This window comes from Sapajus apella, unplaced genomic scaffold (genome assembly GCF_009761245.1).
Source record: "Sapajus apella isolate SASKATOON/1434 unplaced genomic scaffold, GSC_monkey_1.0 scaffold41, whole genome shotgun sequence".
In the NCBI taxonomy this organism is placed as follows: domain Eukaryota; kingdom Metazoa; phylum Chordata; class Mammalia; order Primates; family Cebidae; genus Sapajus; species Sapajus apella.
In genome coordinates, this window is record NW_022436981.1 from 9,149,586 (window position 1) to 9,221,674 (window position 72,089).

Sequence of the window (72,089 nt, forward strand, 5' to 3'; positions counted from 1 at the left end):
TAAAGTCAACAACAAAAAAAATGGAGAAAGGACACCATATTCAATAAATGGTGCATGAAAAATCAGCTAGTCAAATGCAGAAAAATAAAACTGCACCCCTATCTCTCACTATATTCAGAAATTAATTCAAGATGAATTAAAGATCTAAACATAAGATGCAAAACTTTGAAAATCATAGAAGAAAACAGAATAAACCCTTCTGGACATTGGTCTAGGCAAACAATTTATAACAAAGACCCAAAAGCAAATGCAACAAAACCAAACAAACAAAAAGACAAATGTGATTTAATTAAACTAAAAATATTTTACACAGAAAAAAATAGCCAATAGAATTAACAAACATCCTATGGAATTGGAGGAAATATTTGCAGATTATTCATCTGACAAAGGACTAATATCCAGAATCTGTAAGGAACTCACACAACTCAACAAGAAAAAGACAAACAACCTCTTTAAAAACTGAGCAAAGGACTTGAACATACATTTCTCAAAAGAAGACCTACATTTAGACAAGAACCTTATTTTAAAAATGCTGAACATCAGTAATCATCAGATAAATGCAAATTAAAACCACATTGAGATCATCTCTCACCAGTCATAATGGCTGTTACTAAGAATCCAAAATAACAGATGTTGGCATGAATGTGGAGAACAGGCAATACTTATACACTGCTGGTGGGAATATAAATTAGTTTAACCCCTATGAAAAACAGTATGGAGAGACCTCAAAGAACTAAAAATAGAATTACCATTTGGCCCAGCAATCCCACTATTGAATACCTACTAAAAAAATAATCATTACATAAAAATACACCGGTACTTGTATGTTCATTGTGTTCATTGCAGCACTATATATTTTTTTTCTGAGACAGCGTCTTGTTCTGTCACCCAGGCTGGAGTGCAGAGGCACAATCTCGACTCACTGCAAGCTCCGCCTCCAGGGCTCACGTGATCCTCCCATCTCAGCCTCCTGAGTAGCTGGGACTACATGTGCGCCATCATGACCAGCCAATTTTTGTATTTTTTGTAGAGATGGGGTTTCACCATGTTGTCCAAGTTGATCTTAAATTCCTGAGCACAAGCAATCCACCTGCCTTGGCCTTCCAAAGTGTTGAGATTATAGGCCTAAACTTCTGCAACCAACCTGCGGCAATGTTCACAATAGAAAAGTCATGGAACCAACCTACGTGTCAGTCAACAGTTGATTGGATAAAGAAATTGGGTATATAAACACCATGGAATACTATGCAGTCATAAACAAGAATGGAATTTTGTCTTTTGCAGCAACATTGAAGGCCATTATGCTAAGCAAACTAACTCAGAAAGGAAAATCAAGTATCATATGTTTTAACTTTTAAATGGGAGCTAAACAATTGGTATATATGGACATAAAGTTGGGGATAAAAGACTCTAGGGACTTCAAAAGCAGTGAGGGAAGAAGAGGGATGAGGGATGGAAAATTACTCATGGAGTTTAATATTCAATATTCAGGTGATGAGGATCCCAAAAGCCCAACCCCCACCATTATGCAATATACCCATGTAACAAACAAGCACATGTACCCCTGGAATCTAAACTAAAAATAATAATTATGAAAAGAAAACTGAAGTTAGCCACATGTTCGTACATATACACTGTTTTATATAAAAATGTAAACCCACTACTAAAGTAGTTTGGTCTGAAGAAGAAAAAAAGACAATATTATCAGGAGGCACTATTAGTATCTTCATTAGTTTGCTAATGAAACTAATAATATTGCCTGTTATTTTTCTCCAATTACATGGAAGAAGCCTTCCATAAAGACGAGGAAACTAAGGAACAAGTGTATTAAGTAGTTTGTAAAAAGTCACTGATGGTCTAAGGGATGAAGCCAGGATGGAAGATTAGCATCTGAATACATGATTTTTAATCTCATGTATATAACCTCTCCATTCAGAAACCATGCTAAAATGATTTGGGTTTTTTGTCTTGTTTTGTTTTACTTTTTGTTTTATTGTTTTTTGTTTGTTTGTTACTATATCAACTTCCTTATGTAAATTCAGACAGGTTTGCTCTCGGTAGTCCCAGGTATTGATTGTGTTTGTGGAATCTTGAGGAGGATTCTGGAATGTTGGCCACCTACTTCTTTTCTAACTTAACAACTTCATTGGATGGGTTCACACTGTATATTACAGACAAAAGCTTTTGTGGGACACCAACTAAAATATTAATACATAACTGTATTCCATGTAGCATAAACATAGCTTATGTGTTTTCACCAAAGATGTATACATGTTTTGCCTATGATATATAAAGCACAATCTGCAAAAAAAAAAAAAATGTACCATAAATGCCTTTATAGAGTAAGAAATACAATCATAAGCAGTTTAACACTCCATTTTAAATTTTCTTTATCACTGTCCAAAAGTCTAAGAACAATAAACATCATTTGGAGAAAAAAATGATTATTTCATTATGATGAAAGGAAACATGATTCTAGTAACATACGATATATATGCACATATTATTAATTCCTTTACTTGTCTTCCCCAAACTAACCTTTCTTTACATCTTCCAGAGTTATCCATATTTAGGCTAAGATGTCATAAAGACAAATATTTGTTATAGATCTTATAATAGTTTATATACCAGTATCTCATTACACAACTTACTATGTCACAGAATTAAATATGAGACAATTAGATTTTTCCTGAAAGCTAAGGAGAGTGTGAAAAGAGTATATATTACTTGAAAGGCCAGAGGAATATCACTTTTAGGTAAGGATCTATGCAAGGACACTATGATAACTCCTGTTAATCACATTACTATTACTACAATTGATCTTAATTCTCTGATCAGAAGTGTAAGATCAGAACTCACAGTTTGTGAGTTAATAATGTGTGAGTAGAGGAAAGAGGTCATCCATTAAGTTAGGAGTTGACAAATGTTTTCTCTAATGGGCCAGATACTAAATATTTTAATGTTTGCAGGCCATCAGATCTCTGTTGCAACCACTCAGCTCTGCCACTATAGCACAAAAACAGTCATAGACAATATGTTAGCCATGGATGTGCTTGTGTTTCAATAAAACTTTATTGGCAAAAATAGGTGGTAGGCCATCTTGGGCTAGTTTGCTGACCTTGAGTTAAGGTTCACTATTAATTTCAGTTTAACATGCATTTAGTAAGTTTATAAATTATGTAACACATGTATGGAATATAAGGAAAAATGTAGTTGTAGACAACTATACACCATTCAATAATTTAATAATTTGTGGGCAGGGTATAGGCTGTGATACTTTGGGAGAATAATTAGGCAAAAAGCAATTGTAAGATCATATGCAAGACAAAATTGTTTATCTTATTTATGCATTTCTTAGAGTAACAGAAGATCTTAGATCTAAAAAATGATTGGCAACCTGAAGAGAGTTAATCCTCCATTTGGCTGTTTATTAGATATTATGGAATACATAATATGGAATACAGAGGTACCAACGCCAAAGCAGGATGTGACAAATTCTAAAGATATTATGTGTCCCTGCTTTCAGATAGTCTTATTCTTCCTGTTTTCCAGATGAAGAGAATGAGGTTCGGAGATACTTCCAATGTCATCTATTTAAGGAAGTTATTCCAAATTCTTCAAGTGTAAGGCAGTGTTCTTACCCCAAACTACGTCTTTCCAGAATTATCTTGCTACCTCAGCTCTGACCTGCTCCAATCTGTGCTATCATTTGGATCTGCAAAATGGCAATAATGATATTTGATCTCTTTCTACTTGCATTTTGAAATTGCAAGCTGTTTGTTCCGGAAATACTAACCCCTTTGCTATTCATGGTTTTTGTTTTTATTCTTGTTATTTTTTACTGTGAAATTATATTGTTGGGGACAATAATACCTAAACTTTGTCTTTATGATCAAGGCTTCAGACCTATTTATTCACTTCTAATCCCACATAAAGAGATGAATATTTAATTGCCAGTATCCACAATGCTCCCTGACTTTGCTGAAAGAAAGAATAACTGGAATTCCCTAATGCATTTTTCTTCATATACATTTGATTTAGACACTTACTTTAATTTTTAAGCCTGTGGCTTAGGGAAAATTATCACCATACTTCTGGTTTATACTTTATTCATTTTATGTCATTGAGTGTTACTGTAGTGTTATAAGAGAAAAAGAAATAACTTGGAGTTAGGCACAAAAAAAGTGTTCCCTTTAAATAACAATCAGCTCATTCTGTAGGTTGTAAGACTAAATCTCCTCCCCACTTCCCCCTCCTGGAATCTGAGAAATGGCCAGTTTGTAAGCCACTTGGTGGCCCTCACAACTACCACACTAGCTGAAAGACAACCCAGTTCATTTTGCCTACTCACTGAAAAGGAAGCATTTATTTTTTAGTTGGAGAGGTAGGAAAGGATGGTGGGTAGTTTTAAAAAGTCTTTCAACCCCTGACCTACAATCTACAGAGAGAAAAAGAAGCCCCCAGCCTACCATAAGCAGTTAGGAAACCCAGCAGCTCTGATTTCCAGCTGTGAAACTCATTCCCACAAAGGCCTTGGAGCAAGACCTTACCTCTGCCGTAAGTCCCAAGGCCACTTCAATCCCAACAACCTCAAAGAAATAGAAAAAGATGAGAAGAGACGGTAACCATTCATTCACTATTATAGTTTTCTCTCATTGCCTCTTTTAGAAGTTTGATGTTCTCTTTTTTGGACCAGGGCAGCTGGACATTCTTTTGGTCAGTAGCATCATTCTAAGTGTAGGAGAGTTAATGAATATTGGGATGCCCTTTGAAGAGTGTGGATTCAAAGTGCAGCCCACATTGACTGCAAAGCCTTAAGCTGACCATAGTCCCTTGTAGTGTGGCACATGTAATAAAAATGTAAATAATGAAGGCAATTTATAAAAACTTATCCTCATGTTTATTTAATTAATAATTAATCTAAATAATTAATGTAATACTGAATGACTAGGAAACAAAAGCATTTAGGGTAGTTTTCACTTTTTGTTATTCTCAGTGTATATCATTTGTTGTAATAAAGGGCATAACTGAACAAAATCATATAATGATTTAATCTCAGTCTTTAAGACGAAAGGGGAACTAGGGTAGAAAGAGATTTTGTTTTGTTTTGTTTTCTTGTTTCAGTTTCTGAAACTCCTGTAATTATGTGCAATTACCTATTATGTCGGAAATTGGTTCTCAAAGATGTAGAACCTACTTTGTGTTCCTTAAAAAAAAAACTGTACAAAATATGCAATTTAAGAAGGGAACAGTTTGAGTGTGGAAAAAAATGAGGCTACAGCTGTAGGATTTTGTTATGCTTTTAGTACCAAATCACAAAACCCATTAAATTATTTATCCTACAGGCAGGCGTTGTACTGCAAACGTTGAATACAATTGCAGACTCTAGGAAAAGAAATGTGTGCATTTTAATTGCCTCTGATTTAAACAACCTCTAATTTCATTAGTCTAATTTTTTTTCTTCAAAAAAATAAGAGTTTATTTTTAGTCTTAGGATGCAAATAACACTAATATTTTTCCTCTCCTTTAAAGAAGCAGACTATTGAGGATCAAGCCATACAGGAGCACATGTCCACATATACATGCAAGAAAGCTGCATACACATGCATAACACGTTCTCCCGTATATACAATCTGCAATATGCCCCCAAAGAATTCACGGTACACCTACCATATTCTTTGCTCCTCATACATGCATATAGATTGGCTTACTATATTTCACTTCCATCATTTTTCCCGATACTATGTTACAAATGAAGATATCCTCCAGGAGTCCTGCTTACAAAGCAGACTATTGTTCTCAGGCAAAGAAGACATATACATTTATCAAGGGTTGGGTAGCATGGGAGTGAGGGGAAAGCTCTCTCATGTCATACTTTTGGGTTCATTTGAAAAGTCTTGGCTTTGCCATCCTCTGTAATTAAAACTCTTCTGTCTTAAGATTTATTGGTGCAGCAGTGAACGCATTTTCAAAATGTTTCTTTACAGCAGCTATTGGAAATCTCTAACTCTGCCTCAGGCAGGATGCTGCGCCTGCTGTACTTTTTGGGGTCTATTCTCCCCATGATAAATGAGCTTAACTTCAAAGATAAGTTACAACAACTCTCAGAGGGGAAACCCTTATTACTGTTAATATACGTTGCTCTCTATCATTGCATTTCAAATACTGTTGGATGGAAAAGAAACCATAAAATATTGCTTCATCAATAGAGTCAGGGTATGCATATGTAGACTTTAATTGAAGTATAGGATAATTATTTCTCCCATGCCATAGTCGCTTTTGCTGTGTGTTTAACAAAACCAGTATATTGGATTATACACAATCCAGTGTTGCCTCCCATGCATGTAAGCAACACTCCTAGTAATGGTGATAACAGTATTACTTACTATCCAATTCAATCAGTATCATGAGACTTGACAAAACTCAGATTTCTTAAAGTGAGGTTTCACTCAAATGCTACATGATCTCCGAAAGAATGTGTGTGATTTTAATGTGATTGTTACTATTTCAGATTTAATAGTATATGTTTTCTTTCCAGAGCCCTTCTTATCTCCAGAAATGTTGTGCTCTAACCATTTCCCTACAAGTATGCTTTCTGAAGTTGCTTAAAAATGAGAATTTAAAAGAAAAATTGACCCATCATTCCACTCTGCACCCGCTCAGAGATTGTTCTCCTGGCTGATGATTTTTTGTTCTCCTGGCTAATGAATTTTTACTTCTCTTTCTGGTTTGTTAGCAGAGCAACATATAGACAGATACGTCTGTGCAGACTGAAGCCTGGCCCTTTATCCTTTGAAAGGGTTAAAGTAAAAAAGGGGCTTTTTGAAACTGGGGAGTCCGTAGGGTGGGGGTATGAGGAAAGGAAAAAGGAGAAAGAAAAGGTTAGTGTTTTCTGTCCATTAAAGGGAGTATTCTGTTCTGAAACCAAATTGGTCATGCATTCCAGAAGCGTTTCCTGGTAGAGCAGAGTCTGATCGGAGCACCTGCCTTGCTATTGTACTGGGTCCGGACTGCTGTCCTCCAGCTCTTTCCTTTATGTGAGGCAGAATCTGTCACTTATTACAGACAGATTGTTCATGGGCCCAGAATGGCTGTGCGCCACTGAAGAGATGGGGTAAAATACTGTGACCACGTGAATCACTGCTCAAGCCATCATGTACACACATTATTTTTCTTCTCTAAGCACTTAAAAAAGAATGACATGAAACCCTAATGACATCATGCTGAAGTCTACTAAACAAATTAAATCATCTGAACCCAGAGTACAGACGGGTTAATATTCCAAGCTGAAGAGGAAGAAAGTATAAAGAAAGGGTGGGTGCTGGGTGCTCAGTGTTTCAGGAGCACAGAGGAAAAGAGGGTGTCAGTGGCCAGAATGCCGCAGGTGGAATCTATTAGCTCTGTAACACCGGAGGTAAATAATCGGACTTGTTCTCTGGATCCTGGAAGGAATTCCCGGTGTCCCAGCTGTGTTTTTTTGTACCCCACAGAGTACCTCCCTGGATTTATGTCCTGGACAACCTTAGCACTGAGGAGGGACAGCTTATCCAGAAATGATGTCATAGTTCTGCTACTGCATGCTTCAACTAGTTATTTTTTTAAAAGCATGCTGCTTAATAGGCACACACGCGGTGAACAATTTTTTTAAGATGCATACTTTAAGGGATTAGTCGATTTCTCTTTCATCTAGTCATTTTGTTTTCTTCTTCGTTCAAGTAGTGAGTAATGAACATAAGATTAAAAACAACCCAGTTTTTTTTTGTATTGAATTCTTTTTAATGGGTGTACATCGAAGGGAACTTGCTGTGATAAAATCCAGTTGTGGAAGATACACATTGCCCTGTGGCTATCTGTTCAGTATAATGAAAGGTGGCCTTTGTAACCAAATCTTCCAACCCTAGGGTCACTCTCTTGGCCCTCTAGAACTATCCTGCTGAATATTAGACAGAAAGTCGGAGCTTAAATATGTTGGTCTTTGGTATCTTTGCTGATATTTCTGGACAGATGTTAATTATAAGAAAAGTGATAGTGGAAATGTAGATGCTATAGAAAATATATATTAACTTAAATATCTATTAAATTTTTAAAATCTTTTTTGTTAAGAGATTAGGTTAGAAAGAGCACATGGCAAAGACTTACACAGAGCACCCCTACCCCCTTGTGGCACAATGGCACTTTTAAAATGGAAATTTCATCATCTTTTTACAGTTGTTGAGACTTTTGGACTCAGAAGCACCTGAATTAGACCCCTTGAAGCACTTTCCTGTTGAAGATCAAAACACAGAAAGGTAGGTAATTTCTCAGCTCTAGAGAGATGAAAAAAGGTGAGGGATTTTTCTCTTGGAATATTTTAGTTTTTATTTTTATTGTAGATTGCAGTACATTAAAATATATGTGGCCTATTTAATCATCAAGCATCCTGGCTAAATATAAGGCCTCATTATTATTTATTTAGCTATTCTTAAATATTTATGTTATCCTAATCAAAATAAATAAAAACTTCATTTATAAAAAGTTATTACAACTAATGTGATGCTCTCAATCACTCTAGGGAATAGTCTGTGGCTATTCTCATTTTGAATACAAGAATACTGGAGCTTAGAAATGTTAAAGGTCTTTCCTAAGATGGCCCCATGCTCAACAGAAGCATTCCAGGGGAACACAGCTGGTGAAGGGGGAAGCCAAGATCCAAATCTCGGCTTTCAAAAGCTAAGGCTGGGACTCTGCTGTATACTACCCATGCCTTTATAGAATGAACTGCAGAGTTTTGCACATTAATCTCTCATATGTGGTCCTCACACTGCCCTCATCTCCAATGTATTTATTCACTTCTCTGCCCAAACTCCTGTTCATCTTTGAAAACTCAGACAAGATATTATTTCCTCAATAAAGTCTTTTGTGATTCCCGTAAGTACTCAATATTTTTCCTTCTACATTTCCTCTGCTCTGTGTTTATTCATGTATTTTGGCAGTTACCATGTTGCACTGACATAATCATTTTATTCATCTGTATCTCCCTCTAGACTAAGTTCTGTCAGGGAGAAATCTTATCTTATTCATGCCTATATCCTAACGTTTACTATGGACCTGACAATGCCAGCTATTGGAGATGTTTGGGGATCCATATGTGTACGCTGGGATTCCATGTGATAAGCTGAGTCACATTTACTAAGCCCCTTGTAAGTAATGCTAACATTTGGCAATCCTAAAAAGGCCTTTCTGTGGAAAAGCTCCAGGAAGGATTCTTAGACCCTTTCTGGTTCTCCTTGTTTTTTAATCTTCTCTCTAGCAGGCACCTATTACCCAGGATGTCTCTGGCTTTTATTCATTTATTCACACATTAATTCATTCCCACACTCATTCATTCATACATAAATTCATTTAACAAGTATTGATTACTTGTTCCAGGGTAGGCACAATGCTAGGTCCTAGGAATATAGAAGTTAAAAGAAAGAGAAAGCTCCTGATTTTAAAAAACTCAAAGGAAGATGGGAAAGATGACAAGCAAATGAAGATGATGCTTGGGGTAACCTGGGTCCTATGGCTGTTCATAATTTTCTATGAAAATTCTAGGAGACAGGATGTAGGTGGAGGGATAAGTCTACAAAGTTTCTCGGAGGGGGTCATAGCTGAGTATTACCTTAACTCACGAGTAGGTATTAACTTGACAGAATAAGAGTGGAGCAAGGGGAGATGTGGGAATAGCTCTGTAATCAGAAAGATTAGTGTAAAAAGGGCCTAGAGATGCTGAGAGACCACAGCACATTCAAGGTATTGCAAGAAGTTCAATATGGCAGTTATGGGATTAAGGAGGAAGATAGTGAGTAATGATGCTGTGAAGGTAGTAGGAAACCCACCATAAAGTGCATGATAAGTCATACAAAAATATTATCCTCAAAATATGAAAGTAATAAGGAGGAAATTTCACTCTGATAGAAGTATGAAGAATTCCAGAATGGGCTAGACTGGAAGAAGCTGTGGATATTACACCATCTTGGGTAACATTCCAATTAATAATTGATCATGAACGAAATGAGAGCATGGGTGCCCTAAAACATATTTATAAGAATTTAATTCTATATAGGGGACTGAGAAGAAGAGGCTGAAAAAAAAAGCAGAATACTAGCAGAAGAAATAAATTTAGAAGAAGAGAGAAAGTAGTAGTTAACTGACCACTCAAAATAAGCACACAAACCAAACTTTCAAGATATATGAAAAGTCAAGCACTAACAACAAAATTAAATTCAGATTAATTCATTTAGTAGAGGATTCTAACAAAGACTACAAATATGTCTGTCCAGTATTTTTAAAGGGACAAATTGTCACATACATTTAGAAAGAATAAAATGAACCAGAAATAGATAGAAATGAAATTAAAACATATATAAAAGGGGAGCAGTTGGAAAATTTACAAATAAAAAATATAGTCAATGAAATAAAACATAAAATTCAATAGATGAAAATATACTCTGGATCAGAATCATTGATGAAGGTTTAAATTTACTGAATTATTAACTCAGAATCCAGCATCAAGGGATAAGGAGTTAAAGTAAGAAAAGGTAGGTTAATGTTGACTGAGGAAAGGCTGAATGGGTCCACCAGTGTCTAATAAGACTTCCCATAGAAGAAAATGCAGGGAATGGCAGAGAAAAATTCAGGAAATGGTAGAGAAGTAATAAATACCACAAAATTTTCCAAAATTATAGAAAAGTTAAAAGTGTAGGCCAAATCACCAAATAGGATAAATAACAATAAAGTTACATCTAGAAACTTTCACTATGCTTTCATAGTGAAAGCATAGTCCATCAAAAACAAGGGAAGACACTCAAAAGCTATCAGGAGGAAAGATAAATTAATAGGGATAAGAAATAGATTAGCTACATACTTCCTATAAGCAACAATAAATACCAAAGCCAAGGAAATAACACCTTCAAAGCACTGAGGGAAAATAATTATCAACCAAGTATTCTATATCCAGGTATATTGCCATGTAAGCTCACAGACAAAATAAAACATTTAAAAACATACAGAACCAAAAGAGTTTACACAAAATTTACTAAACCACCATTAGATGATGTTCTTAAGCAAGAATTCTGGAGGAAGGAAAGGGGTAATAACAATAACAGCTAATAATTATTTACTTTCTGCTGGGCACATTTCTGAGTAACTACACCATTAGCTCATTTGATCCCAATAACAACCCAATAAAATAGACACTACTATGAGGTTCATTTTACAATTAAGAAGATATGTCATGAGAAAGGCATAGAACTTCCTCACAGCTAAGAACTGTCAGATCTGCAGACTGAACCTCAGCAGATTGGCTCTAGTACATGCATGTTTTATCACTACACATTCTGCCCCAATAGAAGAAACAAAGATGAACAGAGGAATTGATGAAACATATTGCTAAATGTAACTATTAGGTGTAAAAATAACTTTTTTTTATTATTTATAAAAATGTTAATGAAAGTCCTCCAATAAAAGGCATAGAAGTGAAGACTGAGAATGGTTCTTGCTACATAGGGCAGTAGTGAGATACAGAGAGAAAAAATTGACTTCAATATTTATATGCTGAGGGATTGAGTCCTATGAGGGGAAATGGTAGAAGTGGAGGGGAGAATGTGGATAAACAAGTTTCAGAGGCAGCAAAAGGACCCCAGACCCAAGGCCTGGGAAGCCTTCTTATTAATAGATAATACATCCACCCTCTGGTTTCTTACAATTTTTAGAATATTAATCATCCACATAAGCAGGTAATTACAGACTGAACATCTTTTGTTTTTATTCCACACATATTATCATCCTGTTGCCCCCAAGTAAACTGAGCTCCTTGAGGTGAAAAATTGCATTTTGTAGCTCCTTTATCCCCTTCAAGTGGCTATCACAGTTCAGAGAATTAAAAAAGTAACTCATTATGATTGAATGATTGATCCATTGTGAGGTTGTAATCCATATGACAGGAATTATTAATACATGATTATCTATGTGTTACGTATCTCAAGTAAGGGAGCAATATTTTTAAATTATTTATATTTTCATAGACTATATATTTTTCAAGAAGCTTAAATCATTTGATTAATTAAATAGTAGAAACCTTGGAAACACTGGTATTGGGTTCATGTCACTATTCTTAACTCTTGGGGAGTAAAGTATCTACTTCCACTTATAAATGTCTCTATGAGTTATAAAAATATATAGTAGAAATTGCTTAAGAAGTAACACGTCTTGTTCTTGGACATTCTTTCACCCCTGGAACAGCTTTCAGTAACTTGATATGAACCTACATTTGAAGATCCCAGAAATGAGCCAGCGTAGAAAATCCTGCCTTTTAAGAAGAGAATAGGCATTTCTCTCAGTTGAATCTCTTACAAAATATTTTGAGAATTGTTCTAAGCTTCACTCTACATTCCACCAGCTATATAAGCTGTCTTCAAACATTTAGTCAGTCCTACAATATAACCTTTGAGTTGAGGTCAAGATAATCTTCTCTGAATGATTTAGTCCAAATGCCAAGGTTCCTTTCTCCTTTACTAATTTTAGCAAGATTACCTCTGGAGGGGATCTAATCATAAGGTCCCTAAGATCTCTTTGGGACCTGCTGGGCATAGTGATCTCAAAGGGTTATTTTTCTTTTGCTTTTTGATTCTTCTCCAATGCCTTGCACCTGCTTGGGGTTGTTCAGCTTGCAGGAGTCCTGCTGACCATCTCTGGCTCCATTGCCCTTGGCTAGAAAACTGCTTCCTTAATTTTCTCCAAACCTCTCTGTGGGATATCCAATCTAACACACCAGGGGAGCTCAGGCAGGGGTTAGTGGCTAAAAGGACCACTGATCTTCTTCAGAACTAAAAAGTTTCTATAAACAATCCATACACCCTCCAAGGATACCCTGAAGCTTCTCCTGGCATTTCTTGAGAAGTGCTATGGCTGGTGAAGTGCCCCACGGGACCCACTAGCATTTCTGGATACCCACTGGTGAAGTGCCCTAAGGGACTCTCAGACTCCAGGAAACAATCATCTTCACACCTCTAGAATGTCTACAGACTTTGCTAGCACCTTGTAAAAGTGCCCTGTGGGCTCCTGTTTTTTTATTCTTCTAGAATGGCACTGTGCTTAATAGACTACCCTGCCCCCTGCATTAATTTGTCAGGAGCTCAGCTGAGCTGAAGACAGCTGAGCAGCCAGGTGTTGGAGTAGCTGATTAAAACAAAAAGCCAAAATGGAATTAAAAGGGAAGCCTTTAATCACCTTCTGCAGTAGTATGAAAAAGAGGCTAAACAAGAGAAAATGTCAACTCTCTTCTATTTTCTCCCCACAGAATGGTACCAGTCAAAGGTCAGGTGGATCAGCACAGACAAGGAAGTCCCAAACAAAAAGATCCTGCAGTTTTATGAACCTGGGTCAGGGTGGGTGGAAGGCAGAGATGACAAAAGGGAAGAGACTAGGACTGGGAAAGTTTTGAGCACTGCATTGAAGTGGAGAAAAGTAGCTTCAAACCTGTCCCCCACAATCCCATACGGAAGTCTTGGCAGAGAGGCCTGAGAAAAGCCTTGGCCAAAAGCCCCATTAGTGGGCTCTGAATGAAGGCACCTGAGCTAGTGATGCAGCTATGCCTAAGAGCATGGCTAGTCAGGAGGGCCTGAGTCCTTGACTGTATCTGCCCTCAGAGGTTGCAGCTCACCAAGCCTGATGTGAAGATGGCAGCTTTCCCCATGAGGCCTATCAGGTAAAGCCTTTATTATTACCACAGTTGGGCCTGAAAATTCATGCAGAAGTTAGTGGTCAGGAGCCAGACTCCCCATCTAGCACACTCTCCTTTGGGGAGCCCCTTTCCTCGCCATGTGAACCTGGTAAGTCTACACTCACCATCATATTCCTCTCTCTTTGACCTCTATCCCAGCAACTGGCCAATGCTGAGCCAATTAGGCTGCCTTATTTTCTATTCTCATCCTTCATCCTGGTCTGAAGGATAGAAACAGAGCCAAAATTTAGCAAATGGGAGAGCTTGCTCAGGACGTTAAAAGTTAGTATTGATGAGAACAGCAGTTAGCTCTTCCTTCTAATGTCATGAGGTCCTGGTATTGCCAGAGCCATTTGCCATCTTCCCTGCCAGTGCAGAGAGCCTATCTGAGAACAAAGCCCACAGGGTGGGAAGATAAGCCAACTGACAGAGGAGAGCTAAAGCTCTAGTTGAACGGTCTCTGAACTTTTCAGTTATACCAACCCATAATCTCCTTTCACCTTGTTTAGGGAGAGTGGGGTAAATGTCTGTCACTTAAAGCTAACTATCCTAACTAATACTTTTCTATTCCAGTAGTAATTTCAACTATCAACATCCCCTTCACACTTCTACCCCAACCTCACATCTAGATACCACTACACACAGAAGCCACCCGATTCATTCCAAACACTAGATCTGTGTTCAGATATTCTAAGACTCACTGTAAATCTGCTTCCAACCAGTTCAGGCTAAGCCATCTATCTGCTCATCATGTTAGACATCAGCTTCAAAACCTGGAGGAATGAAGGTTCAATTATGCTTTTTGAGTAGGAAGATGTTTTGGATGAGGTGGTAGAAGGTTTTCCTGGTGTGCCTAAAATCACAAGAGAAATGAGACTACGATCTGTCATTTTATTTTTAGGAAACTTCTGCCTATCGGTTATTTTATTTGATTTTCATAAAAGCCCTTTTAAATAACAGGTTTTAAAATGTGATTCAAAAAAGAATTATTGCATAAAATTAGGCATTTATAAGGTGAGTGTACAGACACCCAACAAATCAGTGGCAAGGTTGACTTGCATTTTATTTCATTAAGTCACAGGACTACGACATACTAGCACAGATTAAACCATGAAGATGTGAGGATTGTAGGAAATGATGAGCTTACAATCACTAGGTGGCTTTTGAGTGAAAAGCCACTTGCAGATTCAAGTTTTCCACCTAATCAATGTTGCTGGATTGTTCACATACAATAATTTTCTAAACCAGTCGAATATTTCTTACATAATTTTTATGCAAATGTTTAGATGATTTTTTATTTCTTTAGGCAAATGCTTTCAATTTAGTAATACCTTTATTAAATCTATAATGTATGGTTAACTATAGAGAAAATAAAAAGTATCACCCATGTGCTATTATTAAAGTTGATAGTCACTATCTGAGATTGTGGGCTGTATATTTTTCTCATGTAAGCAAATAAAATGCCATTTTACCAACAAGGGGAGTCCCAGCAACATTCACAGGAATCCCCCAGGACATTGACTCAAGCTAAAGAGACCGCTTTTTCAAGCGATAGTTGAGGACACCAAATAGTTTGATGGGCCCATCTCTTTCTCCTACTTTCTGACGCAGCTGTTTAGTAAAAGTGGTTTCCATCTGGCACAAGACAATCTGAGATTTCTTCATAAGGATGCTGTAATCCCTGGAGCCACGTCCTCCAGGTCCTCTAAAGGAGAACCTCCCCATGAAGCTCTGGGGTTATAACCATGCTAACTCCATGTTGTAAAAGTCTACAGAAAATCTTTTCTCACAAATGTAATTAAAGAGAAAGCGTTTAGAAACTGTACCTGAAATTTGTGATTGTAGAACTACTAACATTATTTCATGTACAGTTAAGTAATATTTATTGAATATTTATCAGATTTATTTTGAGTCCTGAATGATTTTTTCCCTAACAATAATTACTATTCTATGGAACTAGTGGAAAGTGGAAAAAAAATCATGCTCAGATAAATGGAGCAATAGATGTCCTCTATGAACCACCTGCCCCAATGCTTCATCCTGTTTAATTCTCACAGCAATCCTATGAGGTTGATACTTTTATTAGGCAAATTTTACAACTGAAGAAACTGAGGCATAGGAAGTTTTAATATTGTGCAAGGTCACACAGCTTGGTTGTGCTTGGCCATGCTTGGCTGCAGACCCAGGAAGTTCAACTCTATGGATCACATTCTTAATGACTATACCATATGGCCTCTATTTAATATTTCCTGACTGCTGATTGTGCATTGTATTCTCACCATGATGACCATATGTAATTGTTTGAATATAAATCACTTTAAAGTTTTGGAATTTTGTACAGAGCTTCTGCAGAACCTGGTGGCCAGGCAATTGCTAACTTACAGTGTGACTTCAAATATCATTTGTCACCAGGGTCTCAGTATTCAGCTCTGTAAAATGGCCACCAAAAGAAGCAGTGCCTCACAGGGAGAATAATGACATAGTGAATTAGGTTATCTGGCCTCATAAGCTTCTTTCTGGGAATACACCAGATGCTTGTGGAAGCTGAATGTTTCTTTCAGTCAGTTAAAACAGTTGGGGGCATTATTGCTTCTATGCCCTAAATATTCAGCTTTGGGGCCAGAAGCCCCAACACCTGCCCATTTCAGATAGCACTTAAAAGACCATACTGGCTTCCTGTGGTTTATGTAGTGAGATTCCAATTCCTCGGCAAGTAAGCTCACTCATAATACTTTTTTTTCCTATTTTTTTGGTAACTTCTTAAAAGTTAAAATGGTCTAACAGAAAATCAAGTTCATGTTATGATCTACTGGTTTTACTCTGTCTTTAACTCATAGTTTTTAATACTGCAACGCACTTTATTCATCCACTCATTCATAAAATATGTGCTGAGAATAGACCATGTGCATGGAACTGTGATAGTTAATGTGAGATACTAAAATCACTGGTTTGTAGTAATTTGTTAGAAAAAGCGTAATTTCTTCTTTTGTAGAAGTTATTAGACATCCAGTGTATGTCTTATCTTTAAAGGGAGGGAAGAGTACTTAAAGTTGAAAAACTACCATGAGTTAGACATGATGGTAGGCCATTTATATGCACTGATCCTCACTTCAATCTTTTGAAATTCATATTTTTCCATTTTTATGTATTATGTACAAGTAAAATGAAAGCTCAAGAAATTAAGATGGCAGTTCCAAGTTCACACAGCTTGGGAGGTGAGCAGGCTGGATCTAAAAGCCTATTTTGCTTTCCCTAACGTAGTTACCTCTTTAGTACAGTATATCTGAAGATAGATTGTAATAATTGTTGGGAAGAGCCAATGAGGAAGTAATGGCCTTGAACCCTAATCCACAAAACCTGCAATTGTTAGAGAGAACCTGTAGGAAAATGGGCTGCAAAACGGCCCTGTTTCACTCTCTATATGCAAAATGCATGTACTAAAATGGAGCATTATATCTCAATTATCTTCCCAGTCCAAATTCAAAAAATAGGTGTTGGGTTTGCATGAAAGATAGATAATCACATTAGAGAGGAATGGGAAGCAATGAGATGAGAACTTTGTGATTAAATTTAGGAAAACAATTGGATGTTTAGACTTAGGAAGACTTGGGGGTTTATCCACAGAACATTATCGAAAATAGCAAATATTCTCTAGAACATTCCATCCAGGGACAAAAATGAAGCCATAGTTTTCTGTCTTTGGTTACCATATGCATTTGATACAGGGAAACAACAGCTCCACTGTTTCTGGAAGGTGCATTGAGATATCTTACTCTTATTTTCAGAAGTGCTTTTTAAGCACTTTTCCACTGATTCCAAGAGATCCACAGTCCCTGAAGCCTCATCAAGTTACCTTCCCTCAACTCCCTGTGCACCTCCTCATAGCCAAGCTGCTTTCTGAGACTTTTTCTCAGGTGGAGCCTTGAGAATAACTTGCAACTCAACCCAGCAATAAGAGAGTGAGTCTGGTCCTTGATTCCTGAAGCCACAGTTTCCAGGGGTTGAGAGATTTCTAAAAAAAATATATATAGCTGTGCCCAAGATTGTGCCATGAACTTCCTTAGTTTGTCTTTGACAAACAATTACATGTGTTTTGGGGAAACCTAAGGATCACGGTGAACACCAATATCAAAGTGGATTTCAGAGCCCTGAAAGTCAACAGTGACTAGGCATGTGGTGTTGTCTCTATAATGGTAGACATTAAACTCCTTAAAAACAGGACCTGTGTCCTCTCTGTCTTTGTCTGCCCATGACCCAGCACCTGCTCACAATATGTGCCCAATTAATGTTGAGCAGAAATGTACAAGAACGTTTCCCAGACACTTTCTCTGAAGCCTGCCTTGCTCGTCAGTAATCAATATTGTACACCTCTACTTACAATAATATTCCTCTTGTTGACTTTCCAAAGACCCACTCTAATATGGGTAGCATTTGGAACTCAGAGAACTTAGGGAGCATTTCACTCACGGCACCATGAGGGGCTAATGCAATTCAGAATAAGAGAAGGGGAACTGTGTATGTAGAGTCCACATCCCCAAAATTCATCCCAAGGCCAACCGAATCAGGTGAAGATAAAAGTGGAGAGGGGACATGATATAATACACATAATGGTTTGGTCAAACTCTAAGAGAAAAGACTGTCTAACGGAGAAGCCAACAATCAACAACTCTGGGGAAAGATTTGACTTATTAGACTCCTGGACAAAACACCTTCCGTAAGATAACATTTCAACTCTTCCTTTCTGTAGACAATAATTGGTTGTAACAGAAAACTACAAGCCCTAACATCTGGACATATGGCTTGACTCCCTGGGGCAGATCAGCAGCAATTGCCTACAGATGATATAAGGTGGCCACAAACAGTCCTACAAGTTGTGCCTGGGACAACTATGGAAGGTGCCATTTTATTCTAATGTTTGCTATTGTTTCCCTGAGATACTAGATTCTTTTCACAGCCCTGGGCAAGTGGGAATCCCCAATATTACAGGGGTTAATATTCTAACTGAGATCTGTTTTTAAACTAGCCTGGTTAATACTTGGCAGGTGGCAGTGTTTGGATGCTGCCTTCTGAGAGTGAGTTTCCAAGAGCACCCCAGGCACACTCTACAGAAGTATTTGTGCTAAATTCACAGTCACTTTTTTTCTTTAGAGTCCAGTGTAGTTTACATCTGTTTGCCCCATGAGTCCACTCATAAAACAAGAACAGAATTAACAGATTGTAAGGATTCTTAAGGACTTTATATGTTTGTGAAAATGAAACTAATTCAGCCTAACTCCAGTATAACTGCTGCCGCACACCGTGCACAGCACCCTGCAACTCAGTGGGTTCTGCTAACTGTTGTTGACTGACTGATAAACAAGTTCCAGATTTCTAATTGGCCACAGCCTCCCTGGCTGCTCTGATGATATATCGTTTTGGGTGGAAGATCCAGCCTGTACCACTCAGAAATAAGCAAAACTAAACTAAACTAAAACAATTGTTTTGCATAGAAAAGAAAACATCTAATGCTTGAACCCCCACCGATACCTAAACCCTCTTCTTTCTGGGTAACCCTGGGTATGAAGCCCTTAGAAGATGTAACTGGACCTCACGAGGACATGTGAAAAGTATGAACCCAGAAGAAGTACTCAGGAGACACCTGTGGAGTCAAGGGAGGCAAATTCAGATCAGTACAAAGGTGAGCACTCCAGCTCAATGAACACATATCCAGCAGTTTTGTGGCTGACTGTACAGTGAAAATGGGAAGACAAAAAGCACTCTTTCTGTCCAGAACCACCAGTCCAATGGGGTAAAAGATCAATAATTATAGTAATATGTGAAAAGTGCTATTTGAGATGTTACATAAAGGGAAATGCCTTTGAAAGTCACCGAATACCTGGAGAAGGATGGTATCAGGGAAGCTTTCCTGAGCTGAGATTTGAAGAATGAATAGAAAGGATTCTGTTGAAGATGGTTGGTGGGCCCAAGCAGAAGGGGATGCAGGGGTGAGCCCAGGGGAAGGCCAGAAGGGTGAGAATGGCTCCAAACTAGTTAGCTTATATAAGCACAACACCATGCAGGTTGCAAAGGACCTTCACTGAAGTATTTCGTTTGACTTTCTTGCAAACTGGTGAGGCTGTGTAGTGGACAGGATGCTCCCTGGGTCAGCTGTAGCCACTTCCTCTTTTGAACAGAGATGACAATGGTTGACTCTGTCTTCACCTACTCAGGCTCCCTATAGTATTTAGAGTAGCCTGTCCCTACTCTTCTTGAAATTCTCTCCTCTCTTGGCCACTGCAGCACCCCTCTCTCCAAGTTTCCCCTTCTTTCAGATTTTCCATCTTGTCTCCCTTGTGGGATAATCATGTTTTATGCCTCTCTCAGGGTCAGAGTGTCCCCACAGATCTGTTCAGAACTTTTTCTTTATCTGCAACTTGTCCCTAGGTGGTCTCATCCAGAGCTACAATTTTAATAGACTTTATTATTTTTACTATTTACAAAATATTTTTAATTATTTATTTTATGGATTATATCTTTTAATATTATCTTCTGATTGATGAATTCTGTTTCCAGCTCTATGTTTGTATATCCTGCTGTGGATTACACATCTCTACTTAGACCTCAAGCCTCACGTGCCAAAACAGAATTATCTGTTGCCTTCCACTCTTCGATCCGTGACTCCCAAAGTCTCCCCCATTTCAATAAATAGCACTATTAGCCACTCAGTTGTTTGCATTAAAAACTAGGAGCCATCCTAAATTTCTATCTTTCCCTCATATTCTACATCCAAGCCAAAAACAATTTCAATTGGCTTTCAAAGTAAATCCCCATTTTAATTATTTCTTATCCCTTCAACTTTTTTTTTTTTTCCTGAGATGGAGTCTTGCTCTGTTTCCCAGGCTGAAGTTCAGTAGCATGATCTCAGCTTACTGCAAACTCCACCTCCTTTTACCCCCTCAACTTCTAAAACCCTAGTTGAAGAACCATCATTCCTTATTTGAAACACTGCAATTTCTTCCTAACAGGTTTTCATTCTTGAACCTTCAAGTCTTTTCTCATGTTTCATTCATTTTTATGAAGCAAAGTCAAATAAAATTTTCCTTTCTTAAACTACTCAATGACTTCACATTGCAGTGAAAATAAAACCTAAGTTCCTTTTCACAGCCTGCAAAGCCCTTGACATGCCATCTACTTCTCTGCCTCATCCCATTCACCCTCCTTTCAATATTTCTAATATCCCAAAGCCTCTGATATTTCTTCTGCTTTTTAGTCATAACAAGTCAGGGCCTCACATTCAACTATCCCTTCTGCTTAAAATGCCCTTCTTTAATACCTTGCAATGCTATCTCCTTCCTTCATGTTTCAGCTCATATGCTTCCCTCTTGGAGAGCCCTTCTCTGAAAGTCTGAGGTGCAGGCGTCAGAATCACTCCCACTCTCCTCTTTATGTATAACCTTTTTTTACAGGGTACATGAGGTATTCTGACGCAGGCATCCAATGTAAAATAATCACATCAGCGTAAGTGGGATATCTGTCCCCTCAAGCATTTATCTTTCATGCTACAAACATTCCAATTATATTCCTTTATTTTTAAATGTACAATTAAATTATCATTGACTATACTCTGTTATCAAACAGATCTTATTCAATATTTTTGTACCCATTATAACCCTTTTTTAACTTTCTTCATACATTGTATTGCTATGTGAAATTATCTTTTAGTTGTCTACTGATTATTGTCTCTTCCAAACTGACTGGAAGGTAGGAACTTTGCTTGGTTCACCTCTGGATTCCTAATGCCTAGAATAGAACATGACACATATCAACGACCCAATAAATATTTTCAGGTGACCCTGTGAATGTCTGCACCAAGAGCAGTTAGCTGTGAGGGACACCAAGTGAGAGCTCTGCCCAGCCAGGTTGTCATTAGATTGTGAAAGGCTAGATAGAGACAGAAGTAATGAGTCACAACACTGGTGGCCTGTGACAGTAGAAGTGAATGGCAATGGATTGCTGAAGAGACTGCAAAATAACCAGGTTGCCAACATGCTGTAGAGCCTGGGATCTCATTTGATTTGCTGGGAAGTCTCATTCTGCAGCTTCTAAGATTGTTTTCCATTCTTCCTTACTTCCTCATTAACCTAGTTAGTCTGAATATGCTTCTCTGTCCCTCTCACTTTACAAGAGTCTAGCTAACAGAAAGAATTATACATATATATTTATATATATGTAAAAGAATTATATATATGAATTATATAAAAATTCATAGATATATTCATAGATATATTCATTTATATATATAAATTCATAGATATATTCATTATATATATATATGTATATATATATATATATATATTCATTTTAGCTAAAAAGATCCTGGGACACAGAGGAACTAAGTAACTTACCCAAGATTACAAAGCTGATCATTGCTGAATCCAAGCTTAAATTTTTCCATTATTGTAATCACCTGATGCATTTGTCTTGCTGCTGCCCAGAAAAGCCAGTTTACTGAGACAGCATTATGGCAATAGAGAAAAATTTAATAAACATAGAACTGGCCAAATGGGAGACCAGAGTTTTATTATTACTCAAATGAGCCTCCCCAGAATTTTAGAGGCTAGGATTTTTAAAGGATGGTTTGACAGGTAGGGGACTAGTGAATGGGGATTACTAATCGGTCGGATTGAAGATGAAATTATAAGAAGTCAAAGCTGTCCTCATGTGCTGAGTCAGTGACTAGGTAGAGGTCACAAAACTGGATAAGCCAGTTTACTGATCTGAGTGGCACCAGCTGGTTCATCCAAATGCAGCATCTGAAAAACACCTCGAAAACCAACCTTAGGTTGTGTAATAGTAATGTTATTTATAGAAGCAACTGGGGAGGTTAGGAATCTTGTGGCCTCTAGCTGTATGACTCCTGAGCCATAATTTCTAATCTTGTGGTTGATTCATTAGTTTTACAAAGGAAATCTGGTCTCCAAGCAAGGAGGGGATTTGTTTTGGGGAAAGGGCTATTATTATCTTTGTTTTGAAGTTAAACTATAAACCAAATTCCTCTGATAGTTAGCTTGGCCTATTCCCAGGAATGAGCAAAGGCAAGTTGGAGGTTAAAAGCAAGATGGAGTCAATTAGGTCAGATCTCTTTCACTGTTGTAATTTTTGTAAAGCAGTTTCACTATGTTGGTCACCTAATTTTATCTTCACAACTGACCTAGGAAGTAGGAAAGAATTGGTCTATCTTGAAATAAAATCTCTATGCCTTAGAGAATGCACCTAGAAACTGGACCACTAGTTACAGGGAATGCCACCAAAGAGGTCCAAGCTTTGGATTCATAAGAACTTGAATAAATTGGCCTCTTACATAAATTTAAATCCTGAAACTCCATGATGTAATATTAGGGGATAGGGAAAGCACCGTGGGTTTTCTTCTTGTCCACAGTGCTTGGGGACTCATTAATTTGGAGATCTTGGTGTGATAATTTCTCTTCAGGAACTTAGGATACCAAACATTCTCCATGTTAAACTTCTGCTGGTGTCTCAGGTCCAAAGGACTGAGACACCCAAATCCAAATCTTTGCCATTTGGATTTTCTTCCATCACTCTCCTGGTCACTGAAGCTATGAATTTCTGGGCCATGATGCCATTAGTAACCAAGATAAATCACAGTGCCTGGGACATGCCTTCCTTACTGACAATGAAATAGTTCACTGGTAAGGATATGGCAGCTCCAGTACTGTTAGGCTCCCTCCTTGTGAAATAATTAGTGTTTTCATAGTGCAATGACCTAGCACCAAGAGAAAGTGATTTGTCTTCACATATGCCACCACCAGCCTGGAGTTCAACCCATTACCTTAAAACTTAAAGAGCTATTATACTCACTTTTCTCAGAAAGGATAAACCACGTATAGCCCAATCTAGTGCTAACATTGTTCAAAGATTCCCCATAGTGGAATAAAATATCCCTTTCCTACTAAACTATATTCTTCACAAGTCAAAAGAGCTGTTCCCAAGTAGTTTCTTCAGTTAATCATTGAGAGTCATAGGCAAAATGTTTGGGAATCTCAATGCCCTATTTCAAAGTACCCCCCACTGACTGTGAAGGATCATGTTCTAGGGGTACTTCTGCCTTCTGCTATCTGGGAGGATCAATGATCTGTAGAGATTGGCATCCCATCAGATATGGCAAGGTGTCTAGAGAGTTGCCTTTTGCAAATCTTTCAATATGTATACATATATTACCGACATCTTTTCACGAAGATCACATGCTAACCTGCGGAGGCCCCAGCAAGAGCCCATCGTCAGGTAGAAGAAATTAGAGTGAAAGACCTGGTTATTCTCTATTTCTCCTGAGATCTAAACAAGAACAAATAGGCTAACCTCACTGTAGCTGAACTTACAGATCAGTTTCCTCATTGAGGTGGGTTACCTCACAAAGCTTTTAAAGAACTTTTTAATCTAAGTTGGAATATTCACAAAATGATTTTGAAACCATAGCACCTAAACCTGAATGTAACTAGTCCAGTACCCCCCAAAAAGCCCGCAATAGAACAATATAATTGTAACTTTTAAATCTGTAACATGGGCCTTGGTGCACTAAAATTGCATTTCAGGATGCTGGTACTGTTAGATGCACTAGATATTGTGTATTGGTAAGCATATTTACTTGTCTAGCTGGAAACTTTTTGGTGACATTTGGCCTGAGGGGGCAATGAAAGGGACTTAGGAATATCTGTCCTCCTGCGATTCTTTCCAGACTGTACATTAGTTCATTGACATATACTGACTTAGTGCCTCCAATACATCAGCCAAAAAAGGAGCCAAATGTGCCGTCCTCCCACCCTAATATGAACAGCAACACTAATATTCCTGCCCCCACCCCTCAGCGTGTTAAAAAAAAGTTTCCCAGATAAGCACAGAGTGGAGACCTTGAATGCTGTGCAGTAGTCATTCAGTGAAAAACCAAATTAACACTAATTATATTCTGACTCGCTGTGATGCAGACAGTGTGACTTCACAAGGGGAAATGGCATTTGTGGCACTAGGTGGCATCGTTCTGACACATTTACAGACCATTAGCCAGCGCTAATATCATTTCAAAGGGTTGGTGTCAGGACGGGTAGGGCACCCTGGGAGCACTCCGCTCAGCCCTGTGTGAGCTGAGTGTAACTCCGGGCTCCCAAAGGAGGAGGCCTTGGGCAGGGGCTGGGTATCTACCACCTCCCTAAATGTAGGTCACTTGGAGCAGGTTGTGTCCTGAGGCATCTAAAAAACTTCGGGAAACTTTTGTTTTTTGAAGGGAAGAACAGTCTTATCAGGAAATGCCCTTGCCTCACACACAGAAAGATCTAAGTTTTTCCTTAGGATCTGTGACTAGTGGTCTCAAGGTCCATATGTTTCTGAGGTAAAAGTGGGAGTCAGTTTCTATTATTGAGGTTTCAACATGAGGCTTTTGAACCACAGCAACTTTCTAGCAGAGGGAAGTGGGCAAGATGACTCTGAACTAAAAGAGATGCTAGACTGGTGGGAAATTGAGGGAACAGTCGTGGAATTCAGAGCACTAAGGCAGGAGGGTTTCTCTAGAAGTTATCTAGTCTCTTGCCACTCTAAGTGTGAGCTATGCACAAGTAAAAGGGTCACAGTTTGGCGGGTGGAGGAGGTACTCTCAGGAATGCAACCTCTCAGGTCCGCTCCAGCTTTTCTGAATGAGAATCTAGATTTTACTGCAATCCCCACATAATCCCTGGACACATTTACACTTAAAAAGAAAGCACTGGTCTAGTCTACACCCCTGATTGCAAGAATGCTTTTCAAGAGAGGACAATTTCATTCTTTCCCCCTGCTCTCTTCTTCTTCCTCTTTTTTTTTTTTTTTTTAAATAAATTTTTACTCTCTACTCTCAAAGCTCTTTTTTGGATTCTGGACCATCCCTTCACCAAAATTTTTCTCACATTCCCTTTCACCTCTTTTTTTTCTCTGTATGTTACTCCCTCCTTCCATACCTCCAGAATGTACATTCTGCTCTTGTGGCCATCTGGATCCTGCCCAAAGAAGGCCTATTCTGAAGTTAAAGCAGTTAAAGTGGGAAAAGCACTCAGCTTTGAGCAAAAAAAACAAAAAAACAAAAAAAACAAATTCATGCCTCAATTCCACGGAGTTCTGAACACATGTCATTTTATTTTCCTTAATAACACCCATTTTCCTGAATGCAGATATGAAATGTAATACTGTATGTAAAATAACTTTATGAGCTATAAAACATTAAAGATATGTCTAAGATCTTGTTCCCCACGGGGCTGTTTCTGAACACATGCTATTCATAAAGGGGCAGTACTGTGTAAAGTTTAAGAGCATGAGCTCAGAGCAGATTGCCAGGGTTCAAATCCCACTTTACCATTTTCTGGTGATCATGTTTGACTCAACTTCCCCATTTATAATAGGACCCACCTGTTAGTTACCATGACAGGGCTGTCATAAAGAGTAAAAGTTTATGCATATGCCATACCCAAACATGCCTTGTTCTATAATGTCAGCTGTGATTACTTCTTGTCCATAAATGTCTGTAATATCCATAAATTTCAACTATGATTAATGACTACAAAGTACAGGTAACTTTACACCTGAGAACTGTATATACATAATCTCTAAGAAAAACACAGAGACATGGAATACATGAACAGGGAACACACTCAGGGGGCCTTTGACGGTAAGGAGAAAAGGGAAAGAGAGAGAGATCCAGAGATACTAAGACAGAATTTATGTCAGGCTAAACAACAAGCAGAGCTAGAAAGACAAAGGGGGTAGACTTCATATTATTCAAGAAATATAAGCATTTGTGGGAGGAGGGTTATCACTGCAAGAAAATCACTATTTGTCACAGAAGAGAGCCAAAGTGGACTAAAATCCTAAATCAGGTGCTTGATCCCCTGCCCCCATGTAATTGACATTATTGCACAAGAAGGCCATTTCTACATAGTAGATGAATAACATTGCGCCGTGCTCTTAAATAAACCAGTTCACATTCATAAGAACATGATTTTTTTGCAACACAATAAAAGTTTGAAGATGCCCCAAAATGCACTTACCCTGGATCTCCAGAAAGATCTCTATATGCCTGCCTTTGATGTCATTATTCTCTGTATGGAAGTTTTTAGTTACCAAGACAGAGCCCTGACCTTAATCGTTCCTCTGCTGGCCACATAGAAGACCATGAGTATTCTGTGAAATGTAGCTGTGGCCCTTTCCTGAAGCCTTGGAAATCCCCATTTCAGTCATTCCTCCAGGCCCATCTCCCATTCTGCGATTGATTACGGCTTCTCACATCCCATTTTAGCCGTGGTCCACTTTCGAAGGGTCTTCTGTCCAGTCTTTTTTGGGGGAGTGTTTGATGTGTGCCTGGATAATAACTTCTTAGATAGCTGACTCTGTCTCTGCAGCCTAGTCCAGCTCTATGACTTCTGGTTTTTGGGATTTAAGTCACCTCTTCCAAGTTCCTTGTGCATTCGCCTGTACTCCTGCCATCAAATTAAAGACTGTGGCCTTGACAGATGGTCTCTTGTACAGTATCAGGTAGAATCCTGCTACTTCACAAATGCCCCAAGGTTAATAGAATAGGATCAATAGGAAAGCGAAAATGATGATGACAATCAAAACTAATCTTAAGGAGAATGATCAACTAAGTGAAATTTAAACTTTGTTCTTCTCTTTTGCACTACAGAACCTTTTCTCTTCCAAGTTTCTCTTGCTTTCTCCCAATGTTCTCATTCTGTTTTATGTGGAGCACAACACTCCACCATGCCACTCAACTCATCACGGGTCTGTCTCACCATCCAGAAATGTCACTGTTATGTATCCATTTCTTAACCTAAGTATTTCTCAGAGGAGTCTCAGGAATTAAGTTATTATTTAAAAAATGGGGGAGGTTAGGGAAAAAAGATCCAACACCTTAAAGTGCTTAAGATCTGACCGGATGAAACAAAATTCTTCAGTATGAGGAAGTGCCTATTGGAACAAATTCCATCTAGTAGTCAGAGAATAAATGGGCTGGCTCCTCACTACTGGATCCTTAGGAGACTGCATTTTGTAACGAATGAGGCATAACGAGAGAAGATTCCAAGAATGCTCCATCCTGTCTCGGTTATTCTAAGATGTTGATTGAACTAGCCAGATCATTTCCAAAGTTCTCTAAAATAATTACACATATGAAACTCCGTAGATGGCTGTTGGAATCCAAAAGATTCTACAGTTCCATTGAGAATTCAGTTACCCACCTTGCCCACTGATACCAGGGCACTGGGTCGTGTGATATTAAAAACACATGTTTGATAAAGAGTAATTTAGTAACATTTCCAAACACTTTTCTGTTGGAAAAGTGGTTTTTAAATAATCCCCAATATCTATTGATTACAAGCACATTCACCCACACATTTCTAGGTATCAATGTGTTTTTTATTTCATTCAGGCTTGTGGCCTCACTGTCTCTTTGCCATTCACCTCTCTGTCTCTGTCTCTTGAATTATTTAATGTTTTTCCCAGTTAATCTAAATTAGAGTTGCTTTCGTTTTTAAGGGGGATGGGAGGAAACTAAAAATAGTCACTGAAGCCAGGATATATTACACCAACTGCCTTTGCCTCTGGTGGTTACTGGAGTTTCCTTTGTTGTCTTGTTTGATTGTTTCATTTATATGGCAGGTTAGACAGCAACAGACTTCTGTTATTGCCTTTTCTCAGTGGTGGATTTTTTAGGCTCAGATCCCCCTAAGGCAGCCACTCCCCATCCACAGCTGGTGACAAGAGGTGCTGTTGCTCTCAGTACTTACACCTACTGGAGAAAGATCAACAGAGATGCTATTAAGTGGCATAGAGTGTCTGCATTTTTAACTGTTTAGGTCTTTGTTGAGAGAAACAGGAAGGAGAAAAAATGAAAGAGACCTAGAAAGGATAGGGAGAAAGAACACTGAACAATTTACATCTTCCAGATTCTTTATGTACTACTTTTGCAGATGTAAAATTGCATTTTTCTTTGTTCCTGCCTTTCCACCACCAGCTTCCACCCTCTCCTTTGAAAATGTTCTGCTTTTTCCTGTTTTTCAAGAGTCAGAAATAATCTCTTAAATCAAATGGTAATACAAGTATGTTAAAGTGGAGAAGACAATTTTTAGGGAACAGGGTTTTTATAATACACTGAGAGTATGAGGATGGGTAATTCAGTACTTGGGGCTATTTTTTAAAGTTCTCCCAGGAAACTTTAGGTCATTAGTTACTTTCTAACTTTCCATTACTCTTTCCACTAATGTGACCACAGAGTGTCATCCTTGGCATAAAACTGGGAATGAGGAGATTTATGGAGGACAAGGAAGTGAAACTTTCTGAAATTAAACAGATTAGATGACTCTGGTAATACTTAAGGCAATAAATTAGCACTGCAACTTGAGAAGAGACCCTAAAGAATCTTGGTCATTAGGAGAGAATTTCTGTCCTCTTATCTTGTCTCCTTCAGGCATCTCAGCTGCCTTTTTTATTTCCTTTTAGTTCGCAGAGCAGAGAGCCAGGGGAAGGAGCCTCCAGGAATTCACTGTTCAATTTTTTTGGTCTGTTTATTTTTCATTAAGGGCATAAAATGCCAGGTAAGGAAATGTAAGGTTAAAGACATCACCCAATCTTCAGAGGAACTTAAGACCAAGACCACCTGAGCACTTTGTATGTGCATACACTGAAGCCTACACTACCACATGCCAAAAGAAAAATAAAGAATTTTAAGAATGCATTTTTTAAAAAGGAAGGTGACCCTGTAGCCAGGTACCTGAATTTAAAACCGTAACTGCGAAGACCTACTAAAGGAGATTATAAGAGAAAAACTGGAGACTTTTTCTCATAGTAATAATAATGCAAGACTCCAGGTGCCTAAGAGCCCTCGTTACTTGCTAAATAAAATCAAAGAGGCTGGGGTAGTAGAGATGGCCTGCTTGTGGTGATCTTATAACTGGGAATTGAAAAATGAGTAGGATTTAGAGAAGTACTATAGATAGAAGGCGTTTTAAAATTTCCCCCTCCTTTCATAACCACAAACTTAAGAGTTAACCTTGGCTGCTTCATCTTTTAGAAAATACCCAAAGTTATAGCTTTTTTCTCATTTGAATAAACCAGATGAACTTCAGTAAACATACTGAACTTATGAGCAAAAATAATGAATACATGATGATATCATAACATAGAACATGAGCAGGAAAAAGGCCTTCAACATCCTGTGATTTCAGTCTCATTTCTAGATTAGTCTGTAATGGATGTTACAGTATTTTAAAACTGTGAAACACTTTCATGGAAACATATAATCATGAGAAAAATATAACCATGAGTAATTTATAAAAGCCATTGCACTGTGTTTCCATGGTATAGAATAGGGACTTTTTTTTCCCATGAGGCATTTTATTTGTAAATATGTATTACATCTCTAGAAAAAGAATCCCAGGATTTTCCCTCCTGTGTTTTCTCCTTGCTTCTTCGTGGTCCATGATGTCAACTGCTTTTGTCAGTACAATGAAACCAAACTGGTTGGATGGAAACAGATTATTCTGCCATTTTTCTAGATTGTTAAGTTGCACATCAAATCTGGGGCTGATCACTCCACACTTGTTTGGCCTGCCTGTGAGGCTCACAACAGTTTTCCTAGCTCTGTTATCATCAATGATTTCAAATTCGCCAATGTTATCTTGCTTCATCGTCACAGTCAGAAACCGGATGATGACTTTGGAGCATGGTCTAATAAGAACCTGGCATTTGCCTCTTTTCAGCTTTATTGATGCTCTTGAGAGCATTAGCCGGATGTTCATGTGCACATTTGTGGTGTTGCAGAAAGGTGGCAGAAAGAGAAACACAGGGACATTTTTAAAATAAAATCTATTTTATTCTAAGACAAAATATAATTCAAAATTATATAATGAAATACTTCTAACATAATTATTTATTATATACAGAAGTAAATTTATATTTTTCCCATGTAACAAATATGTACAGCTTAGCTTACTATTTAATTATGTAAGAAAAAGCCTTATTTATGTGCAAATAAATTTTTTAATGTGTTGAATTTGAGAAGTATTATTTGTATTAAATATAGATTGAGAATTAACGGTTTTGCAGCATCAGAATCTTAAAAATACTATAATCACCTGTTATATGGAATTCTTGCACTTTAATTATCATTTTTTTTTAATTTTGTTGTGCTTCTAAGGACAAGGTAAGAGAAATTTGGGGGCTGCTATTTATATTGTATCTCTACAAATCATGTGTTTAGGTTGGGTAGTCTTTATATGCAACAAATTAATAGCCACATTGGCCATAATCATTGCTGTATTTCCCACATTCATTTGGAAATATTTTTAAAACCCTGATCATATGAGTGCACCAAACAGGTTCTGAGGTGCCTTTGTAGAGAGCCAGCACAGTGTGATGGGTAGGAGAGATACCCTGGAGCCAGATACCTTAATTTAAATCCACTTTCCCTGCTTCCTTGCCTTCCGAATATGCAGCTTTCTAGTTGTGTGACCTTTCTGCACCTCAGCTTCCTCATCTGCAAAATGGGGACAACAACAGCACCCATCCCATGAAATAATTAGGGGGATTGAATGAAATACTATATTTAAGAAATTAGAACAGTACCTAGCACATAATATCTTCGATAGCATTATTAAATAATCACTTATATTCTAATTCCAATTAAAATTAAAATATCAGTGTTTTTATATCCACTACTTGTGTAAATTATGCCCTGATTTCCAAGAGTAAAATGATCCTAAAATGTGTAATGATTATAATTGCGATGTTTTCATTTTTGTTTTTCTATTAGATAGCCAAACCCCAGTGACTGAATCACATGCACGATTATAGAATCTATCAGCCAGCATGCAAATTCTGTCCTTATTTACATAAGTTCAAGTTCCTTCTACTTTAAGGGAAACTATTTAGATAATTATTTTTTAGGTAAAATTGAAACTGACATCATTACCACCTTATAACACAGAACGTTTCAGGAACATCTTTACCAACTCCATAATTTAGAAAAGTGACCAACAGCATCTCTAGGTTTGAAGCCAGTTCAAAGAATTTTGGAAAGCCTTATTTGTATTTTGACTCAATATAGGGAAATATTTTCCATTCCTTGTGAGCTTATATACTCTGAGAATTCCCTGTACAGCTGTACAGACTAGATACTGCCTATCTCTAGGGCTCCTCAGCCATTTTCTATATGAATGCTGCCGCTAGAATTGTGCAACTGAGCAGGCTGAACACAGCAGTCCCCAAATGATCCCCTGGGCCATTAGAACCCACCTGTCTCTGTCACATGGCAATCCTCTTTCAAATACTTGGAGATAGCGATCACATCATTCCAAGCCTTCTCTTTTCCAAGTTAAACAGCATAACTTTCATCAATCCTGCTTCATATGGCATCTTTCCAAATCCTAAATTTGTTCATTCAACAAACACTTACTGGGTCCCTACACTGTGTCAGGTGGTGATACCCAGATAAATAAAACACAACCTCTGCCCTCAAAGTTTGTATAGTCCCTGCCCTAGCCTGGTAAGACCCTCCTTATTTGCCTAGGATGAAACAACGTGTTTGGTTGATGAAGTCTGAGTTGTATCTAGCTTTCTCGATTGCCACAGCATACTGCCAAGCTCGCTCAGTGCCAAAGCTCACATAGTCTATGCTTAGCCACATCTTTCCTTGCCCAGGCTTTTGCAGTTTGGTTTGCAGAGCTTTACAATTTTTCCTGCTGAATTTTATTTTCAACAATTTAGACTATCAAGCCCCAGCTATCAACAATTTTTACACATTTAAGATGTTCGCTTTTATTCCAAATGATACGGCATTTGAGTTATCAAATAAAAATATTGAGCAAGGCAGAGTCTAAGAGGGAGCCCTGCCATATTTACTCACATACAATCAGTGGTCCTCAAATTTGTCCACAAGGCTCTCACAAGGAGCTTTTTCAAATGTTTCCCCAAAGTCTCACTCTTATGTCAATTACATTTCCCTCATTATTGGTCTAAGGATTCTCTCAAAGGAAAAACTGAAGATGGAAGGAATTGCTTGCTTTTGGTGACCCCTATATTGGTTCTTAATGGTCGCTACTACATTCTCTAGGGATTGTTAAACCAGTCTTTCACTTTTTTAAAAAACTGATTATTTGAGGATGGAAGGAAGAATACTAGAATTAAGAGCCTTGGTAATATGCTTGGAACATCTTCCTTTATTCCTCTTAGAAATCAGCCTGAAAACTCCAGATCTTCAGTTTTTCTGTCATCTCTCTTGCTTTCTCAAGATTTCTCCAAGATCAAGGATTACAGTTCAGCCATTTGAATTGCAAATCCCTTCTGCAGAACTGAAGATCAGGATAGAACTCTCCAAAGCTGACAAGAAACATCCCTTGCCTCAGACAAGATCATCCTAATTAATAATAATCACAATAATATTGTGCTCTGCATTTTATCCAGGGACACCTGAACAACAGAATGCTTTATGAACGTTATTTAATTAAGTCTTATGACAGTCCCGTGAGGGGAACTGGGAAACTGAGAGATTGGCTTAATCTCTGCATAGGTGTGGAGACCTGTCAGGAGAAGCAGGGCAAACGTGCAGGAAGACACAGGCTGGGAGGTTAAGCAGAGAATGGGGATTGGTAGCAGATGTGCCTTTAAACCTTTCTAAGCAGCTACACACCTGGAGGAAATACCCACATCTGAATCCTTCTGAAGTGCTCCTGTGGAGTTCTATGTGTGTCACTCCAAAATAATAGCAATGTTCTGTGTAATTCAGCAATTTTAAATTCACTAAAGCAAACACTTGTTAAACAATGTTTGCATTCTCTCTCTCTTTTGCTGTCCTCCCTCCCTCTCTGTGGCTGCCTCTTTGGGGCTCAAATTTGTCAGCCACAAGACTGACTGAAGCGCAGGCAAGTAAAGCAAATAACCATATTCATTGTCCATGACAAACCCAAACCATATTCCATCACATCCCTGTGGTCTGGAGCCTCAAAATCTGGCCTGGAGACAGCTATTTCAGGGTCATCAAGGGCCATGCCATTCTTGCCCCGAAGGTACATATGACACCAGGTATACTGCATGGACACAGGCTGGTGCCTGTTCTGCCCTAGAAAACTAGATTATTTAAATGACTCCCCTGAACAACTAAAAGAAAAACTGAATAAACAGTCCAACCTTTTTGTGAAATTTCCTTGAGAAGCAAAGTGTGTGTGATATTGGATAATGACAAAAAATAATACTTTGTATCTTATTATACTTGACTTATAAATATAATATATGGAGACTATTTTTTTTTTCATCATGGGGACTTTTGAAGTAAAACTATTGCCTCCCTGAGAAGTACTTAGTAAACTAAATCGTCTAACTTAGCATGCAACCACAAAATCAAGGTATGTTGAATTGAATTAAAATAAGTTCAATGCTCTTTCCCAACTGACTTTTCTTCCCTGGCACTTCACCACCTCCTAGCACTCACACCTTTGAGAAGTTTCATAACATGGTCCCCTGGCTGTGGTTCACTTCTTCTGTATCCACACCTCACACTTACATCTCTGTGGACACAACAATGTACAAGAGGAGAGCAGAGAAAGAAATAACTAGTTAGTGAGATAAGCATCAGCAAATGATCATTTAGGTTACTACATAATCTGTGTCAGAAACAAGCCTGGAATGTCATCACCTGTACTTTGTGGGAAATTGCCATATTTCTCATTTTCACATTTTCATCACAGAAGGAAGCCAGTACAGCAGGCATCACTGAGCTCTGCACATTTAAAACTGCCCACACCTTATGAACTCCTCATATACATATTTGAACATGGAGAGAAAAAATACATACATATTTAAATATATATTTTAAATCATATACACACACACACATATGTATGTATATATACACACCATATATATTCTCACCTCATCTATTCACTAGCAACACAGATTGCTTCAGAGATTAGGAAATGAAAATCTATTTTTGGAGAGAAGACTGATCTTTCATACAGATTGTCCAGAAAATGACCCAGCCTGCCACCCATTCAGACCTCAAGGCATCCAAGTGCTGCTTTGTTCCAATGCTTACATCTATTCAAAGTTTATACTCCAAGATTAAAAGAGCCTCCTTGAGCCAAAAGAAAAGGCTTCATTGGCATTGCTGCTGATGCCATTCTCCCTGTGTCTGCCGTACACGAGAGAAAGAATGAACCTAGGCTTTTCAAAACTGGCTGCCCAATTATATTTTTAAAAGATGTTTTGCTGACATCTAGAGGCATTTGGGTAATAACACTTATTAATAATGATTCTTCCCACTTATAGGGCGTCTTGCGTCGCGTGATCCCTCAGCTCTTTACACACATTAATTAATTACGCATCACAGCACCCCTGTGAGGTAGAGTAGGTGAGCATTATTATGTGCAAAGGATTTATTGATTTTTCAAAGCAATATATAGCTGAGGCACAGAGGGGAAAACCATAGGAGCGTGAATTAAGGAAGAAAAAAAAATACAATGAATGTAAAAGAAAACAAATAAAAGTAAAAATTACCCCACTGTGCCCTTTAGAAAGGAGTGATTACTTCACACGTTCTGAGGGCCTGAACATTAACTAATTTGGTTGTTAGCAACTTATGCAAAGGCACATAGGAAATTGGAGGGAGGGAGTCATCGATAAAATTTCCAAGTCTTCCTTTGCACTCCTGTTGACAGTGCCCTCAGCTCTTGATTTTCCTGCAGCCTGGGAAATCTCACTAGTCACTGAGGGGCATGACATCAGGATGGCCCTTAAATTTACAATGGAGGCATATTACCTGTTTATGGTAGGGGTGGGTGGGGTGTGTAATAAAGGAGGGGGAGAACCACAGCCAAGTTTCTATGCAAAAATATGTTCGGAGGCGGTGGAATTTAAAGTATGTCATGGGGTACAGGAATATAGATTGACTATCTTTTTGAATTCTTCTAGTCATGTTTTATGGTAGTGGCTCAGCTGCTCTTTTTTAAAGTAGTAACTATGCTAAGTTCTTATTTTAGGCATGATTCTTATTTATTTTCATGGAGCTAACACTTCTGGGGCTTACTATTTATTTCTAAACTGAAAGGTAATATTCTACTTAAAAAGAAAAGTGTCATAAAATCACTAGCTTGGAGACACCAAGACATGATTAAAAACCGAGAAATGCATTATATTCTTTCTATAAGTTATTGTAATGCTGAGTTTTTATGAGGATAACAATAAGTTGCCTTTCAAACAACTTATTTTGTTCAAAACTTTTATACTCATTGGGTTTGAAAAAATGTGACAAGAAAGTAAAGTGAATGTAGATGAGCATACATGGCTTCCAGATATTTGGAAGCAGCTTATCTTCTAAAGTTAACACCAAAAAAATAAAATTACAACTTTGCCCTCACCTTCCCATTCACTACTTCTTTTACTCCACATTCTCAGGCCCATCAAAATATAAGTTTATCACCGTAAACACTTACACTTTCATTGCATCTTCATTGAAAATTAAACATGAAACCAAGACTCAAAATAGAGAAAGAAGCCATGCTGAGAAAAGAAGGGCCAATTATGACAGCCAACCCCCGGGGTGTTTTTCCAGGTAGAGTCCCTTCTCCTATCTCTTAATGATGCTTTTCTTTGTGTGTTTCACTTCCTACCACCATACTGACAGCAAGTCTGCCAATCTAGATTCATTTGTGTAAAAGCTATTCTTTTTTCCCCTCTATTTCATATATGTCTGTTCTATTAGTCATTCACTCCTCAGAACAAAGTGTTTGGATCAATTGTTTCCCCAACTTGTAGCTTGGACCAGATATCCTGAAGACAGAGAAAATTTTGTTTGAGATAGAGTTGAGGGACGTCATTTTGAATCGTGGGTCACTCTGGGGAGAGGCTGGGCCCCAGAGTTACATAATACTAGGCTTAAGGTTTCTGGGACTTGGAAAGAGGGCTACTGATTAGATGAAAAAAGATGTGTACTGGAAGCAATGGAGAAGGTACCAGATCTAACAATCAATTTCAAAATGTTGGCTGGGTGTGTCTCAGGGACTCTGAAGGAAGAAGAAACTCCTTCCTCTTCCCCCTCCTTTTCCTCCCGCTCTCCCTTCTGCCCTGGGCTTGTCCATCACATCTTTGCCACAACTCAGCTATGCTCTGGATTGAGAATTCTTCAAGAGCTCTCCCAGGAATCTGAACACTATCAATAATCTTACTTCTTGGGGAAAATGTTTTAAAGTTCCAAATCATGATACAAAAACACAATTTTGAAAACTGCCCACTTCAGAAATTGGAGACTGCTTCATCCTCAAACAAGCAGTGGTAAAAGAGACAAGGAATCACATATCAATCCATACGGCAATAGGTTTCTTTTTGTTTCAGTATTTGGCTTAGTTCATGGGTATTGCAATTTAAACATTCTATAAGAGAATTTACTTTCAGATTTTCTGTGTATCGTACTCTCTTTTACTACAAGCAGAGATGACACCACTTAACTAAGATGACAACTGTATATACCAGGTGAATGTTAACAAATATGTTTTTCACTCTTCATAATTATGTGCCTCCTGGGTGAAGAGCAAGCTGGAGAGTTAAAACATTATCATGAACTAGAAGTGATGTTCTCATTTGCAAAGAAGCTAGTGGTAGGAAAGAACATGTGTGGGTTCTAAAAATTAAGGGATTTGCAGAAAGACTTTTACTTTTAGGACTTTCAGCCTTGGAGGGTCATTTTCAGTTCTGTGTTATTTTATGAAAGTTTATTTTATAAAACATTTGGATTTAGTGGGATCTAAACAGAGGTTTAAAAGGACTTTTTGCTGCTTGGCTTCATCTGTAATTTGAGGATTATGTAGGGAAATAGGAGACACAGAGTGGAGATGTGCTGTTGATTACACATGTGCATCAGTGTTGAATGCAGACATCAGCAAAGTTTCTTCCTCATCACTGCTGCCTCTTGCTAAATTTGGGACCCTTATTTTGTTTTTGTGATCACAGCTACAACCAGTTGGTTTACTTACCTGACCCTAAGTAAGTACTAGTCTGTGGTTCAAAAGATTAGGAGGCCTTCTTAATGTGTCTCTCCACCACCCAAAACCCTTTAGTTACTTCATATCTCAACGGAGGAAAGCCGACGTTTTCATCATGGTTGCCAGAGTCCTACCTGGTCTGTCCCCCTTACCCTCTGACCTCAGCTCCTGCACGCTCCATCATTCATTCCACTCGGAATTCCTTGTCATTGCCTAAGAACTTGAGAAGCACTCCTGCAGCGCCTTTGTACTTGCTGTGTCTTCTCTCTTCTGATTCCCCAGATAGCTACAGGGTTCTCTCCCTCACTGACGTCAGGTCTTGACCTAAGTGTCACCTTCTCAGGGAGGTCTTCCCTTGCCTTCATCTAATTGTTCAACATTCCTTTTCTTTCCCAACGCCAGCATGCTTTCTGTCACCCAGCCCTGCTTTATTTTTCTTCTTGACGCTCTTACAAACCTAACAGTGTTTATATTTTACCCCTTTATCTTATCATTGGTATCCCCCAAAGCTGAATAAAAGTTTATAAGGTCAGGAATTGTTGTATTGTTCACTACTGTGTCCCCAGGATCTAGAACAGCATTTGGCACTTAGTATGTGCTTAATAAAAGTGTGTTGAATGAATCTTGGGGAAAGGCCTGGGAATCAAATGAACAAATTGTTCATAGAGATCTAATGTATTAATGATGGAGCACTGGGCAGTAAATTTAAGCATAGAGAGAAATTAACTCTCTTTAAAGTGGCCAGTTGAACAAATTGAAATCACAGACTAAATTATGCCATCAAGCCTTTAATGAAATAGCCACAGGTTCATTTAAGGCCGCCCAGATGATTTCAAAAGCAATGTGGCAGAGTGTGTCTATTTCAGAGTGATAAATGCATGTTCAACTGCTAAGGTTTCTTTCAGAAATCTTGTGTAGCTTCAGTAAAGCTAATTTATAAACCTTAACTACTGTAGCTAATTTAACTCGCTAATTTTAGACATTGTGTTGAATTAAAATCTGCATTTTATTGTGTATCATTTTGTGTACCACTAACATTAATATGCATTTTGTAATGTGGAACTATGAATGTTTTAAATACATATTTAGGCTTTTGGAAGCATTTGTGTTAACTAGAATTTTTTTCCTTCATGCATTTTAGCCAATGTCTTGTCAGATCATACATCATTAGACAAAGTTTTACATGCTTAAGACCTACATGTAGATACTAGACTAGACTGAAGGCCTAAAAGAATTCAGTAAATTCTTTCTTTCATTTCTCTCCCTTCATTGGAACTGCAAAAAAAAATATATATATATGGTTTGGGGAAGTGTACTGGTATAGTCGATTGACATTTACATGTGACCCTCAGACTAATGAGATGAGAGCACCGAAGGAGATGTGTTACCAAATACAAATTTTTAAAAAGGTGTCATTGGCAAATGGACTCAAGCCCATGTAATTTAGCTGTCTGTAGCATTTTTGAAGAGCTGGATATGTTTTATAATTCTTATTTCTAAGACCATTTAAATTTTTTTTACTGCCTATAACCATACCTATGCTGAGAACATGCTTTACATTTTTCTCCTGTATTCCAAGTATACGCATTATTTCTTCCTTGCAAGGTTCTCTAATTTAGGTCAGAAATTTGTCTATATTTCTCAGTGTTTTACGTATATATCTATGTATTTTATAAATTTATTGGGATTATATAATATTGGGTCATACATATAATATATATGTATATAATCCCAATAAATCTATATGATACATACTGTATATATAATATGTAATATACATATAATGTAATATATAATGTATATAAATTCCAATAAATCTACAAAAGCTACTTAAATTCACGTATATGTGTGTGTGTTTGCACACCTACTCCTAGCCTCTGCATAGAGATATAGATCTACTCACATCACAAGATTACTCTATTCCCCAAAGCACAACTGTTATGTTTAAAGTTGTTTCTACAACTCTTAAACTACCTACTTTTTCATAGAAGGGCCGTATCTTTTCACAATTTATTTTCCCCAACTGTGAGACTGCATGTATGCATTTGATGCTTATTAGGAATAAGGACTTATGCTGTACCATCCATAGCCACAGAAGACTCCTAGACCAAGTTTTGGAAAAGAGTAGCTCTGTTAGTTGCAGGGAAGCATAATTCTCCATTTTTAAAACACAAGAAGTACAAAGAGTAACATTCCCCCCTCCACTTCTCTTAAGCGTACTTGACCTTTCCTTTCAGTTAATATCTATAAAGAATCTTTGAAGGACTGCTCTAAGTTTTAGTAAGAGTAGTGGTGACATAAAAGGAAAAAATAATAATAAATAAAAGATACGGTGTTTGATCTTCTGCTTTTCTGTCAGTTTGCTGAGAACTCATAGGCGGGTGTTGAACAATGAGAACACATGGACACAGGGAGGGGAGCACTACACACTGGGGTCAGTTGGGGGGAAATAGGGGAGGGACGGTGGGGGGTGGGGAGCTGGGGAGAGATAGCATGGGGAGAAATGCCAGATGTAGGTGATGGGGAGGAAGGCAGCAAATCACACTGCCACGTGTGTACCTATGCAACAATTTTGCATGTTCTTCACATGTACCCCAAAACCTAAAATGCAATAAAATAATTAAATGGGAAAAAAAAGAAAAATAAAAAGAAAAAAAATAATAATAATAAAAAATAAAAGATACGGTTCACAATAGACTTTGCTAGACGACAGGAATAGTGCAAAGAGCATGAATTTTGCTCAGACAAGCACAGACTTAAATCTTAAGTTTATTGTTTACAAACTATGTCATCTTTGCACAGTTAAGACCACTTTTTGAACTAAGTTTTAGCATACCTATTTCATAGAAGACGAAACAAATACTCAGAGAGTTTACAAAAGAAAAATATGTAAGTAAAGTGCTTAACACACAGTAGAAGCTTGATAAATGTTAACTTTCTCAAAATAACAACACAAACAAAAATGTCGCCCATACTTATGAAACCTTAGCCATGTTCCCATACTGTGTAGAATGCTTTATCTGTTATCTCATTTAATTGTTACCATAATCCTGTGATTTAAACATTATCTTCTTTTTGCAAGGGTGGAAACTAAGGCTCAGAAAGCTAACACCCTCTCCTTACCACTATGCTTTTCCCTGGGAGAGACCACAGTAACTGAGCATTTGCCAAGGACTCTGTCGCAGCGCCAACTTTGGGATTTAGTTTTCTCGATTTATTAATCCCAGGACAAACCTAAATCCTTAAATTCCCTTTCCACTTCAAAGGGCCATTATGTATTGAGTCCTCTTTTTAGATATTTCAAAGTAACCACTTTTCCTAAGCTTTCAAAATTAAGTGAGGCATATTTTGTTTTGGAGAATCTGAATCATTGGTATTTGCCTTCATTTGTAAGTTCACTTTCCACAGCCAAGGACATTTTTTTTTTTTCCGAAATTTTGTCTTTCCTTACATGTCAAAGAAATAAGATCTTTGGCCTTATAAAAGTGACTCATTTAGGTGCTTTCCTATGGTACCTAGATAAGACTGTCTAGGAGACTCCCATGTCCTCTCAGGAATCATCCTCAGTCCTCCTGTCCAGATAAAATCCTGTCTCAATGTTTTGTAGCAATTCTGATATTCAAATATCCCCAATCATAATGTTGTAAATAGAGTTGGAACAAATGGCCAGTGCTGCCGGAAGAATTCATGATCTCTTCCTGATCAGGACTGAGCATTGAGAATTAGACATTAACAGATCATGCACACTGGTGAATTGGAAGCCCTACATTTTTGTGAGGATAGAAACAGCCCTACATGCCTCCAAGCTTAGCACAAAGTCAGGGTAATAGCACCATGTTTACCAGTGGAAGACTGGAGAAATTGAAATAAATAGTGTTGTAAGTGACTAAGGAACAGTGGTGAGCATGGAAAGAGGAGAGGGACAAATTCTATCTTAGTTACCTATGAAAGGCTTGTTTCTACAAGGCATCACATGAGAATTAGTATGTTTCTCTTGGGAACAAAAGGGAACTAGCAAGAATGGTTCTGATTTTTATAGCAGCTAACAAATGTTTGGTACCTTATAGTTGGCATAACATTTTTCAAATTAATTATCACATTAGCACCTTACAAATGCCCTGTGAGATAGCAGGAATCATGATAGCAGGAATCATCTCCACTTTACAGATGAGGAGAATGAAAGCTCAAAGTTAAGGGAATCCATGAGAAGGTTGGTGCTACAAGCAGCAAACATCACCTCCAATCATCAAACTTTTTTAAGGTCAGATTCATGGTGTCCGTTTCACTGAGGAGGAGGCAGAGAAGATAATTGAACTGACTGGAAACAAAGCTGATGAGTGGTAGATGTAGAATCTTAGCACTACTCTGGCTCCAAGGCCATTGAATCATGACATTTTGCCTTCCCTAGGCCTTTCCTTTTTCCTCGAGGGTCTACTTAGCTTCTATAGCTCATACGCCAGCCCCATCAGACCTCTGTAAGGATCATACATGGAAACAGCTAATTTAAAGTACTTAGATGCACATCAATTTGGGTTCCTATTAGGTTGGTGCAAAAGTAATTGTGTTTTTCCCCCCATACTTTAGTGGCAAAAACCACAATTACTTTTGCAAAAATAAAGAAGTGCAGGGACAGAGAATCAGCAGCCACTTCTGGTGAGCAATTTTTCATGGAGAACAATAAAGTGGAATCTGTGTGAAACACATAATAAATACCCATAAAATTCAAAGGCATGAAACAAAATGAAACACTTCTCTTATAAAACATGTCAGCAAGACCAAGAAGGCACAAATGTCAAAAGAGCTGTGGACTTCTAGCCTCAGATGACCAATACACTATTTTGTGCCTGTGATTTCCTCTTACTCTCATGTAAAATTCAAGGCTTTCATCAAATCTAACAAGTGTTTATTGAGAGTCTACTGTGTATAAGGTATGTGGAAATTAAGGTGTGACCATTAGGAAAACCTACCGTGTCTTTCAACTTCCCTTCTATCTAGCTCATCAATCATCTCAAGTCACTTGAGACCATGTTTTGTTTCCCTTTTACAAGCCTTCTAATTTTTTAGTGAAGAAATTTAATAAAAATCCACACAAGCTTGTCAAGACACTTCTCCCATAAAATGGAATAGAGTGTTGATATTGTTCTATCTACCTGCATATCTATGTATCTGCCTATATTATGTATTAGAAATATGTTAAATATACATTAAATATTACATGTTTTATATGTATAGATGCAGGATAGATTTAATATTGTCTATTAAATGTTTTAGTATGTTATGTGTACAGACACAAAATATATATTATGTATACATGTATATATTCACACATATACATATATATGTATGTATAATTAAAACTTACTAAAGTTGGTAATGGCCCCACAAAAGTCATTGCTTAGTAGAGAGCCAAATATCCTTTACAAGCCCAGAGGCTTAACTTTATTGTACTAGAACAGGGAGAAGTACATATATATACAAGTAAGTCTTCAGTATCTTTTTGTATCCCACTGTGTGCTCTGCCTCACACAACTCTCCCTTTCCTTTCTCCTGATCTTCCTTTCCCATGTCTCCTCCCTCTCCTTCTTTTTGCCTTTATTAGGGAGTCTTTGTCCTTTGGCCAGAAGCAAGCCTGCAGGCAATACCCCATGTTCTAATAAAGCAACCCTTTTGTCAATGGTGATAATGATTACCTCTTTTGCAGCTGCCCCTGGTGTTGCATTTTGTAACACAATTTGGCCTCTTTGGCTCTGGTTAGTCCTATTTAACGTACTGCAGGGGTTCCCTGTTTGATCTCTAATTGATATAATTGACTGGGAATAATCGGGAAAGCTTTATAGATGTTTATTGATAGCTAATTTTCCTTCATCTATTGTTTAATTCAATAAGAGCATAACCTAATTTATTGTCACTCCAGTAGAGATCCATTACCCTTCTGATAAATGCTTCTGGGGCCAACTTGTCAGTAACTGATTTCAAAGAGCTGTTAAGCCCACAGAGTCCATCATTAGTTAATGGCAGTTTAGAAAGCTAATGATGTTATAAATTACAATCAATAAGAACATGGAAATTACAGTTGTTGAGCAAGATAATACTATATTATTAAACTAACACTAAATTCTACCTTTGCTTACTATACATTTGGAGGGTTTCTAAATCCGTTTAATAACATCCATGATTAACCAAGAAACCCATGGATCAGAAGGGAAATTGTGGAAATGAAGATGTGCATACTTAAAAGAACATTTCAAAAGGATAGAGGAATTACGCTACATTCTTTGATAATAGACGGAATCCAGGTGACCAACACATCAGCACAAATATGTACAGAAATCTCCATCTTCTCATGTCTTGAATCTGATCCTATTGAAGGAACCTATCTCCAGATATTCCACAACTTAGGGGTATCATACTTTCTAAGTCTTCCCAAGAATATATAAAACCTAGATGCACAGGTTTTCTGTGGCTGTCAGTTTCTGCCCTTTCAATTCTTCTTATATCTATGATAGATAGATAGATAGATAGATAGATAGATAGATGCCTATAAAATTTCTTATACTGAGTTCTGGGCTAAGAAAGCAAAAAAGGATAAAATTAGGACAGAGTTTTTGGTTCCCAAAGATAAGAACAATATCTGATATATGGGATTATATAAACGATTTAACAAACATTATTGCTCATGATTGGAAACCTATTTCTGGTTTACACACTCTCCCTAAAAATGTAAGCTCTGTAAGGGCTCCTATTTTTGTCTGTCTTTTCACTTAGAGTACCTTACACATAATAGATGCTCAGTAAATAGTTCTTGGCCATCTCCGTTAAGTGATTTATCCTGGAATAATACTAATTTAAAGCAACTTATACACACTCTCTGATTCTACAGGACTATTCAATTTTTAATCTATTTATTCAACATTTACTGAACAATTGCTATACAGTCAGTGAGAATATAATGGTGAGAAAGTCTAAAAGAGTCCCTGTTCTAATGAAGAATACAGTCTAATCGGAAAGGCAAATATCAAGGAAATAATCAAGTAAATAAAATATAATGGCAAACTGTAAGGTAAAAACTATGAAGGAAAAGTACAAGGTTCTGTGAGTATACGCATGATGAGAGTCACAAGGATGACCCCAGAGATTAAACGAATCTGAATTTATTGAAAACCCTGAAAACCAAGACTTATTTTTGTCTTTTAACACAGCATGTAGCTTAAGGTTTTAAACACAGTAGCTTATTAATATATTTTGATTAAATAGAATTATTTTAAACTGATCATCCATATATTTTTGTTAATAAAATGTCAGCTTGTTAGAATATTCTATTACCGACCTAGTAATTAGAGATAAACAGTACATACTCACTTTAAAAAAAAAAAAAAAAAAAGTGATGTACTCTTCTCCTCACTTTATGACTTTGCAGAGTATAAAATTAAGTTCAAATCGAGGCATATGGAAGTTAGTTATTTCCTGTTCGTGTTGGTTTATTTCCTTAACATGCCAATTTAATTAATGCTATGGAGAAGAGGCAACTCTATTCAATGATCATGTGTGAAGTGGGTGTAATGTATGCCTATCATTTCTATGCCTTTAATTTTCACTGAACCACGGCATCAAAGAACCTTTTAAACATATTTTTGCTCTACAAAGCATGAACATAACTACTGTGAATATTTTGCTTTTCCCTCAGAGCTTAAAATTGGGCCACATTTCACAGAATCTCTATTTGGGGGCAGAAGGAATACTGAAGGGGCAGGGGGTTACCCCTGAAAGATTTGTCTCTCCTTTGTCTCATGTTCTCTTCTCATCACCCCCACTCCCTCAGTGGTAGCATCAAAGTCATGTTCATAGAAACCAATGATAATCTTGCAAAAATGGATCATGATGTTGGATTGAGGATAAACAGCAGAACAAATAAGATCCTTAAAAAATAAATGTGCAGGCATGGGCCATTAACAACAAGCAAGGGAAGCACCATGCAAGTCCCACAGAGGGAGCAAATGTGAGGAGATTATGCATCAGTCTTCTGTGAGCCATCGGCTGCTCTTCCACTGTGTACTCTTTGCTACTTTGAAAACACAGCAGACAGGCTAGCACGTCGAAGGAGCTACTTGCAGATTGATTTCCTTGCTTTGATAGCTACTTGACATGGCAAAGTTTGGCTCCATTCTATTTTCAAATAGAAAATTTATACAGAAATGAGAAAAACCACCACACCCAGCAATGAATTAATAATAGCTGCCAACTAGCTGCAAGAACCATTATACTCATAACGCTTCCCAATGCTGTTCGCATTGCCTGCGAAAGAGAATTTGTCCTTAAGCTGCTTATTTTCAAACTACATGTGAAGACAACAAATTGTATGGCATGTTTATCCAATAAGGCATAGCAAGGAAACTAAAGAATCAGATGGGAGGGAGTGAAAAGAAATAGAAATTTAACAGCCAGCCAGCCCGAAATAAAACAGGCAAGATTAGGAGACACATGTACAATTCTCCACGGTCCCTAAAGTCTCTAGCGAAAAGGTAGAAATGAACTAATTTATTAGTAAAATCACATCAGGGGCAGTAATTTCATGTTAGTGAATTTACATGTAATAACATTAGGCTCCCAACCTCCATTTCACCAGTGTGGCCCTCTCCGATGATGAATGAGGCGCCTAAAGAAAGATGATAGTTTGATTGTTTTCACGGCAAACAGATCAGCATTTTAATTTCTTGCCTCTGTGTTTATTGCTTATTTGGCCCCTTGCTCGGCTTGTAAAAACTTGGCTAAATGGAAATGAATAAATGTAATTACTGCGGGTGACAGTGGTAATCTGTGTGGGTTTTTCATATTGGCTTTGCCAGCGTTAATCTAATCACCGGAGAATACATGTCACCGCACAAATGCACTGACAGAAAGCAGAGTTTTCAGTCAGTGCCAAATGTACACAGGCTGGGAAGCACAGACACAGACGGCTGCTTCTGCACCCACAGCTTGCCACTCCTCTGCTACAGGAGCAGAAGCCACAGAGTATCCTGGAAGGTGAATGTGTGTATATGAAATGGTTCATAGTTTGAGGGATCCCAAAGAAGGCTCACAGATGACCCTGAATCCAATAGAAATGGCAACCAATGGCCTGGGCGCAGTGGCTTAGCCTGTAATCCCAGTACTTTGGGAGGCCTGAGGCAGGTGGATGACCTGAGGTCAGGAGTTCAAGACCAGCCTGACCAACATGGAGAAACCCAGTGTCTACTAAAAGTACAAAAAAGTTAGCTGGGCCTGTTGACAGGTGCTTATAATCTCAGCTACTCAGGAGGCTGAGACAGGAAAATCACCCGAACCTTGGAGGTGGAGGTGCAATGAGCCGAGATCTCACCCCTGCCCTCCAGCCTGGGTGACAGAGCAAGACTCCGTCTGGGGGGAAAGAAAAAGGGAGGGGGTGAAAGAAAGAAATGGCAACCAATGTTTTCCCCAGTGCAGGAATGAGTCCCAGGGCATAGGAAAGTAGAGACTGAAATTTTCCTTTTCTCCCCAGTACTAAATGGCTGGGAGGGCTGGTTAATGAGTGGCTTCACCTTTCAGGGTTTTGTTTGCCATCTATAAGACAGGGATGGGACAAATCAGATTGTTTGATGTTTGCATTGCAGAAATATCAGCAGGGGGTGAACCAGGCAATCATTGCAGGGTAGGAAGGATGAAATGAGATAATGTATGTTAAAGTGTCTTGCAAACTACAAAGCAAAGCTAAATGAAGCAGAAGAGAGTCCTCCAAAATAGACTTTATTATATTTAAGATTTATTTTAACAAAGCAGCAGGGAAGCAAAGGATTATTCAGTAAATGGCAATTGAATGGCTGGTTAGCATTTTGGAAAGAAAAATAAATCAAGACCTGTAACTTAGAATATTGGTCAAAAGGAATTCCAGATGGATAAAATGATTAAATACGACAATAAAATGTTAGGAAAACCAGATGAGGAATTTGATATGCACTAGATTTGGGGGATTTGAGAGAGGGCTCCCTACACTGAAAAACAGTAAAATATATATATAAAAGGAATATACAATTTTGATGACATTAAGTTAGAAACTTCTGCAGTCAAAATAAGGTAGGCCAAATGGGAAAGCAAATAATATTTTCAACAAATAAGGCAAGGGCAAATAACTATGTTAAATAAAATGCTTCCAAATACTTATTTTTAAAATGACACCATTAATAACTGATAGAAATAATACAGATGAATGATGAATAAATGTCCAAAGAGAAATACTAATAAATTCATGAGGAAAAATGTTCAAACTTGATAAGAATCAAAGAAAAGCAAATTTGAACAAATTAGTAAAAATAGATAACACCTGATATTTTCAAAGCTGTAAACCGACTAGACATTTCTAAACTGCTAATTGCAGTTAAAGTCAGTGTAAACTTTTTGAAAACCAATAAACATAAAAGTTTTCTAGTTTTGACCTAGCAATTCTACTTCTAGAAATACAATTTGAGGAATATTTTTAAAGAGTGAAAGGATTACATTTCTAAAAGTATATGAAGCAGTGAAATATAAGAAATAAACTGCAAGGCTGGAAGTGGTGGCTCATGCCTGTAATCCCAGCACTTTAGGAGGCCTAGCTGTGTGGATCACCTGAGGTCAGGAGTTTGAGACCAGCCTGGCCAACATCGTGAAACTCTAACTCTACTACAAATACAAATACTAGCCTTGCATGGTAGCATGTGCCTGTAATCCCAGCTACTTGGGATGCTGAGGCAGGAGAATTGCTTGAACCTGGGAGGCAGAAGTTGCAGTGAGCTGAGATCTTGCCACTGTCCTCCAGCCTGGGTGACAAAGCAAGACTTTGTCAGAAAGAAAGAAAGAAAAAAAAGAAAAGAAAGAAAGAGAGAGAAAGAAAACCTGCAGATATTGTTCAACATTTAAGTAATTAACCAAATACTCTTCCTGCATACATAAAATATTATAAAGACTAACAATGTGCAAAGTATTTGGTAGGGTACTAAGTGAGAAAAAAATGTGCTTTCCTAGAAGCCTCCATTGACTTTTTAAATCTCACATGCCAGTATTGGGTCATATGTTTATCTTTAACGCAATCATTAGGAAGAATAATGAAATGACTATGATTGACTTTGAACAACCATTTTGGAGAATAAATAATGAGTGATACTGAAAAGCATAAAAGAATGAGGACCATCACGTGATATTCTTAGGGACAGAATAAGTACTCAACATGTAAGAGATGGATGTGGTATATAAGACAGTAAATAGAAATTATGTGTAATTAGAAAATTGGGGAGTTAAAGGAATGACTGGTTGCTTCAGTAAGATGTAAAAAATCATTCTCTCCAATCTCTAAGGAAAAGAAAGAGAGAAACAGGGAGGAAAGGAAGGAAGGAAGAAAGCAGGGAAGGAAGGAAGGCAGGGAGGGAGGGAGGAAGAGAAGGAAGAAGGAAGAAGGAAGAAGGAAGAAAGAAGGAAGAAGGAAGGGAAGAGAAGGTAAGGGAAGGGAAGGAAAGGGAAGGGAAGGGAAGGGAAGGGAAGGGGGAGGAGGGAAAAAAACAGGAGATGAAAAAAGGAAGGAGTGAAAAGAAAGAAAGCGAAAACATTACTTCCACATATTATCAATCTTAGAAAAAGAAGCCATGGTATCCAACCCCCTCTACATAAAACAAAGACTTTCATCTTCATTTTTTCAATTTACAGATGGTATCAGGAATAAAAGGCCTCAGATAATCTTCTAGGAAGATAGTTGAAAGGCTTAGAACTTTCCTGTGAAGCTTAAAAAGCAAGCAAGCAAGCAAGAAAAAGTGAGGCACTCCAAAAAATGCAATACAAGGTCCAATCTGATCCAAAGTACAGTAGGTAGACCTCTACTCTTTTAAGGTGCAGTGTACGAGCTAAGCCATGATGAGAGACAAAAATACTGGGAAGGTGTAACAGTCAACCAGAAGTCTCAACGAAGAGCACCTCTCCTCAAGAGAGTTGAACTTGAAAGAAAGAAAAAAAAAATTAAAAGGCTCAGGGAAGATCAATTCAAACCAGCCAACCTCTCTAGAGATGGAACATCAGAGACCTGGGTAGACATTGGAAAATGCCCCTTCTTGGCAATTTATTTGCAGATGATAATCCATTTTTATATTCCTCCATAAGCCCACATTTCTGGAGTGCTTTGTGACGAGGTTTTGGTAGGAAAAGCAACACATGTGTGGTAATCACTGGAAGGAAGAGTCTAGGCGTGCAAACAGGCACACTTCTCTGCTGTCTCCACTGAGGCTGTGCAGACATCTTTCCTAGGAGAGTTGATAGCTACTTTCATTGATTATCTACACAGGTTCTTTTCAGAGCAAGGAAATATATCAATTAAACCTTCTAGAAATTGGATTTCCTGATTCTTTAAGTCAGTGATGTGAATTATCACCCTGTCTGGGCATCACAGAGATGGATTTCCTCCACTGATACCCAGGATGCTGTGACCAGGGATCCCAGGGAGAGAATCAGTTCACCCGCTGGCCACCCAACTTTACTGCCAGTGATGACAAGAAATAAAGGGGTTTCACTGCCGCCAGTTTTGAATGTAAAGATTAAAGTACAAACTCAGTACTCTCACTTGACAAAAAATAAAGATGGGGAGAAGTTTCTTTTATGTTTCAGGAAATTATTACATTTTGGTGAAATGCTTAGAGGTATAATATGAGCTGGATAATTTTCACAGCATTTGCTGTAGCAAATGTTGTGGGGCTTTTCCATGACACATAATCAGTATTAAGCCAACATTTATAAAATAAAAAATGAAACCAAGTTTCTCACCAGGAAAATTGGTTTCCGTTCAACAAGATGTCCTACGGCATCCTTATAATTTTTAGGTTTCATTCTCAGTAGTCCCTTTAACCACAAGGGATGACAGTTAAAATAAAGAATCATTGGTATCCCCTCATAGGAAGTGTACCAAAATATTAGGCGAGTATCTGACCCCAAGTAAATATTTAATGATAACCATTGGTTTGATACTTCTTCTGCCCCTTTTTTGATTATAAACAAACAACAAACAGTGCTTGCTTCGACAGCACATAGTATACTAAAATAGGAACGATATAGAGATTACCATGGCCCCTGCACAAGAATGACAAGCAAATTCATGAAGCGTTCCATATTTAAAACAAACAAACATTGCTGGCATATTTTAGGTGAACCCTCTTCCTAATATTGTATTTAGTATAAGATTGATTGTAACATGTCTGAGAACACCATAAATTAATGCCATTGACACTATATAAATTTAAGGCATCGTATAAACTAAATAGGTTAAGATACAATCCCTACCCTTTAATAGCATATAACGGAAAAAGGGAACTAAAACATATACACTTATAAAACCTACAAACATTATATATATATATATATATATATATATGATTCTGTTGATGCTTATCAAAAGCTAGTCTTCTACCCATAATTCATATCAATACATTTAGTAGCCTTGTTGAAATGCATGTGCCTAGGTCCCCTCTCAGATTGATTAAATAAAGCATTCAGGAGAACGGGGCCTAGGAAGTTGCATTTTGAATCCACTCCAAAGCTTGGAAAATTTCGCAGGATATAAATCTACTAGAAAGTATTAAGGACTAGAAGTTCTCCAAGGAATTAGTGGCAGAAGGAGATCACAGTTCATTGAGGTAATCAGGAAAAGTGACTGATTATGTGAGATTTGAACTTAGTTTTGAATAACAATCCATATTTTGGCAGTAGTAAGAACACAATATGCATATTTAATAATCCACATTTTGGATTATTAAATCCATATTTAGTAATCCATATTTTAGCAGTGGTAAGAACACAAGATCAAAAAGTAACATTAAAAAGATATTGATGGGAAAAGAAAGCCAATGGTTTTGGCTAACACTGAGAAGTTCTTGCAGAAGAAACTAGAAAGATCATTTTAAAAGATTCTTGAATGCCTAATCACCACCCCTAGAATTGCTCTAATTTTCAAAACAATAGGTAGGTAAAGATTTAGTTATAAGTATTACAATTACACAAATAAAGTATGGTTAGTTAAATATATATATATATATATATATATATATGTATATATATATATTGTACTTTAGGTTCTGGGGTTCATGTGAAGAACATGCAGGATTGTTGCATAGGTACATACATAGCAATGTGGTTTGCTGCCTCCATCCCCATCACCTATATCTGGCATTTCTCCCCACGTTATCCTTCCCCAACTCCCTACCCCCCACTGTCCCTCCTCTAGTCCCCCCCCCAACAGACCCCAGTGTGTGATGTTCCCCTCCCTCTGTCCACATGTTCTCATTGTTCAACCCCTGCTTATGAGTGAGAGCATGCAGTGTTTGATTTTCTGTTCTTGTGTCAATTTGCTGAGAATGATGGTTTCCAGAAAAATTGCAAATGTTTCTGAGTTGGTGGGATACAGATAACCTTAACAGAGCACCCACTATACTAAAAATATACATATACATATGTGTGTGTATGTATATATATATATATATATATATATATATATATATATATGTAATGTTGAAATCTCTCAACATTACCTTTCCTAAGTACTGTGCCAGCCCCAAAGAAACCAGGAGTTTTGTAAAAATTACAAAAATAAATTTTCCTGCTCCTAGAACTGCCACAGTGGCCAATAGATTCTCTGCTTTCTATTGCAATTCAAAGAAGCTGATGTGTGTTCTGATTCTTCACTCAAATGCATTTATTCTCTTTCATGAGAGGGGAAAGGGAACACCCCAAGTCCATTTGTTTCTTTTTTCAAATTGACACATAATAATTGTACATATTTATGGGAAATGTGATATTTTGATGCATTCATACACTGTGTGATGACCAAATCAGGATAATTAGAAAATCCATCACCTCAAACATTTATCGTTTCTTTGTGTCATACAAATCTATTCTAATCCTGAAAGTTAAAACTCCCACCCACTGGTTGCTGAGTAAGGGAAACAAGCTGAAAAGTTAACTGTTGGAAAATCTGGCACAGTGTATCTACTTCCTACTTTGTATTTGTATTAATAGGTGAGTTCCTACCACTGCCTTTTTCTGTGAAGGTGAAACCTGATGTGAGCTGTATCTCCATTCCTTCCAGTGCCCTGCTGGTGGCAGCAGGAGAGCGAGTACAGGTAATCCACAATTAGGTGTTGGGCAGAGGAAGGCTGTCAGATCCAGGGAAAAGTATACCATGCTGTTTAAAAGATCTGGTCCCTGATTGGGAATGCCTCACTGTTTCTTTGAAGACTTTCACTTCAAGGTGAAAGCCAAGATCTAAGTAAATAAAAGAGGAAAGGAAAAAGAAGGAAACTGAAAGAACAGAACAGAATGCAATATTTGAACTTGGAGAATGCTGTAAGTTCTAAATTAATAGGACCATAATTAAAAATAGATTTTGCATAGTAAAGTTCTAGTAAGATCAATGATCCAAAAGAAAAAATATGTGTGGGTATCTGGGGCTTAACTTACATGTTTGAAAATGTTTTTATCCAACTTTTTTCTTGTATCAACATGAAGCATAAAAGCCCAGAAGAACTCAAAGGAACATGGTACAAAACAAGAGGCCAAAACTGAAGTTTAAAGAAAGTTGTAAAATAAGTAAAGAATGAAATATGGGTAGAAACTAAAGAGTACCAAAGAAGATGGAGTTGGTAAGAATGAGAATGCAGTAAAAAGGAGTAGGGTGGGGTGGGGGTAGTCAAGAAATTTTAGTTAATGGCAAAACACACCTGAAGAAAATGTAAAACTCCACAAATAAACAGATTCTGAGTTTTTCTCTCTCTCCCGTGATGATTATGCCATTTGTGCTACACCAGAATGGGTGAACATCATTATAGCAGGATCTTTTTCTTCCACAGCTCCCACTGTACATCCAGCTTCACTTCCTGCTGATCTTTCTTCTGCTTCCTTTTAGGACTTGAGATATATTTTGCAAAACTTCTGAACACAATTCTCATCCACAGTACCAGAATTGCTGGGAGCAACTACTTTTCCAGGAAAAGTTCTGCATAGCTGTTGTTTTTCAGACATATCAGCTCTAGAGAGTGTGCACCATTATACTTTTTATTGAAACATGTTGCCCACACATAGGAGGCACGTTCAGAATAACCCTGTGCCTAACTTTGTCCTGTACTTCTTTCTGCTGTTTTGTTCACCTGCATATTCAAAGTAAACTTGAGTCTGCCTTTTTGCTTAAGAAAGACTGCCTTTCTCAACACAATAGGATAAAAACCGAACAAAAAACAAATTTCTTCAGCTTACTCCCAATTTCTCTATGTGATATAGTTAGATGAGAGACGCTGAGGTGATAGCAATCAATATATCCTGCTTCATTATTATATTGATACTGGATTATTATATTATGCATATATTATTATGCAAGTAAAGTAAAATTATGATGAAAACTAACTGTTTTTCAGTCTTACTGTAAGCCAGGCACTATTCTAGGAGCTTTTCATTTATTAGCACATTTAGTCAAAATAAAACTAGGAGGTAGATGTGATAATTAGTCTTATTTTACAGATGTGAAAACTGGCTTATAAAAAAATTAAATTTGCCCAAGATTACTCAGCTAGGAAGAGGTGGAGCAATAATTCTAACCCAAGTTTTATAGTCTCAAATCCCAGTAACTTTACTTAAAAAATAAGTGGTACATATATATATTTATACAACCCAAACACATAAGCAACACATACATAGAACTTTGATTTGTGTACAATGAGCACTCTTTGTTCAGCCAAATAAAAAGATTATAGAAAACAAACCCAACAGACATCAGAGATTTAATTTCAGTTTGGAAGCACCGAGTACTAATGGAGTGACAATAAGACAAAAATAGTCACAAAAAGGGTTAAGGACCACATTATTTTCAGCAGCTTTGGTCTGAATGGGTGCCCTGAGTGCTTCTCATGTAAGTAAACACTGGAAAGAAGAAAACACTCAAGAAATTTCATGAGTATGGGGGAAGGAAGCCCACTGGTATATGGGGTGTGAGTTGACAGAGGACTCTCCTTCCTGAAATGCCAAGGAAAGCTTCATTGGAAAGGTTGGCTATGGGATAACAGGATACCAGAGCTGAGATAGCAGTATCTTTTGAGATCTTCTGTTCTTTAGAGTCAATCACTTCTTGCCCACCCCTATGGCCCATCTATTGGTTACTTTGCCTTCATGTATCAGAGGGTGCCAAAATTGACCCTGAGAATAAACTCCAGTTGGTATTCTGTGTCCATTGGCAATTGTCTGAAGTCTTCCTCCCTAAGGTTTCAATTACACAAGACAGTGTTAACTTTTCATAGGCTACAATTTAACATCTGCTCCTGCCAGGTTTATTTCATCTGGCCTGTGAGAAATAACATAAGTAACACTTCCCCTCTCCCCTGCTCTGCCTGATGAAATGGGATATAAAACACAGAAAGGTGGCAAGGAAGAAAATATATTGAAGTTCCTTTACCTTTGCTGGATTAAGTATTCAGAGATCAAAGACAGTATTAACAGAACCTTAATTAGGTGATAGAGAAAATAATATTGATGCACTTTTTCTTCTTTTGATGGATTACAGAATATGTGTTACGTGTCATTATGTAACTATCATCAGTCTCATTGTTTACAACTGGACTACAAAAGCTGCATGAATAAGGCTTGAAACAAAAAATAAAAATAGTAACTAGAAATAGATACAACTAAATATGGTGTAAAAAAGCAATAACTGTAGGATCTTTCACTAATCCTTACTCCCATTTCTAATAAACTTAATGGGAAGTTGTAATATGTATCCTTTAGAAATACATAGTAGCAGCCCCATGGATGTGAGACAGAGGTGCATAGAGGGGACTCTTGCTGATTTTGCTGTCTAGACTAGGGCTTACATTGATTAGTTTTTATAAAAATAATCAAAGAAGACCTGGCCAGTAAAAACAGAATTAGCTAAAGGAAGGCTTTGGTACCCAAATGCAAGTTAAATGTCTGCAATTCCAGGAAGAGAATGGGTTATTGGTTATTTGATTTTTGTTGTTGTTGTTGCCTGTCCATAAGTAATAGAAAATAGTTGACCATATCCTGTGACTTTAAACTATCAAAGTTTCCCCCCAAATATTGTTTCTCAAACTGTACTTGCTGAGACAACAAAGAGGTTCCTAGGCTGTTTCCCGTAGCTAGGGGGATGAAAAATAAAAGTGGAAGTGGTAAATTAAGACAGAACACCTGGCATTTTTATGAAAAATTACTAATAGAATCTTTTTTAAAAATTATCTCTTGAGGAGGTAAAATTTTACGTTAAGGAAGAGCTTAACATTTTAAAGAAATACCATGTTCTTTCTTGATCTGGACTCATTCCCTATAATAAAATGCCAAACCAGAAAAGTCACACTTCCTTGTGAAATTCAAGTACACTCCTCCTTAAGAAGAGGCTATAATTGTTAATAGATGAGACATGACAAATAAATTGTTACCTAGTTTATAATAAAACTATAAACATAACCCCAATGAGGCAATTAACCATAGTTGTTTAAATATATCAATACTAGTTCCAATATGTAACTCTATATAAGACATCTATATGAGAATTGTGTTCCAAGTAGGGATGTCATTTTCACAAAATGAAAAGAAACTCTACTTTGCAGAGTTGAATTGGTGAAACACATTCTGGATAACATAAAACTTAGAGTACCTATTATTTGAAGCATGTTTGGCCTAAGAAATACCACCTGTATAATAGGACAGAACACATTAACTCAACATTATTTTAAGGTAGATAATATATGAAATTATAACAAGGCAAGAGCTGATTATTTTCTGTATGATCAAGAGATTATACAATATCCATTGATTTTCCACATACACAAAATTTAAAATGTTACATCGTAATTATATTTCCCTAGATCAGTAACAGTTGGGAAATTTAAATGGAATCACTTATAACAGTATTCTAAAAATAACATGTCTAGGAATAAGTCTATGAAATATATGTAAGTCTTATATGGAGAATATTATAAATTTTATCATAAAACATTTTTGAAATCTAAATTCATGGAGACAAATACTCTGTAAAGTCCCAATATCATAGGTCAAATTTTCCCAAATTGATATGTAAATTTATTGCAATTTTAGTCAAAATTCCAGCATTCTTAAAACTGAGAATTGACTAGATGGTTCTAAAATTTAAAGGGAAGAGAAAAGCATTAAAAATAGCCAAATACTTCTGAAAAAGAACAAAAGGAACAAATATGTGGCATGAGGGGTATATACCATACACTAAAAATGAGAGATAACAAGTTAGAAAGCTATGCGTAAGCACATAAAAAAGGAACCAAGAGATCGGAAGTTGGTCCAGAAAACAGGTTGATGCATATATGGGATCTTGTCTATGACAAAGCTGCTACAGCACATCAGTGGGTAAAGGACAGACAACACAAGGTGTGGGGGAAAAAACAATTATTCTCATTGGAAAAAAGTAAAATTCCTTGAATTTTCACAAAAATCAATTTCGGGTGGATTAAAGACTAAAATGTAAAAGACAAGACTTAAAAATGTTTTCAACGTTATTTAAGAAATATTTTTAAGAACTGGATAGTAAAAGCATTCATAAACAAGCTACTTTAAAAAAATCTGTACATTATTTTGTTAAATATGAGGCCTACTATTTAACAAAAACTACCATGAAGAGACTGAAAATAAAATACCTGAAAGATGCAGAGCAAAAGGATTAGTATGCAAACTGCATAAAAAATTCCTTCATATCAGTAAGAGAAAAAAATGCATCATAGCCAGGAACAGGCATTTCATCCAAAAGAAAACACTATTGAACAATAAACATGTAAAAAGATATTCAACTTCATTAGTTACAAAGGAAGTATAAGTTAAAATCAAAGTACACTATATCTTAAATTAGAAAACAAAAACCTGTCAATGCCTTAAAAAGGATTAATTGTCAATGTAAAATGAGTAAATTGGTTGTGGTATTTTTTTCACAAATGTAATTTCAATAAAGATGAATGCTTATTCATAAAATGAAATATTAATGAAAATGAATAAAGTCAACTACATATTTCTATATGAAAAAACCACAAAAATATAATTTCTGTGAGAAAAATTCAACTCAGAAAAATGTAGACTGTATGTTTATATAAAGATTAAAAACAGGCAGAACTATACAATATATTATCAGAGAATACATACAATTGTAGTAAAAATACAACTTAAAGCCATGTAAAAGATTAACACAAGTCAGCATTGTCATTAGCAGCAGAAGACAAGGAATCATGGGTGGTTGGAAGATGATGCAGTTGTGTTATTCCTTAAGCTGAGCTGTGGATGTATAAGTCCATGTTATTATTTCTCAAGTGATATATAAAAGTTATTGAGAACTTGTGTATATTTTACACTTTTAAAAATTGTTTACATATAGTGAAATTTCAAATTGAGTCTAAGATAGGTCTATTACTGTGGCTAAGGTAAATTTGTGGATTTCTGGTAAAATGATTTATAGGGAACACCAAGGACTTCCTTAGGAAATACATAGTCTTGAAACAAAGGGGTCAGGCATGTAGGATGTTTAGCTGCCTTCCTAGCCACTATCTACTAGATACCAGTAGCACATCGAACCCCCATCCCCAAGCTGTGACAGCCAAAATATCCCTAGGCACTGCCAGATATTCCCTGCATGGCAAAAGTCCCTTTTAGGAACCACTGGCCTACACCTTAATAACAAATGGGACTGATTTTAAATACCTATGTGTGTGCCATTATGCATTCATGTAAGAGTGAGATTCTGAAAGCAGCTTGTCTTATTTGACTCTCAGGCTCTAAAACCCACACCAAAATTACCTGTAGCAGGTGCTTATTAATGTTTAGAATCTAAGTAAAGGTGACCAGAAACATACCTGGATAGAGACAGGTACGGTTATAGACATGAAAGGAAATAAACACAAGATTACATCATTTTTAGGTGCTGAGGTAGAGAGACAGTCCTTGTATTTGCTTTCTTTTAATTTCCACCTCAAAAAATTCAAGTCAAATAAATTCGATCAATTGAAATAACTCCAGACAATATGAAGGCAAATCTAAGAAATAAAAGTGGTGACTGATACATAAATTTAATAATTAAATCATTTTCATACCAATCTGGAGGCTTTCTCATATATATATATGCAACTAAATGTGGTATAAAAAAGCAATATATATGTGTGTGTATATATATATATTTATAACACCCCATGAATTGGTTCAAGGTTTCTTAAAATGTGTTAAATTGCAAATTGGAAAATGTGCTTTCATTATGTTACAGGGGTATTTGGAAATTGGAAATTTATATGTAAATCTGTAAATTTAAAAAATGAGTCTTTAATTTATCAAATAATATTAGTAGCTATTTAATACCTGAAACTATGCTAGGTAGAAATGTGACAGAGAAATTTTAAGATGAATTTCATTGCCACTTACGAAATACTAATCTATCATAAGTAGGAAAAATGGCATGATATGGCTGATTTCTTACAGGAAAAAAAGCTGTCTTCTTGGGAAATTACAATAGCATACATGTGTTTTGAAGTCTAGAGGAAAATACTCTTGAAGTCTAGAGGAAAATAGACTTTTGAAGTCTAGAGGAAAATAGATCATGAAATCTCTTCACGATCTCCTTACACTCTGTGCTTAATTAAGACTTCAGTGTTGTCATTAAAAACAGAGAAAATAGTATTAATACTCTTTCATCTATACCCCAGAACAATTTTCATCCCACCAAAAGGAGAAGAAAGCTGAGAAAGATGGCAAGCATAGTGACAATACTTTCATGTCAGTGACTTCTATTTATCTGACATATCTTCAATATGCTTTATTGGTATTTTCACTTTATTAGTATATACACACATGGATACACACATATATACAGAGTTTTCTGCAGGAATCAGAAAGATAAGCTCAGTGCCTTATCTGAGGTCTTAAAAAATCATAATAATTACCTTTATTTCAAGCATAAAATTGAAGTAATGTAGTCATCTGATTCATGAATGTGTGACTGTGTAGATGAATGTGTTTGTTAAGGCAGAGGTGTTATCTGTTTAACAAATTAGTAGGTTTTTCTTAATATAACCCTATTATTGTAAGCAGAATACATTTCTTCCCCTTTAAAAATCTTAGCACTTGTAACATAAGATAGGTTCTCTATTTTTCCAGTCTTCTAAAGGTTGAAGACCTAGTTTAATTGTCAAAATTTATTGTGGATTAATAAGCACATATTAATTGAGGGAAATAATCTTGAAAACTAAAATTTTATTAATGAAGTAGTGATTTAACTAAATTTACATTTTATTTTCCATGACATCAACAATATTTGAAGCTATATGTGAAACATATTATTTAGCTCATAGAAAATGCTTGGAAAGCAAAAGAAGTTCTCAAACACTCTGCAGTTGCTCATATATCAGTAAATATAAAATGGAAAATATTGAAAAAAACAGAGGACATGCAATAATTTTTTCCCCAGGATCCTGGGAAAGACAAAGCCAACTAGAAACAAAACCAGCAGTGTCCTTAGAGACTTTCAGACATCAATTTCCTTGTGTATAATCTGGAGACAATAATTCTCTTCAGCACAAGAAGTGTTTGATAAAGCAGATATTAAATAACTATAAAATAACAGATTTTTAAACTGAAAAAAGAATCATTGAGCAATAAAGGAAGTCTTATTCTTCTGAATTATTTTAGCCTATGTCACTTATTTGACAGAAATTCGTGGAAAGTGGTTTTTTTAGGAGTACAAGAGTTATCTCTCCCAATCAGGTTAAAAATTTCTGGAAGACTTTTTGGTACCCTCACATAGCCTTCTGTATAATCCTCCTAGCACATACTATTTGTAATTTAGATGTCGGCCAGAGGGGTTTTGGGTTTTTTTGTTGTTTTTTCTCCCCCCCTTTGAAATCAAGGTAAATTTGGCTCAAGCCTTATTCTTTTGCCTTACAGAAGTAAAAAAAACCTCATAAAGGCTTCTGTGACTTATTAGGCATCTTAATTATTTTTGTTGGGTTGGTTTGTATGCATGCACGTGTACATGTGCATGTGTACTTGCTCTTCTGCACTACCGGCCACTTAGCTTTTACAATAAAATTCAGCACTTGTCTTTCTGTGCCCTTTCACACTGTCCTCCAGGTTTATCTACGTTGTCATAAATGACAAGATTTCCTTTCAAATGCTGCATAGTATTCCACTATGTATATATGCCATGTTTTCTTTACCCATTCATTCATTAATGGACACTCACACTGTTTTCATATCGTGGCTATTGTGAATGACACCACAATAAACAAGAATGAAGATATTCCTTTGGATATACACCCAGCAGTAGGATTGCTGGATTATGTGGTAGCTCTATTTTTAATTTTTAGAGGAATTTCCACACTGTTTTCCAAAATGGCTGTACTAACTTACATTCCCACCAACGATGTATGAGACTTCCTTTTTGTCCACATCCTCTCCAACATTTATGTTTCGCCTTTTATAGACGCAGAATTTTTAAAAGTCATACTCTTAAAAGGAGAGTGTAGAATCCTGGCTACTAGAGACGGGGTATGCCGGGGATGGTGGTGGCAGGGAGGGACTGAAAAAAGGGAGATGTTGGTCAGAGGATAGAAAGTTTCAGTTAGATAAGAATATGTTTAGTGATCTATTGCACAGTATCCTGATCATAGTTAATAATAATGTATTGCATATCTCAAAATTACTGAAAAGAGTAGATTTTAAATGTTCTCATCACAAAAGAGAAAAAAATAAGTGGGTAAGGTGGATGTGATAGCTTGACTTCATCTTTCTATAATATACACATATATCAAAGCATCACATTGTACTTCATAAATATATATAATCATTAGTTGTCAATTCAGAATTAAAATATAACTTATACAACATGCTCATAAACACAACAGGCTTTTGCAAGAGGTATGAGTATAGAGAGGAAATAAAGTAGAGGTCATATTATAACCAAAAATAACTATAAATTATCAAAACGATGATGGCATCACTTTTCTTATAATGTCCTTTGGCCACCTCACTATTTGGGAATTATTACAGGCCTTGCATCCCCTATCTTCCCAGCTTTTTAAAATTTGTTAATTTTTCTCTTCCTCCCTTTTTCTCTGCTCTTATAAAGGCCCCGATTGTTTGCCTACCCAACATTCATTTCTCATTTTCTCCTACTAACAGTCTCATTTCGATTAGATATTTTCCCTTCCTTAAGGAAAGCAGACAACAAGCAGTGCAGAGGTTGCCCTGATCACAGTTGTGAGTGCACAGTGAATCATATTGCCCTGGATTACCAAATCAAGCTAGAAGAAAATACGCATGAAGGAGGACTGCTCCTTCTCTTACTTGTCCAAAACAAGCCCCAGCGATCACTGGCAGCTGGCTTGCCACCATGAACAAGCCACAGCTGCAAGTAGTAGGGTAAAAAGATGGAAAAAACCTGGGTTCTTCAGGATGCGACAGAGCCTCTGCCTTCATCGACACTGGCAGCCATACCACTCCTGCATTTCTGAGAACATAAGGTTTTGCTATTTAAACCTATTTGAATCAGGTTCTTGTTACTAAGAAGCAGATGTTTCCTAATTAACTATAGTTCTGTTTTAAAGGCGCTTATTAATGTTCAGACTCTAGGTAAAGGTGACCAGAAACATACCTGGATAGAGACAGGTATGGTTATAGACATGAAATGAAATAAAATACAAGATTACATCATTTTTAGGTGCTGAGGTAGAGAGATTTTTTTTTTTTTGTATATATTTTTTCCTTGTATATTTTCTCAGGAACAAAATATACAAGGTTAGAGGAAAAAGTGAAAAGAAATGAACAAAGCCTCCAAGAAATACAGGATTATGTGAAAAGTCCAAATTTACATTTGATCGGTGTACCTGAAAGTGATGGGGAGAATGAAACTAAGTTGGAAAACACACTTCAGGATATTATCCAGGAGAATTTCCCCAACCTAGCAAGGCAGGCCACCATTCAAGTCCAGGAAATACAGAGAACACCACAAAGATACTCCTCAAGAAGAGCAACCCCAAGGCACATAATCATCAGATTCACCAGGGTTGAAATGAAGGAAAAAATGCTAAGGGCAGCCAGAGAGAAAGGTCAGGTTGCCCACAAAGGGAAGCCCAACGGACTCACAGCAGATCTCTCGGCAGAAACGCTGCAAGCCAGAAGAGAGTGGGGCCAATGTTCAACACCACTAGAGAAAAGAATTTTCAAGCCACAATTTCATATCCAGCCAAACTAAGCTTTCTAAGTGAAGGAGAAATAAAATCCTTTACAGACAAGCAACTGCTGAGAGATTTTGTTACCACCAGACCTGCCTTACAAGAGCTCCTGAAGGAAGTACTAAACATGGAAAGGAACAACCGTGTTTTGCAGCCACTGCAAAAACATACCAAATTGTAAAGACCATTGACACTATGAAGAAACTGCATCAACGAATGGGCAAAATAACCCGCTAGCATCAGAATGGCAGGATCAAATTCACACATAACAATATTTCTTTTTTTTAAGCTCATATCGAACACGTTAGTGCCTTAGAGACTACTGGCCCTTCCTTGTTGTTTAGCCTGCTGTGAATTTCTCCAAGCTTGAAGTCCCACACTCTACCCTAAGTGGGTTATCCAAATAGGTTTCTAGACAAAGATAATTCCCATTCTAAGAAAAATGCTAGCAAGAGCTGTTAAGAAAGTTACCATTTCCACATTATATATTCATTAACTATTATTTCTTCTCAGCTCTGCAACAGTGCTGAGGCAGTTCTTAACTTCCTGTCCAGATGAAATTACCACCACCCACTGCCCACCACATTATTCTGCTACAGGAGAGAAGAGAAGAGGTGCTCTACTTACTCTAGCTGTGAAGGAGGAAGTCTCCGTAAAACGCCCCAGTCTCCCCTTCGCTGGTCTTACCACTGGCAGTTGTAGAGATTGGATACCCAGCAGCCCCACTGAATGCAGCTAGAGGGAGTGATCTGCTGTATTAGAGACTATGCCGTGCTGCCCGGATCTCCTTTCTAAATTGAAGGGCCTGTTGCCCACCTGTAGAAAATACTACTCACATTCCATATTCTGCTTTCTGCCCTTTCCAGGAATTGCCTTCTGCTGAAGAGAGCTGCCTGACTCAAAGTTATATCCCTTCCAGGATGCAGCCTGGATCAATGATGGGCTAATGCAGAACAAAGGACCAGTCTTTCCTTATCTAAATTTGGTCAACTCTCCAGGGCCACCTGAGCTTCAGAGCTCCTATACATTTTCTGAGACTGAGTGATTATTCCTGTCTTATATTCTGATTTTTCCTGTGCTGCCTGTGTTGTCTTCCCTTCTTTCATAGGGTGTTTATCACACACCTGGGTACTTCCTAATAAACCTCCTGTGTCCAAATCTTCATTAGAGTTCTTTTCTTTCTCTGAGGGGTGAAGCTAATGGTAACAGTTGGTACCAGATCTGAGAAAGCAGATACTAACACGAGATTCTGAAGTTGCCTCACCTGTCAGCCAACAAGCATCAAGTGATTCATCACTGGTGGAAGGTGGAGCATGATTAACCTGGCAAAAGTTAGCTGGGAGATTGTTAAAGCTTTCACCTGTGGAGAATCGTGATGGCATGATGGTAGAAGGAAAAGCGCTAGTGGGTATAATGCATCAGGTGTTGCAGAAATAGAGAGAAAATAGTAATTAGGAGCACAATTGACTTGAAAAGGTTTTACTGTGGATATTTGATCCCTTAGAAAACAAATAATGAAAAGCTGAGAGTGATTAATCAGAAATCAAAAGCTAAATGTGAAAGCAAGAAGACCCCGCCCTTGGCAACATATAAAGAGGTATCCATCTCTTACAGTTGAAAGATGAAATGAGCTTAGGACCAGACAAGAGTTTAATCATAAGAGTAGCAGAACTCCAGAGAACCTGAGCATGTCTGCTATGCCAAGGTCAGACACTTGATTAGGAAGACGTGGGATACCGAGATAATTGATAGGGACATCTGGCATGATGTGCTTGAAAATTACAAATCTACAAATCCCCTAAACCAGAATTTCTCAACCTCTCCACTATTGGCATTTGAAGCCAGATAGTTCTTTGCTGTTGGGGGCTGTCCTGTACAGGTAACCCATCTGTTCCATTTATGACTATCAAAAATGCCTGCAGACATTGTCAAGTATGCCCTTGGGACCAAAACCACCCCAGTTGGGAATCTGTACTTTAAAAATCCTCTATATTACTGTGATTGGCCTAATCCTCCCTGTTAGAAACTAGTATTCCACTCTTGCTCGAAGATAGCACAGGGAACTATATCTTTCAGAACAAAAAGGACCCCATTTGTGAGGTAACCTCATGCCAAACCAATGATTAATTTAAAGTCACATTCTAACCCAGCTGGAGCAATGTTGGGCCTGCTGAAGGAATTAAAGAAACATACTGCAAAGAAACTTTAGGACTTAGCCATTAACTTCAGCAGGACCTTGGAGAGTCATATGAGACTGGACCCTAAGAACACTTGATTGAAGCTGGCAGAAAAAGAAGTTGGGAAATGGGGAGTTTAACAATATGAGAACATTCTCCCATGACATAGGATTCAACACTAGCAGGGGCCCTGGGAAATAGTGCAATACATTCCTAGGATGGCTCGTAAAAGCTTGGGGAAGACTAAAGCTGGTAAATACAAAGTGAAGCATAAGTGCCATAATTTCCATGGCTGATGGTGGAAGAATGACTTAAAAGGCATAGAGAGGTAAGCATGCTAGAGTACATATACTATGTAAGGCCAAGTAACTCATTAGATGATTATTAGCACACAGGAGGGTCTGGGAGATACTTCAATTACAAAATGTTAGAGAATTTGCTGATGAGGGGGTACCAAGATCACTGCGAGGCTTAAAGTAGGAGATTAGATATGTCATGTTAGAGCGGGGCTCAGGATAATAATGGGGATGATTGGCCCATAAATGATAGAGGCTACATGGCAACACAGTTATCACAATCAGACTTAGATTGCCTTGATATCATACAGCACATCACACTGGTCTACTCATTAATGACATTATGCTCATTGGACTATCTGAGCAGGAAGTATCATATGAAGCACTATACATGTACTCTTGAGAGCAGGAGATAAAGCCTGAGGATTCAGAGACCCATCATATCAGCAAAATGTTTAGGGATGCAGTGGTCTTGAACCAGAAACATCTTATCTAAAATGAAGCACAAATCATTGTATTTCACAGCTCCCACCATGAAAACTAAGCAGAATGCCTGGCAGGGTTTTGGAGGCAGCATGCTCCCTACCTGAGAAACCTTCTCAGCTTCTCAGCATAGATACTGGGGACATAGTTTGAATGGGACACTAAACAAAAATGGCTGCTGCATGGATCACATGACTCAGCAGCCTTATAATCTTGGAGACACATATGGTGGGAAAGATGCCACGTAAAGTTGACAGCAAGCCTTAATGGAATCACAATATAGATCTCTAGGGTGGTATATGGAAATCTATGTACTTTCTGCACAATTTTGTTATGAACATAAAACTACTCTAAAAGAACATTTTAAAAACTATTAAAAAATACTTCACTGGTAGACCAATCTTTCTTTCTTATCCACTTATAGGATCATTTTCTTAATAAGACCTTTTCTTCCCCCAAATAGTATAAAGCAACTTTATCTAGAATAAACAAAGGGAAAAAGTGATTTTCTATAGGGACACTCATGGTTTATGAGCACAACGGTAGCCAGGCTTGATAAGCAACAGGAACAGAAAACAAGAAAACAGAAAACTTTGTGGAAACAGGCAAGCACTCTCCTATTCCCCTTCTCTTTAGATTACCCAATCCCAAGTCTATTTTTCTTTAACTAGTATCCACTCTACACTGGTGGCTGCTCATACAGTGTCTATTCTCAGTATACTCTCCTTTTCTTCATTACTAAGAGAACTTCACTTTTGTCCAGAGAGATATATTTAGCTTAAAGTTTTGGTTGCCCAGATACCTTTGTGACTAGATATTGATACAGTGACATTGTCTAGGCTAATGAGATGTAAGCAGAAGCAGAAGTTGTAGGTGGCTACTTTAGAAAGCTGTTGATGGAGGTGTAAACTTTCTCCCTGTCTTTTCAGAATATAGATTCCATGTTGGGAGATGAGGTAACTATTTTGTAGCCTAGAGGTTGAGAGCTACATGTCGGGAATAGTGGAACAGAAAACTGAAAGTGGTGTGGCTGTTTCATGAGCCCAGGACTATCTATCTCTGCATTTCTTATCATAGGGAAAAATTTTAAAAGGTATGCCACAGTAGCTGGGTTTCTGTTTCATGCAGTCTGTCCAGTTCTTAACTAATATGACATCCACTTGCCCTTTCTTTCTTGCAGATGAATACTCTTTGTACTCTAGTCACTAAAGACAGCTGCTCACATATTTTCTGTTTATGTTACCTCAGTTTATGCTAACAGTAAAGATTAAACTAGAATTTCATAGACCCAAGATGAACTTTACTAGAGGAAGAATCTGTTTAACCCAGCTGATCTAATCAACTATGTGCAGGGTCAGGATAACTTACACAAATATGGCTGACAGGGCCCCATCGTGGTAGGATTTTAGGGAAAATAGTTCATGATGAGTGAAGAACAAAGAAGGCAGCCCAAAGATGTGAACCATTCTCACTGTATTAAAACACAACTAATTCAGCCACAGAATCTGACTTGCCCAATCACTTTTACTATACATACACAGATGTGACTTTGCCTGATGGCTTAAGTTCTTCTTAGCTGGAAACACTCCTTGGTGTAAAGAATTCTTTAGGAAAATGATTTGAGATCAAATATGTGCATAGGAGGGTTCTTGGTATGGCATCCAGTTTCCAGAATTTCTGGGTGCATGTGTTTTATTTATTTATTTACTTATTTGCTTATGTAAATTTTATCTTTTATTTTAGATACATGTGGTACATGTGCAGGTTTGTCCCATGGGTGTATTGTGTGATTCTGAGGTTTGAAGAATGGATTCCGCCATCCAGGTAGCGAGCATAGTACCCCATAGGTAATTTTTCAACCTGCACTCCTCTCCCATACCAGTACTCTACAGTGTCTATTGTTCCCATATTTATGTTTATGTGTGATCAGTGTTTAGCTCTCACTTATAAGTGAGAATATATAGTATTTGGTTTTCTATTCCTGCATTAATTCACTGAGGATAATGACCTCCATCTGCCTCCATGTTGCTGTAAAAAAATAGCAACAGTTCATTTGTTACGGCTGTGCAGTATTCCATGGTGTTTATGTGCCACATTTTCTTCATCCAGTCCACTACTGATGAGCACCAATGTTGATTCCATGTCTTTGCTACTGTGAATAGTGCTGTGATGAACACAGTAGTGCATGTGTCTTTTTGGTAGAATAATCTATTTTCATATGGGTATATACCCAGTAATGGGATTTTTTGGAGTCTCACTTTATTGCCAGGCTGGAGTGCAGTGGTGCGATCTTGGCTCACTGCAACCTATGCCTCCCAGGTTCAAGTGATTCTCCTGCCTCAGTCTCCTGAATAGCTTGGATTACAGGCATGCATCACCATGCCCAGCTAATTTTTGTATTTTTAGTAGAGATTGGGTTTCATCATATTGGCCAGGATGGTCTCGATCTCTGGACCTCATGATCCACCTGCCTTGGTCTCCCAAAGTGCTGAGATTAAATGTGTGAGCCATCACACCCGTCCCAAGCTTTCTCTTTTCTTTGCAGCATCACCAACATCTGTTGTTTTTTGATTTTTCAATAGTAATCATTCTGACTGGTGTGAGATGGTATCTCTTTGTAGTTTTCATTTGCATTTCTCTTATGATTGGTGATGATGAGCATTTTTCATATGTATTTTGGCCACTTGTATGCTTTCTTTTGAGAAGTTTCTGTTCATGTCCTTTGTCCATTTTTAATGGAGTTATTTGTTTTTTGCTTCTTGATTTAAGTTCCTTATAAATTCTGGTTATCAGACAACTGCCAGGTGCATAGGCTGTGAATATTTTCTCCCATTTTGTAGGTTTTTTGTTCACTCTATTATATTTTCTTTTGCTGCACTGAAGCTTTTTAGTTTAATTAGGTCCCACTTGTCAATTTTTGTTTTTGTTGCAATTGCTTTAATATATACATAAGTGGAAGCTAAATTCAATTAGGATACTGCCTATTCTGTATACTCTTCAGATATGTTACACCTCACTCAAGAATTTGAAAATACAGTGCCAGGAAACATAGTACCTGCACTTTGAGACTTACAATTGACCTAGGGGGCAAGCTGTAAAGATAAGTAATTCATAATGCAAGTTTCCAATTTTTCTGTGGGTATATACCCAGTAATGGGATTGAAAATATGTAATTTATATCATAATTCTTATTAGATCAGAGAAAGAGGAGAAGTTGGCCCCTTGTCATTAAAACATGCTTGGAAGATGACAAAGTGAGTTATTCCTCAAGTTTAACCAAATACTACAATTAGACAAAGAAAAAACAAAGGTACGTGTTGTTCATTCAATGGCAGAGTGAGTGTCTGAACACTTACAGATATAAAAAGAAGTAACTCACTAAGATCTTTACAACACAGAGTGAAATGATGTCTGGCACTCTGCAAGTATTTGATGTCACTATAATATGTAAGCATACACCTGACAATCTAAACTTGCTACCTGTCAATAAGTATGTTAAATGAAATAATGCTACATGTCAGTTTCTCTTCATAATATTGGAGTCTCTTGGATTCACTCTGGGAGATAGATTTTTATCACTGGTGTTTACAGAAACACAGTGGCAGTTAATCTATACCTTACTTTTTATAAATTTGAAAGACATTCATTTTTTATAGAACCCAAAGACAATGAGCCTGCTAGATTCATTTTAAATCAGAATTTTGATAACAATACTATAACAATCATTGTTTAAAATTTACCAGTCCTCACAGTATTATATCCCCTTGTTACTCAGTCATACTCATTCACACAATCGGTAAATATTTATTGAGTGCTAGTAAATACCAGACACAGTGCTGGGCACTAAGGATGCAGTAGTAAATACTATCCAAACAAGGGCTGCTGGCTTTATGGAGTTAAAGGATCAACGGAGAAGACTAGCATTAACTAAATACTTATAAATGTGAAAATGTGTGAGAGAATGCAAACAGACGATGATAAAGGGACCAAATGCTATTCATGAGACAGAAATATTACTAAACATCTAAACTCTTTCTCCATAATCTAAATTTACAGTGCTATCAACCTTTGACACTATATCAGACCAGGATAAGACCAGAAAATGCTAAATCCCGAAATCAATCTCATTTTCTGAAATGGTTGGACCTTTGCCAACATCACACCAAAAATAAATAAGTAAGCAAGGGGACCCACCTATATGCAGCTGTATTCAAAATTGTATTCCATATGTGACAACATATTATTAAAACAGCAAAATCATAGCTTCCATCTGCCTGTTGAGATGCACAGCGTCACTCCTTTCCCTGTAATGTTAGACTTTATTGCATTTGTTGGCAGCATATTCCATTTTAATATTTGATAAATAGATATGGGAGGAATTGTTTCAAGCTACAATCCTGTACTATTTCAGCTGTCTACCTTCTTTCTGAAGCAAACTCTCTATCCTCAAACTAATATCTTCCTAAAAAGAAAAATCAATTTAAAATAACTGTGAAATGTGTTTATTTTTCTACCCTCAGGATTAAAAAGCTGAGAAATGATTAATAATAATTTGTCTAGAAAGATAATGCAAGCATTTTAGGGAGGTAGTGATTTTGCATCTTTAATTTTCATCAGTTCTAACATTTTATTATTAAAACTGCATGAACACACGCACACACACACACACAGACAGAGAGCGAGAGAGAGAGAGAGAGAGATAAAAGAAAACGAAAGAGGTGGTAATACCTCATATCTCTTAGGCAGTATTTTCTATGTTTCAGATTTCTACATTGTCTGACCCCATTTCAGTCAATTTTCCATAGCCTGCCTGTCTCATATCCGCTGAGGGAACACACTAGTGCTGTGTTTATGCTAATTTTATGCTCTCTGAGTTGTGTCTGTTATTCAAAGCAGTTGAAGCAGTTATTGCCAGTAATCTTATTTCTGTGGGAGCCCCAGGGCAGACGAGGCCTCAAAATCAGGCCTGCAGACCGAGGCAAAGCCATCACAGCCTGCTGGTAAATGGCAGTTCTTTCCCTCCGAATCTGATATCAGTTACTTCGCAAACACAGTAATAAAATGAAACAAATCAGATTTTCAAGTAAATAAACCAGACTTCAGTAGGAAGCAACAATGGTCAGGGCAACAGGAGTTTAATAAGTGATACATAGGGGGAAATACAAAAGCATTATGGCCTGCTCCTCTACTCTCTTTATTTCAAAGCAAAGCCTCCGCAACCTCCCAGCTCTGAAAAAGGAAGGTGTTTTAACCCAACAGCAAAAAATAGGGGGAGACGTCAAGTAAAACAGGCAGCAAAGTAGATGTTAACTTTCTCTTTATCTAAGATCGGGCAACAATACTGAAAATTCTATTACTTGCCTTTGAAGAGTATCTAGGGATGTAATATAAAACAAAAGATTCACAAAGACAAATGGACTCATCCATTCTTCTTATGCCAAAAAAAAAAAAAAAAAAAAAAACACCCATTTGGAAATCTCAAGAAAATTAATAACAAAGCTAACCAGTGTAGTTTCCTGATGTAGAGACATTTTTTCTACTACAACGGGGGTTAACAGGGGGATTTTGATGCAGCAAAATCAGTTACCAAGTTCTCTTTGCCAAACTGGAGAATCATAGATTCACAGGATCATCCATTTCTAGCAAATGCCCCTTGTTTTCCAATGTCTTCTTAATTCCAATTATTCTAAGCTGCTCTGCACTCCATTTCCCTCCACTGTATCACTCATTTGTTGTAACCAATTATCATGCCTGACCAAAAATAAACAGTACAATGAGAAGTATCTAAAACTAAGTTAGCAGCATGACAGGGTTTTTCTAGAAACCAATGGTGAATATCTTTCATAAATGTGGATCCAGTGCTATGTTGATAAATTTATATTTATTTTCTTTAATCTGTAGCATCTTGGTCCCGTCCTGCTCAACAGCAGGACTCATTCATTCAACAGAATGCTCATCCATTCAGTATACCTTGACTATCTATTTTATGCCAGGCACTGTAAACAGAGCAGGAAATATAGACAGATTCCAGTGGGGACAGAATTATGCAGTATTAGAACCCTATTTATTTATCCAGCTGCTATGAGTAAGGGATATAGAAGACACTG

The 72,089-nt window shown here is 37.3% G+C and overlaps 1 long non-coding RNA gene and 1 other non-coding gene across 2 annotated transcripts; both read left to right on the top strand.

Annotated features, from left to right (window-relative positions):
* The first annotated feature begins 3,532 nt into the window (after positions 1 to 3,532).
* LOC116565817 lies at positions 3,533 to 30,627 on the top strand. The gene is made up of 4 exons (XR_004275598.1): positions 3,533 to 3,543; positions 4,278 to 4,280; positions 4,406 to 4,414; positions 30,118 to 30,627. It is a non-coding gene; the product is annotated as an uncharacterized LOC116565817 (long non-coding RNA).
* A 20,182-nt stretch (positions 30,628 to 50,809) lies between these two features.
* Positions 50,810 to 50,916, top strand: LOC116565926. The gene has a single exon (XR_004275665.1). It is a non-coding gene; the product is annotated as a U6 spliceosomal RNA (small nuclear RNA).
* The last annotated feature ends 21,173 nt before the right edge of the window (positions 50,917 to 72,089 follow it).